Source organism: Mirounga leonina, unplaced genomic scaffold (genome assembly GCF_011800145.1).
Source record: "Mirounga leonina isolate KUSES-001 unplaced genomic scaffold, KU_Mleo_1.0 Mir_174, whole genome shotgun sequence".
Classification (NCBI taxonomy): domain Eukaryota; kingdom Metazoa; phylum Chordata; class Mammalia; order Carnivora; family Phocidae; genus Mirounga; species Mirounga leonina.
In genome coordinates this window covers 73354431-73425413 of record NW_023270451.1, presented here as the reverse complement: position 1 = coordinate 73425413, position 70983 = coordinate 73354431, and the positions used below count along the sequence as shown (strand labels likewise).

The 70983-nt window shown below is 47.2% G+C and overlaps 3 protein-coding genes across 4 annotated transcripts in view; 2 read left to right on the top strand and 1 right to left on the bottom strand.

Moving 5' to 3' along the window:
• The window catches only part of FAM180A (family with sequence similarity 180 member A), a 13401-nt gene extending 6579 nt beyond the window's left edge, over positions 1 to 6822 (top strand). For both annotated transcript variants that reach the window (XM_035021175.1, XM_035021174.1), the window contains exons 2-3: positions 4251 to 4351; positions 6035 to 6822. In XM_035021175.1, coding sequence (XP_034877066.1) covers positions 4251 to 4351; positions 6035 to 6379 — 446 coding nt within the window. In that variant the 3' untranslated portion in view covers positions 6380 to 6822. The remainder of the gene's footprint in view (positions 1 to 4250; positions 4352 to 6034) is intronic.
• Positions 6823 to 11593: 4771 nt separating this feature from the next.
• SLC13A4 (solute carrier family 13 member 4) lies at positions 11594 to 52363 on the top strand. The gene is made up of 16 exons (XM_035021172.1): positions 11594 to 11936; positions 17558 to 17686; positions 30593 to 30729; positions 32708 to 32880; positions 33302 to 33356; positions 35647 to 35686; positions 36698 to 36775; positions 38729 to 38913; positions 41631 to 41750; positions 42728 to 42829; positions 44191 to 44292; positions 45047 to 45144; positions 45351 to 45475; positions 48732 to 48893; positions 50068 to 50205; positions 52226 to 52363. Exons 1-16 carry the CDS (start codon positions 11838 to 11840, stop codon positions 52361 to 52363), a joined length of 1881 nt encoding a protein of 626 aa, XP_034877063.1. The 5' UTR covers positions 11594 to 11837.
• Positions 52364 to 57419: 5056 nt separating this feature from the next.
• STMP1 (short transmembrane mitochondrial protein 1) overlaps positions 57420 to 70983 on the bottom strand; it is a 15707-nt gene continuing 2143 nt past the window's right edge. The window contains exons 2-3 of the mRNA XM_035021173.1: positions 60728 to 60781; positions 57420 to 59777 (exon numbers count right to left, since the gene is read on the bottom strand). Of these exons, the coding sequence (XP_034877064.1) occupies positions 59703 to 59777; positions 60728 to 60781 (129 nt within the window). The 3' untranslated portion in view covers positions 57420 to 59702. The remainder of the gene's footprint in view (positions 59778 to 60727; positions 60782 to 70983) is intronic.

Genomic DNA, 70983 nt, shown 5'->3' with positions numbered 1-70983 from the left:
TATGGCCAGGGAGTCGGGGAGGAGGGGAGAAGCTTACGGTCTCCCTGCCCCGAGACCAGCCTTGCAGCAGACCTTCGTGCTAGGAGACATGGAAGCCTCTGATGTCCCCTGGTCACACTGAGCGGTCCTCATGGGCACATTCACGTCCTGAAGAAATAGCTGGAGGGCAGGCTGGCTGCAGAGTATTGAGAGGAGAAGAAGAAAACAAATCGGCCCAGTTTTACATCAAGCAAGAGGCACATGAAGTCAGTGATTTTGACAAACCTGTCCCAGTAGCCTTCTTGCTTGAGGCTCCATGCTCGGGTGGGGTCCTTCTGCCCATCTCTGGCCTCCCACACTGTCCCCGCTGTCCCCTCTCTCCGCAAAGGTGCCATCGCTAATAGCCATCCAGTGGGGAGCCCTCAGGTCTCCCTCCCATCAGCCTGGTGGAGGCCATGCTGCCCCAGATGAGCAGGCAGTCAAGCTTATGACGACCTCCATCAAGGTAGGTGATGAGCTGGCAGGACAGGAAAACCTCAGCAAAGCCTGAAGAGTCTGCGCAGCTGTTTTGGTTTGGTGAGGCTTTTTAAAAATCCCTGGCTCATCTTTATTTCTATTTAAGATTTTTTTCTTAAGATTTTATTCATTTATTTGACAGAGAGAGAGAGAGAGAAAGAGAGCACAAGCAAGGGGAGCAGCGGAGGGAGAGGGAGAAGCAGGCTTCCCGCTGAGCAAAGAGCCCGATGTGGGGACTCCATCCCAGGACCCTGGGATCATGACCTGAGCCAAAGGCAGACGCTTAACCCACTGAGCCACCCAGGCGCCCCCAAAATCCCTGGCTCATCTTTAAAATCATCCCCACATATATACTGAGCCTTCCCTTGAAGCCCAGTGTTACGCAGACATTGAGGTCAAGCAGGGGGAGCATGAACTTCCTCCCTCGCTCCCAGGAGCCCGCCACCCTGACGAACGCTTTCAGGGTGACAGACAGCAAGATGGGAAATGTGGAGACAGGACGCAGAGGGCATACGGAGCTGGAGAAAGGACACCGGTGGCCAGCAGGGTTGCAGGAAAGGCTTCCTGGGGGAGCGTGTCTAACCACACGGGAGCAGGTCTAGCTTAAAGCTTCGCTCATACATGCCTCTGGGAGCTGGTCAGCTCTCGTGTGGGCCATTTGCCTTTCTGGCAGGGTCCAGCCTTCCCTGTCGCAGACAAGAACATCGGGAGTGACTGTATATTTAACCTTTTATCCAAATGTTTTGCCGAGGACCAGACATAGCTTATTTCCCGCCCCACCCCGCCCCCCTCCAGCATCTCTGCAAAGGTGAATCTATCCCTCTCCAGGCCTTGCCTTCTTTTCAGAGAGTCAGACCCGGCCTCTCAGATGTCTGGCCAGGGGCCAGCTGTATTTCCACACCCAGGGTTGTAGAAAAGCACCTGCTGGATACACCATCCAAGCAGCCCCAGCAACAGGTGGGGCTCCGGCAGAAGGTGGTGGAAGCATGTGGAGCAGGAGAACAAGGGGGGAGGTTGTCCATCTTTCAGATTTCTGTGCCCCCCACACATACACTTTCTGGGGCAATGATCAGTCTCCTGGTCCAGAGGCTGAAGCTATTTCTAACCATCTTCCCCAAACTGTGTTACCATTTTTAAAAAGAATCAGAACAAGGGCTCTCGGAAACAACAGTGTTTTCATGATTAAGCTGAGCTTTGAATCCAGAAGTATTTTCTTCCCCATTCTTTGAGAACTCAGGGTCCACTTGGGGTGTGTGTGTTAAAGGAGTGTTGGTGTTCACAGGGAGACAGTTCAGCTGTGAAGAACTTTCCGGAAGGCAGCCATCCCAAGTCTGAGAAGACAGGAAGCAGAAAGGGCTCCATGCCCAGGGCATTCATTCCCTCCTATCCCCTTCACCTACTGAGGTGTGAATTTTTTTAAGGGAACAATACCTGTAATTTCACAATAAGAATGGAATCCAGGGACAAGAATTAAAGAAGTAAAGTTGCTCTTGGATCCTATCCTGAGAATGGGATTTCATCCACCCTTTCATGGTAAGAAGAGAAAAAGGGCACACAGAAAGAAGCAGGTCACATCTCGGTCTAAAACCAGGTCTGATCCTGGTGTCATCTCCCACCAAAGAGAAATTGGAGTCAAAGTACGCACCCCCTTTGTGCCTCTACTCGTTTGTCTCCAAGAACATGATGGCCCTGGTCTCTTCAGATGACCCCTCAGATGGGAGTGGGGTTCGCCTCATAGCAGGGCGCCCGCTGCTTGGCTGTGGGTCTGGATAACCCAATGCCTGCCCACTGTAATGACCTGGAAGCTGTAAAAAGTCCCATTGCCTACATCCACCCCAGGGAGAGGCCCATGAGTTGGCCTGGGAGCTGGCCTTGGGCATTCGGGATTTTCCAAGCTCCCAGGTGATCCGGATGTCCGGTCAAGGGTGACAACCGCTGGGTTACCCTAAGAGTGGCCATATGGCCGGGGCAGCTCCTTCTCCACAACGTCAGGTCAAGCACCCTCTGATTCTCAACCTCGGCTGCCATTAGAAGCTGCCATAAGAAGCCTAGGAAGCTTTGAAAAAAACTCTTCCTGTCCCATGTGCACCCCACTCAGTTAAATCAGCTGGGACCCATGCATCAGCCCCTTGGGTCAAGGTTGCAAATCAGTGGAGCAGGGGATGCCTCCCTCCACCTGAGACTGTAGGCAGAGGCAATGAGTGAACAGAGGCCAAGGCCTTCTCAAGCCCTAAAATCTATGATTCTGTGGGAAGTTGGCACTTTCCTGGCAAAGGAAACAAATTTTGCTAAACTGCTGGGCTAGGAACTATTGCTCAGCAATTTATAGGCTCCTTCCCCCAAAATGCTCTGGGAAAGCAGAGTTGGTCACTCTGCCCGTCAAGGCTTCCTTAAGTGCAGGGATTTGGTCAGCCTGCCAGGCTCTGCTGGGGTAGAGAAACACGAAACCGTATATATCCCAGCCCGGGAGGAACCTGTGGTATAGATAATAAATGAGTTACAGAGTAAACAGTATTATAGCAATACAATATCCAGCCAGCTTTTTCCAGGAAGTAGGAGATGCCCACCAGTGGGCTTTTCAGGAAATGTCCTTTACACTGAAGATGTCTCACTTGTATCACTTCCGATTGAAAACCTTCTACAATGCTTAGGCAGCGCCCTGCCTTCTTTAACCAGAGTACACTGGACATCACTAGACTCTTTGTTGGTGGTTCCAAGGGCACCATTATCAAGAAGGAGAACTGTCGTGTATGGTTGTACAACTTGTGGTTCGCACAACTTCAGGGGGCGCTACTTACCTCCAAGTCTCTTGGATTTTTACAGTTCGTTGCCCAGGCTTCTGGCAGATCACATTCAAGTGTCTTGAAGAAGATGCATCTTTTTTTATCAGCCGGCAGCAGGGGGACCAATCCCTTCTGCACAGTGCCCTGGTACAAGGTGGGGCTGGGCTGAACGGGGCTGTCTGCTCCTACCCAACACGGTCCTGGAGAACGGCAGTTTGTCCCGGTTATTCCCATACTCTAATAGTTGGTCTCCTCCTTCACCTTCCTCTGTCAGTTCCCAATTCTGCTACGCCCTCTACCTCTAGCAGCTCATCCATCTTCCTCCAGCTACAACTTCTAAATGCAGTCCCCAAGGAATAACACTGACAAGTCATTGACTTCATACCAAATGCATCTCTAAGTCAGCCAGCCCTTGGGGGAAGCGCTGACCTTGGCTCACCACACCCCTGGGGCCAAGCGTCAGGGTCTCGTGGCAGCTCCTTTCCCGCACTTTGTCACCGGTATTCAGATTCTTGGCGGCTGTATCTCAGATGGCCGGGGACTAGCCAGAAGTCTGATCCTCTCATTAAAAGGGTTGTCAATAAATATAAACCAGCCCTTCCTATTGATAAAGGGAGCAGTATTATTAGAGAACTTATCTGTTGAATTGGGGCAGGGGGAGGGCTGTCAGTTTGCTCATTTCTGTTTTATTTTGTTCTATGTAAATTCTCTAGGATATACATACCCCTAGACATGCATATTTTTCAAAACTTTCTGGGATGATTCTGATGAGCAGCCAGGTTTGAAGTTGCTGGTCTGAAATAGTAATGTCTGACATGCCTGGGAGCTCTCGGGGACAAACCAGAGTCATCTGTCACCTCTCGCCGCTTCACGTCTACCGCCACCTGGAGTCAGTCACTCTCTGGACTGGCTGGCCAGCCTCCAGGCCATGTGCACAGCGCAGCCCCTCCAGCTAACTCTGGTTTCTTGCAGCCGTGCTGTTTCCTGCTGCTCATCGGCCAAAGAGATCCTCATCAATGCCCTTGAACCCCGTCCTGCAGAACTCCCTGGAGGAAGTCGAACTGCTCTATGAGGTAGGCAGAAGGGAAAGTGGTCAATTCAAGGCCTTCTCTATGTTTTTTGGAGAAGGGACCTAAGCGCCAGAGGGACTGGTCTAGACTACTTGGCGGATTCATCCCGTCCCGCCCATCCCAGAGCCAGGTCTTCCTCGTATCTCCTCCCCTCTCCCACACGCCATGACACGGAAGGATGGCATCGGGAGTTCAGTCAAGGCAAAATCAGAGATTTCCGTTTGGCCCCAAGGTGCCACGGCCAGCACCCGAGCAGCAGAGTCGGGCAACATTCCCAAGCAGAGGTTTTTTTGTTGTTGTTGATTTTGTTTTTTTTAAAGATTTTATTTATTTACTTGACAGAGAGAGAGTTAGCGAGAGCAAGAACACAAGCAGGGGGAGTGGGAGAGGGAGAAGCAGACTTCCCGCCGAGCAGGGAGCCCGATGCGGGGCTTGATCCCAGGACCCCGGGATCATGACCTGAGCCGAAGGCAGACACTTAACGACTGAGCCACCCAGGCGCCCCCCAAGCAGAGGTTTTGAGGCAGGACTGGTCAGGAGTGCTCGGGCAATGCCACGCCAGGTGTCTGAGCTGAGCCGTGTCTCAGGAACTGCATGCTGGGACAGCTCCGTTTCTGATGGGCTGGGGCCACCCCGAAGTTCTCTTCCTCTGCCCCTCTCACCTGGGCCCCTAAGACCCCACTCATCCTCAAACCACAGGTAGATTCCCCAAGGCTGCTTGGACTGGTTCAGTGATAGAATTCCCAGTTCAAGATCTGAGCTGTCGTTCTGGTTCTGCCCCCACCAGCTGGGTGACCTCGGGTCAGCTGCCATTGCTCTCTGGGCCTGAATCTCCTCCACTATTAAATGAGGAACTACGATGATCTCCAAAATCGCCCTCCTGCCTTGATATCCTCTCACATCCTCCACGTCCCAGAACTGTCTGGCTAAGAGACAGCCTTGTGCAGCCAAGCAGTTGAGCTGGGGGAAGGGGAAGGGATTTCAAATCCCGCCATGGGGGCAAACTTTGCCAAGTCTTGAACTTGGGAGTCACATGAACAGATCTGTTCTAGAAAGATAGCAGACAGTAGCATGGAGGATGGATTAGAGCCAGGAGGGAGTCAGAGACAGAGAGGAAAGTTAGAATTCGGAGTCCAAGAAGTATTTATTATGTTGCTGGGATGAGCCTGGCACAGAGCAGGGGATGCACGTGGCAGACTCCACGCTACTCTTAAAGAACAGGTGAGAAATGAGGACAAATCTCTGTATCCCACTTAATTCCTGGCACAATTCTCTGCATCCTTCGAATTCAGCTTCTGATCTTAAATTACCCAAAATAGTCAGTTCGTGCTCTAGAAGATCTTCGGTGGGTGGGTGGGTGGGAGGGAGATCAGGAACTAGTGTGCTGGTCCAGGCCACTAGTAACAGTAAGCAGTCCCTGAAATAGTGGCTTTGTACCAGGCACCGTATTTGTCTTACTTCTCACAATATCCCAGTGAAGTGTTGTTGTCACTAATCATCTCACAGAGGAGGAAAATGAGGCTCAGAGAAGTTAAGTAACTCACCCAGGGTTACACAGCTAGTGAGAAAGTCAGAATTGGAGACGCAGCTGCCTCCCTAGATGAACATATGTGATAATGAACACAGTAATGTCCTCAGCGATGCCCAAATGCTTCATGTCTTTCCACGTCCCATGTCTCTCTCCAGTTCCTGCTAGCTGAACTTGACATCAGCCCTGACCTGCAGATCTCCATCAAGGACGAGGAGCTCGCCTCTTTGAGGAAGGCCTCTGACTTCCACATCATCTGCAATCACGTGATCCCCAAGAGCATCCCGGACATCCGCCGGCTGAGCATCAGCCTCTCCAGCCACCCTGGCGTCCTCAAGAAAGAGGACTTTGAAAGGACAGCGCTGACCCTGGCCTACACGGCCTACCGCACAGCCCTGTCCCAAGGGCATCAGAAGGACATCTGGGCCCAGTCCCTCCGTAGCCTCTTCCAGGCCCTGCGGCATGACTTGATGCGGTCCTCAGGCCCCAGAGCGTCTCCCTGAGAGACTGGCCCGCACCAGGACCACAGAGCAGGGACCGACACACACAGTAATCCAAATACTCTTCATTCTCTACTCCATTTACAGAGCCCAGCAACAAAGCACATGCCACCAACTCAGAGTAGCAGAGGTAACATAAGGACGCCGTCATGTTCTTTGCCCCTTATAGATTCCTGACAAGCACATCTGATTCATGTCACAGTGTGACCTGCGCTGGAAGAAAGGGCTAGAGTGATAATTTTGAGATGCCTCCAAAGGCCCAATGATTTGCCTGGCGACATGTAGAAGTCTCAGCCATGCTCCAACACCAAGTGACTGCCCCCAACACCCAAGGGCGAGCACAGAGCTAGAGCAGACAACACAGAGGTTTGGGCATGGTGGGAAGATGGGGGACAGACCTCAGGCTGTGAGGCTGATTGAACATCTTTCCAAAGGTTCTATAGTAAGAGACTAAAAAAAAAAAAAAAAAAAAAAAAACCCCAACCTAGAGCTATAGCCAAATAAATACATGGTTATCAAAGATAAACTTCTCACCTTTTCCAAAAGTCACCAAGAAGGATCAGTCAGAAAATCAGTAATTTTATGACCTATAGGTCTTGATTCTTCTTCTCTGAAAGCTGATCTAATACAGAGGAGAAACATGAAGGGGGCCCACAGAAAGGCTGCAACAGTCATGCCTTGTCTTCCAAACAGAGAAAGCAAGCTAATGCAGAGAGGGTCACCCTCATCACCCTAATGAAGAGGTGGCACCAATGGCCATGTCTAGTTAAATGCTTAAAATCATTTAGCATCATCAGCAAATGAGGTGCTCCGAATAAAAATGATTTTTCGGATGACAGGATTTCCCCTTTCAAATGCCAAAACTTCCCTTTGAGCAATATTGACCTGGTATCTTTTTAAAGTCTACATATGAAACACCTTAGGCTCTTATTTAATATCTTTGAAACACCCTGATGAAGGAGTTGGATAAAATAACCTTTAACATTGCTTTAACTGCTTCTCAAATGCCCGTGATCATTGAGCTAAGTGCGAGCTATTACAGAGAGGACAGCAGGACCTAAGGGAACTGCTGGACTGTTTGCCCCGATCCTGGAAGGCCCCAGGCTCTTCTAATTCTGCATGTGCTCTGAGCTCTTCTGCCGCCTTCTTCACCGTGAGGCTTTGAGATGCACTTTTCTTTCTTGCCGACAGAACCCGCCCTTTGCATTGTGTTCTTTTGTAGTTGCTATCGCCTGAAGAACAAGATGGCTAGGCTTGTTATAATTCTTGGTTAAGTATGAGTTAGCAGATGAAGATCTCTGCTAGCAGGAAAGCCCTGGGCTCTAGGACAGACTCCCCACCAGCTCAGAGATCTTTCTGGCTCTCCTGGGTTGACAGCCGGGTTTTGGAGGCTACCATTGCAAGAGGTCTAATCGTTGAATGAGTGAGACCTTATCGGGCTAAATTCAATACTGAAATGGGTATTTAACAGTTGTCATTTGATGAGGCCCGAAGCTGCTCTGGACTTCTTAAAAACTTTGAATAAGTGATTTCCGAGCCGCACAAGCTGCATGATCACCTTGGAGAAATAGTAGGATGGAGGAAGAAGGTATTCATCATCAGAGAAGCATACAGCTTGGCATCCTCATGCAGTTGGGTTCAGAAGATTAGTAACTGTCAGTCTCTCTGGTTCTCATTCCCTGGTTATACTTCTCTCTTATCTCCCTCAAATGCAGTCTCTGATATTTGCTTTTTGTTCAGTTTTTCTCTTTCTAATATTACGTATTCTCTTTGACATGGTTACTAAGCTGGTCTCTTTATTTCAGTTGGTGTCTCTTCTGCTCTAGCTTTGAGCCCAGTTCTGATTATCTTTGTGTCCACTTCTTAGAGGCGTCTCCCAGTCTCTTTGGGCTGACTTTTGCTCACTTGAACTCTGCCTGCCTGCACTCTGATACTCACTGTCTTTCTGCCCCCTTCGGGTATCACTGTCTGACTCAAACAAAGGTCAATGTACAGGGTCCGGGATTTCCCAAAAGGCAGATTAGCCTCATGGTCTGCCTCCGCTATTTGTACTTTCCCTGGATGTGGGGTGGGGAGGAGGTGAGCAGAGGTCTCAACCCTTCGACATTGGGCAATAGCCCGGCCTCAGAGTCTTGCATCCCACCCCAGGGCTCCACCCCACCTTAGGTTGGATCTGAGTGCTTTCTTCCAGTCACTGGGTGGAAAGACCACCCTGTAGGCCCTCCCTGTCTTCCATGTTATGATATACATGCCTGCTCCCAGGAGTAGGAGATCCATGAATGGGAGGATGGTTCCCAGGACCAGTGATAAAATGGTAGTTCATTCATCCTGCAGCAAAAAATTAAAGGCACCTGTGTAGTCATAAATCAGGGCCCATATTTTTGTGGCAGTCAATGACTAAAAAAAATAGAAACAAGGGCATGACCTTTTTAAAGACAAATGACAATTCCCTTTTTACTAACTAGATGACACTAGTAATGACTACTTTAGGCTGAATACAAATTGACTATTTACCCACAAGAACAGTTTATAATAGTAACTTCATTTACATGCAAAGTCAAATATAACACTCACCACCACTACCCCAAGATCTGACCCTTTGCTCAATGAACAGTAAAGTAGTAGACTGGACAGAAACGGACTGTCCCATTTTGCCTCATTAATACCACACTGTAATACCACGATCACAACCAGGTTACATTTTGTCATATGTACACATAGAATAATCTAGGGCATGGTGTCTGTCGTGGAAATTTGCCTGTAACTTATGGAATTTGCCTGTAACTAATTCTGCCATTTCTATACTGCTGGGGACTTTTAGGATCTAAAAATTCTGGAAGCGTCTTCTAGAGTTGGCACCCTCATGGCTACTTCTGGTGTCACTCAAGAGACATTGAAAAACATCTATGTGCTGAAACTTCCATTGCTCTGTCATCTCACCTTGAATCTAAAAAAGAATCGCCTCAGTGATAAATCAGTCAGAGGTATTTCCACAGGTGAACGCTTGTCAAATGTCTTTACATGGCGCCCCTTAGTTGCCTAACCCATTTTAACATATTACTTTTTTTTATTGTAAAAAACACAACGTGAAATTTACCATCTGAATGTCTAAGTGCGCAGTACAATAGTGTTAGCTCTATGCATATTGTGGTATGACAGATCTCTAGAACTTTTCATCTTGCAAAATTGATACCTCTGGAACAACTCCCCTCCCCCACCCCCACAGTGCCTGGCACCTGCCTTTCTACTTTCTGTTACTAAGAGTTTGACTACTTTAGATACCTCATCTAAGTGGAACCTGCCTTCTATTTCTCAAGCATAGTATTCTGGAAAATGTTTCCTTCATCTGAAAAAACGGATAGAGTCACAAAGAAGAACTACTGTCTTAATTGTGTCACTCACCTTACCTAACTTTATTTAACAATTATTCACTTATGGTGTAATAAAAATGTCCTGATCGAGTTTACTAGGCTCCATGGAATCTTTGTTATGTCAGATTATGCCACCAAGGAATTTGAAGTGGTCTAGGGGTTGAATGGTGGATATTGAGTTCCGCAGCTGTTTATTATTTTCCAGCCTCTTTAATATTTGCCACCCAAACATCACACCCGTGGTCTTGTTCATTCTGAGTTTCAAAATCAGCACAGGAAGGAGGCCCGAATGTAGCAAACATGGCAGCCAGTCTTTCACATGCATTTAAAGAGATGGGTCATCATAACCTATCCTACAATGGCAAGATAACCTGGAAGGGAATCTGGACTGTCCATAATTGCCCCTGCCTTGGAAGTCAAGAAGAACTGGTTTTCTGGAGTCACTTCTCCAGTCTCTTTGCGTTTAGCCTGGGGACCATTTCCAACTGCAGACCTTGGAATGCCATTCTTGCATTCTGTGAATTCAAGAAAAACATGGGTAACCTTATCCACATGTCCCTTCTGAGAAAAGAGGCTAACAGCTTCTCCCAATCTCTAAGCAGCAGAAATTGCAGAGTGCAACAGCTGCTAAGGCCCTGACCCTGAACTTGTCAACTTCTTCCCTGCCCTCCCATCTCCTTCCTCCTTGCATACCGGCCAAAGGAAGCTTTCTGCTTCTTTTTTGGTAAAGAGCCTCAGAGAGGAGCATTTGAGCACCTACTCCAGTTGAGAAAGACCACTGACATCTGGGCTCCAAGGGCCTTTGAAATGAGACCGGCATCTAGACTTTTCCAGAGAGGTAGTAGCTACCCTTCCCATTCTCCCTAAAAAAGGTCTGTGGTCTTTCTTATAGGCTAACACCTTCTGCTGACCCAGATGCTTTGTATTCACTCAGATGCTGAAGCAAATGATCTTTGTCATCAGGAAAGTCCGAAGGGCTTAATATTGTACACTCTGGGGGCAAATTTCTCCAGAATTATTATTTCATTTTCTCCCTGCCACCAAACACATCTTCCTAAGGACAAGGTTCATAAGTGCTCTCCCAGGGAAAGCTCTGCGTAAGTGGGATCATGTTTACCATGATGATCATCACTCCAGCCCCTAGGATGTTTGAGAAACAAAAATAAGCTTTGCAAGTTGCCTAGGTTCTGCAGACTCAGCAGGCCCCTGCTGGGACCAATCCAGGGCTGCCTCTGGAAGAGATACTGCCTTGATCTTTCCAACGTACTGATTGGCTTTGAGGCATGGGCGGGACCAGGGCCACTGCTTGGGTCCGGCTCCCCATAGGTGAAGGAAAGTTAAGGTGGGCTTCCAGCAAGACTTTTGTCCGGTGACAGCAAGGAAAGTCTTGGGGATTTTTTTTTTTTTTTCCTGCTTTGGAAGCCCAGGTTCAAGGCAAATTATAAGTGGGAAACCAACTTGAAGGAAAGAAATTTGAACCGAGTTCAGGTGCCAGGTCCTGGGAGAGAAGACCAGCCCTGTTTGAAGTCTGCATCCGCCGCTGACCAACTTGGGGGCCTGGGTTAAGGGAAGGGGGTCCAGCAAGCACAGGCGGAAGAGAAACGGGTACCGCCCCAGACAGGCCATCAGAGGGAGCAAAAATGATGGAGGGCACCAGCCCATGCACTTGGTGTTTTTAACTGGGTAAAGCCTTTCTATGATTTCTTCAAGGCGAACCAGCAGCAGCAGAGGTGTGCCTTTGATTGGCGGGGGGGGGGGGGGCTTTCTGCGGAGCCCTAGAATGAAGTTTCTCTGCTACTAATCAAGCAAAGAGGCAACCCACTATGCCTGGGCTCAGCCTCCTCTCCCGCTCCCTTTGTGCTGGGCGCAAAATGATGCTCCCCAATCCCACCTAAACCAGGAGGCAAGGAGCCCAGGCTTTTTGTGCACACGGGACCTGTCACTGCCCGCCTTTTCTGCCCCCAAGACAAGGGAGGACTCTTGGAAGCCGACAAGGGTTTCAGAAGTCTTTCTGGCCCGAGCCGAGGGTGGCGAGGAGCGAAGGCCCCTGGCGGCCGGCGGGAGGCGGGAGGGGGGCGCCGAGGGCCACCATGGGCCTGCTCAAGGGCCTCCTCGGGGCGAGAAACCTGCTGCTCGTCGTCTTCGTGCCGCTCCTGCTGCTGCCCCTGCCCGTGCTCCACCCCAGCAGCGTGAGTACCGCGCGTCCCCTCGGGTCCCTACGGGCCGGCCGTCGGGGGTGCGAGGGCAGGCGGGGCAGCGGGGGCAGGGGGGCCGAGGGATGGGGTGCTTCACTCCCGGGCTCAAGGCATGGACAGCGCTTTCTGGGGGAGGCTCGAATGCTTTCTTCCCCCGGCGCTGCCACTTTCGTCCCTCCGCCCCCTCCCCGGGGCCCCGACCGACTGCGTGGCCCCCAGACAGTGGTGAGGTTGGCGGGGCGGCTGAATCGGCTGAGGGGTGCTACCCGGTCATCTGGCCGCCGGAACGGCGCGGGGGCCACGCGCTGTGCCCCCGAGGAGAGGGACACGCTGCTGGGCGGCATTTGTCCTGGGCTCAACTGGGTCACCATGTGACCGGCTCTCTGTGAGAGAGCTGGAGAGCAGGGAGGCTTCCCACTAAGGACACGGGGGGTTGGGAGGGATGCGGGAGGGAGGGGATTACCCTGCAGGACTGGGGGGTCGCGGGCAGGGGCGTGGGGGTCAGGAGTTCCACGGGGGCTCCTCTGCACCCACCAGGGTCTGTGGTCCTGATAACCACGCTTTGAAATGCAATCGCTGAAGTCCCTCTGAACTTGACGTTGAAAGCAGAGCTTGGCATCTTGCCCCAGTCCCATGCATATGGCCCTTTGATCATTTGTATCCTCTGTGTTTTCTTCTCTGTGCTCTTGACGGAGACTTTCAACCACGCGATAAAAAAGAAATAAGAGCCCCCAACTCGAGACCATGACCCAATTTTTGACCGGTTTGCACAAGCAGAGATGCCAAAGCTTTGGCTCTGCCTTCTGCCGGCTTCTCAGACCTTCAGGGCCTCCCTTCCCTTCCTGTCTCCCTCCCCCTCCCCTCCTCCTCCCCCTCCTCCCCTCCTCCCCTCTTCCTCCCCCTCCTCCCCTCCTCCTCTTCCCCCTCTTCCCCTCCTCCTCCTCCCCCTCCTCTCAGAGGCTTTACCCCTTGTCCTGCAGGCACTACCCTTGAGACTTTAGGAAAAATAAGCTAAGAGAGGTTAATCATGTTTACGGGAGGGGAAGAGATTTTCCAGGCAGCTCTCCGAGTAACTTGGTAACCAACATTGAGTTATAAAGTCAAATAGAGGGGATTAGAATGGCTCGTCTTAAAAAACAAACTGGCTTAAATCTTTACTAGAATAAATACCCCAGAGTGATTAACAGCAGGCTGGGATTAGCTGACGGTGATTGTTGCTGACAGTTTTCCTGGGCTCACGCTAGTCAGTTCTCTGCCCTGTCCAAATGGGCTGTTTGTTTTTTCTTTCTTTCTTTTTTCAAAGTTCGTTGTTGTTGTTTTTCCTCAATGTCTGATGCACTTAAGGTACTGTTCACCAAAGACACAGGGCCCTCCTCTTCGTGGCGGTATCCGGCACCTCTGTGTCCCCCCAAGTCAGCCCCATCTTTGGGGACCATGACTCTAGGGTGTGGTGTTGCCTACTTTTCATTCGGGGGCCCTGCCTTTGAGCTTCTCAGTCACCAGTGACTAGTAAGAAGGATCCAGAAGAAGAAAAAAATAAAATAACAAGTTATTGAAGTAGGCAAAATAATCTATAAATTCAACGGAAGACAGGTGTTATTTAAAAAAGGAAGAGAAAAAAATCTTAAAAAAAAAAAAAAAAAAAAAGAGGAGAGAAAAGGAAGACCAGGTGAGCCTCTGCTCTGTTTGGGTCTGTAAATAATCTTTGAAGAGATTTTTACAGCTGGACTTACTGAGACCAAGGGACACTGCCCTTTCTTGGCCTAGCTCCTTCTGTCAGACTCAGTTTCAACTTCGAAGGGGGTTTCTCAACAGCCACACCAGTGACATTTGGGGCCAGATAATTCTTTGCTGCGGGGAGGGCTGTCCTGTGCATGGCAGGATGTTTAGCAGCATCCCTGCTCTTCACCCATTAGATGCCCATAGCACACAGTGCCTCCCCCACCCCACTATGACAGCCCAAAATCCTTCCAGATACTACCCAATATCCCCTGGGCTGGTGGGGGGGGTGCAAAATCGCCCCCTTTAAGAACAAGTGCCTTTTGAGAAAGTAGACCTCCCACTACGTCAGAGCTTCCCAGTGGGCTCACATTGGTGGACACTGTGAGTCCCACAGCCTCGGGGACAGCTAGATGGAGCCCGGCATGACCAGTGCCCTCAGAGCTGGACGCAGGTGGCTTGCCACTTACCCAGGGTGCCCTACAAAGATGATTTCTCGGGGCGCCTGGGTGGCTCAGTCGTTAAGCGTCTGCCTTCGGCTCAGGTCATGATCCCAGGGTCCTGGGATCGAGCCCCACATCGGGCTCCCTGCTCTGCGGGGAGCCTGCTTCTCCCTCTCCCACTCCCCCTGCTTGTGTTCCCTCTCTCGCTGTGTCTCTCTCTGTCAAATAAATAAATAAAATTAAAAAAAAAAAAAGATTTCTCTGTGGGTCACCATGTCAACGACAGCTCTGCCCTTCTTCTACGATGACATAAAATCACCTTGAGGTCACCAGCACCCACCGTAAGCACAAACCAACACAGAGAACGTCTCTCACCCATTCTTACTCCCGCGCATCAGACTTTTAGATTCTGATATTTAATCCCTAAGATTCCTAAACGGACCTGGTTGCTCTGGGCTGGAGCTGAGGGAAGGGCACCTGGCCGGCAGTTCTGGGCCTGCCATTCTGACGGTTCTTCGAAGACATAAGCCATAGCTACATTCTAGGAAGGATTAGAATGACCTTCCCCTTTTCCCTGCCAGGGACCCAGACTTGGTCTCCCATGTTGCAGAAGAGAAGGGTGCCAGAGGGGCTTGTCCATAACTGAGCCCTGCCTCAGTGTCCCTGGCAGGACAAAGGTTATTTCAGAAAGGCCTCGCAGTCATTTATGACAGCAAATAAACCGGCCTCAAGCCCCTTCTAGTGAAGTTCGAATGGAACATCACTGAGGTGATCGGACAGCACGGGAAAGGAACAGATTTACACATCAGTTGGTAGCAGAGTCAGGAAATAGCCCATTTGGGGAATGTCACTTTGGAGCTCTCTCCTTTATTTGTAAACAGAAGCCAAAAAGGACTGAAAATACTATCCTTTAAAGGCACTGCCTGAATACTCATCGGCCCCTACACACCTGCTGACTAGTGGCAGTGAGAAGGAGTCAAGAGTTTCCAGAATATCCTCTCCAATAGGTAGAGAAGAGAAACCCGATAGCCAGCAGAGGAACCCAATTCAGTTCAAGCAATGTTAACTGCCAGACACTGACCAGATGTGGGACCCCAGGATTCCTGTGATCAACCCTCACAAAGATTTTTGAGGATTATCTAAATCTAAGCTTATCGGGCGCCTGGGTGGCTCAGTTGGTTAAGCGACTGCCTTTGGCTCGGGTCGTGATCCTGGAGTCCCGGGATCGAGTCCCACATCAGGCTCCCTGCTCGGCGGGGAGTCTGCTTCTCCCTCTGACCTTACCCCCTCTCGTGTTCTCTCTCTCATTCTCTCTCTCTCGCTCGCTCTCAAATAAATAAAATCTTTAAAAAATAAATAAATAAATAAATAAATAAATAAATAAAAGCTTATCCATCGAATTTTGAGAAGGTTCAGAAGGAGCAAAAGGAAGTTTATGTAAATTCCATGCATGAACTGGGTGAGAAATATGGAAAGGGCCTCTGGAGGTGGTCTCTTGGCCATTCTTATGCTCTAAGGAAAGTCCAGGTAAAAATGATGATGGTGTTTTATCCTGTTCTTAATGCTGCATGAAGGTGGCTTGCTGACTTCCTCCAAGCCAACCTATTCTAATTCATAACAATAGTTACAGTCAAAAAGTGTACCTTGGCTTACCCAAATCCTCCTAATTCAAACTAAGATGGTGCCTGGGAGAAAGTTTTTTCTCCATCTTTCTCTCTCTCATTCTTTCTCTTGGTCTGTCGCCCCTTCCCCTCTCCCTTAACTTGTGGCCCCTTCCCCCCATCTTAATTTGTGGCCCTGTAATGACAAGAAAGACTAAAGCTTCTCAGGAAGGAATAAGGGCTCTCAGGGAGGGACAGATATGCTGTCTCCTTTATCTTCAGCTGGAGTTAAGACCTGCCATTCTGTTTCCCAGGGAAGAGATAGGAATAAGTGAGTTCAAGGGGGCTCAAGGCTTTGAACTTCTTTAAGTCGTTTTATTTCTGCAACGAAGGGGGTTATTTCTCTAAGTTGCATTATTTTCCAATAGAGCCTTTTTTCTCCCCCCTACTGATTCTGTTGTCTTATCAGCAACTTCCAAAAGTTTTAACTTCTCTCTCATCTTTTGGCCCCAGAGGAAATCTCAGTGGGAGCTAGAGTCAACAATCGCTGGGCCCTGTTCCCATTTCTCAAACCCCAAGGCAATAATCCATGCATATCAGGAGGGAGCAAGGTCCCATCCAGCCGGGCTGGGTTAATCACTCCTGACGCCCCTCACTGATCATGGCGACCTTTTGTAACTTTTGTGCAAGAGTTTGAGTACGCCTGTTCTGAACCCAAGGGAGAGATAAACAGAATAAGATTTGTCAGGCTCCTTGATCACCAGCCAGCCTCAGGGCAGGTCAGACCTGAGCCCAGATGGTTTAGAACTATGTATAAATTGAGGAAACCAGAGCCAGCTTGGACCTTCTCTACAGTGGCCCTCCAAGTCCATTGTTAAGGTCCTTGGACAGCGACCCCTCCCGAGAGTAAGCCAGTGACCTTTCTCCACACCATTGGTCCAGCGTGACTCCGAGCAACCAGCATTACTAGAGGCTGAGGTTAAGGAGGGCTGGTTGTTGATAACAGTGTTGTGCTTTTTTATTCTATGCACCCCAAGGTTGTACAGCCAGCAAAGTGAGGGCATTGGGGAAAACTCCAGGCCTTCCCTTGCAAGTAGATAGCACTTTTTATTCTCTTTATCAGAGGGATGTTTCCATCCTGTGCATCAGGCAGGGGGAATGAAGTCCCAGAGCAGTGAGAACCAGACACTGGTAAGGACAGGGGTTCTCAACCAGGGACAAATTTCCCCCCAAGGGACATTTAGCAAAGTCTAAAGACATTTGTGGTTGTCACAATTGGGAGGTGCTATGACATCTAGTGGGTAGAGGCCAGGGATGCTGCTAAACCTCCTAATGCACAGGACAGCCCCCCACAGCATGGAATTATCCAGCCCCAAAATGGGCCAGTCTCAGAGCTCACACGTGAATCGGTTACACAAACAGATCCCAACTTGCAACTACCCCAGGAATATCTAGTGTCCAATCAACTCGACGCCCAACTATCCTGCCGCCATGTTAAAGCTGGGAACTCCAGCTTTAGAGGCTGTGATCTTGGGTCTGAACACTGAGTTCATTTCAGTCCCCATCCCGCACAGTTTCAAGCGCCACCTAAGTCTGGTGGCTACGTGGCTGCAGACCATGTGCCACAGGCCGGTCCACCCAAGAAGCAGACATTACTGCACACACCCAAGTATGGGCCCGGCCAGGCATCCACCACGTTCCCCTGCCAAGGCCAGCTTTGCACCTCCCAGGGCTGTGTCCTGGGGCCCGTGTTTGAGTCTGGGTGCCTGCTGCCTCCACCCCGGGTCTCACTGGGATTCTCCACAGCAGCGGCTGTCCCTGAGACTAACCGCCCACTTTCCTCCCCTTGCAGGAGGCTGCGTGTGCTTACGTGTTGATCGTGACCGCTGTGTACTGGGTGTCTGAGGCCGTGCCTCTCGGAGCTGCAGCCCTGGTGCCTGCCTTCCTGTACCCGTTCTTCGGAGTGCTCCGATCCAGCGAGGTTAGACCATTTGTGGCCCAGCTCCCTGCTCAGGTCCCTCCTGGGCCAGTGAAGGGGGCTCAAGGTGAAGGGAGAGCCCCAAAGCACTTGAGGAAGGGGCTTTCTTCACCCTCTGGAACAACCTCTTAGCGCTAAGCCTTTGCACCTGCTATTCCAGACCCTGAGTTCCTCTCCCATGACCCTCATCTCCCTCAAACTGCCTCTTTCAGGAAGCCTTACTTGACTGATCACATCCAATTGCTCCTTCAGCCTGAAACCCTCTAGGAACTGGTTGATTGGCACCTATAAGCAACCTGCTGTTGACCTTTCTCAGTCTTTTGTATATCCACTTAAACTATAAGGCAGGAATCAAAGGTAGGAATCGGGTCTCCCAGGTCTTTGGAATCTCATTATAAACCTGAGTCTGTGTATAGTAGGTGCTCAATAAATGTGTGTTGACAGAGAGACTCATCATGTTTTCCTGAATCCTGACAATGTTTTCATCTGCTACGCCTAAAAAAAAAAAAAAATTCTATTCCTTCTTCCCCAACTCAAGATTACTGCATATTCTTTCCTTGACCTCTGTCTACCTAGATCTTGCCCTCTCTGTCCACTCTCTCTCTCTATGGCATCCTTAAAAGCTCAACCAGAAATTGTCAATTATCAAGCCCAGGCTGTGGTCAGATTTCAGGGCAAACACTTAAACCAGCCACAAACGAGAAAGAAGAAAAACACAACCAGAACCCAGAAGCAAGATGAAAGATGGTCCTCATTCATTAACACCTGGTTCTATTTAGACTGTTATAGCACTTGGTCTCTGCTTAGAGTTTCTGATAAAGATCGAATGGTAGAGATTGACAGAGGCACAGAAGAAAGACGAAAGGGAACTGATGTTTGCAGGCCTACTAGGAATCAGGCACTGTACTGGACGTACTCTATCAGTTATGTAATACTCCTGAGATCTCCACAAGGTGGGTGTTGATATTTCCACTCTACAGATGAGGAAAGAGGCTCAGAGTTAAGAAACTGGCTCAAAATCACAAGGTAGGAAGTAGCAGAACTGGATTCAAACTCCTATCTATTAGATTTCAAAGTCTATATTCTTGCTTTCTATTCTACCAGATGGACTCAACTAGCCAGTTTGTTTGTTTGTTTGTGTTTGGGACATTTGGGTTTTTGGTTTTCGTTGGGTTTTTTGTTGCTGTTGTTTTATTCTGTATTGTTTTTGTTTTGGGATGGGAGGGTGGGTGGCAATGAGTAGCTGTAGTAGCCTTAGTTGTTCCATAAAGGATGGGATCCCCCAAACCATCAGCAGTGCTTTTATTCTTGGAGATGGGTACAACACCAATATCCTGGAGACCCTCATAAAAGCTAGCCTGTGACCTGCATCACCAGGCAGTTGCTCCAAAGTGTCCCCTTCTTTTGTGGAAACAAGAGTAGGTAGTTTGGTCTGTGTGCCTGTCTAAAAGAACCACCAACCTTAAACACGACTTTTCTTAAGAAAAGCATTTAAACTTATTCTGCACATTTCTATTTTTATTTTTTTAAAGACTTTATTTATTTATTTGACAGAGAGAGAGAGAGAGAGAGAAAGGGAACACAAGCAGGGGGAGTGGGAGAGGGAGAAGCAGGCTTCCCGCGGAGCAGGGAGCCCAATGCGGGGCTCGATCCCAGGACCCTGGGACCATGACCTGAGCCGAAAGCAGGAGCTTAGTGACTGAGCCGCCCAGGCGCCTCTGCACGTTTCTCTTTAAAAGTGAGAAACCAGAAGCCCATGAGTCAGGGGGTGAAAATAGAGGGCAGAGAAAAAAAAAATGACATTATAGAAAGAATTGAATCTTAACTAACATTTAACGTGAGCTAACTATTAATTAAAAGATTTCTATCTTTGTGTTTCACTTTGGGGCAGCCCCAAAGCCGACAGTATGCCTTAGCCTTGAAGGAGATGATGTCCCTATTTCTCCAAGGGCTGCCTGCAGCAGGAATCCCCCAGAGGGGTGGCCCAATCAGCGCCTCTGCATGGTAGAGATGTTGCTAGGCAACCATTCATCCAAGGGCCCGCCCCTCTGCACAGCCAGGCAGGCCAGACCTAGAAGGCATCTACTGAGTCAGTGGTTTGGGGGGGTAACATGACTTTGTGAGGGGAACAGGAAGGCTGTCCGGTGAAGGATTAGGCATTGTTATTGCTGGGGCTGGAGATGGAAAGCACTGGAAGAGCCAGAGGGCAGGTCTTATCATTTGAAGTGAAAACTCCTGCGCCATCTGCCTGATAAAGTAGCAGTGCCTGGCAATGATATTTAACAGCTGGGCTATAGGAAGCAGCTTCAGCCAAAGATAGTCTGTTGAGTGGCTTTTTAAACTCAGAGTAGAGGAAAATGCCGATAAGTAGAGGACATGGCTTATGCCCCTTTGTGAGCCACTCAACTTTGCAGATGGAGACCTAGTCCACCACCACTAGCCACACCCCTCCACCAGCATGTGCCCGGGCTCCCCAAGAAAAGGCGGGCTGGGGGTCTGCAGAAGCCCCCTTTGCAGACAAATCATCTACTTGTCACTCCCCAAACCCACCTTGTGCTTGCCTAGCGTTCCCTTGACTCAAAGTTCTCTCCAATTCCCTCCACCTTTAAAATCCTGTCCAGGGGCACCTGGGTGGCTCAGTCCGTTGAGCGGCTGCGTTCGGCTCAGGTCATGATCCTGGGGTCTTGGGATCGAGCCCCACATCCGGCTCCCTGCTCAGCGGAGAGCCTGTTTCTCCCTCTCCATCTGCCTGTCACTCTGCCTACTTGTGCTCTCTCTCTGTCTCTCTCTCTCTGTCAATAAATAAATAAAATCTTTAAAAAAATAAAATAAAATAAAATAAAATCCTGTCCAATTACCCTCTGCAGTGAAGCCTTTCCAAAGACCTTAGCTAAAAGTGTTGCTCCCTTCCCTTGGAACCGATCTGATGTCTTTAGCCTTTCAGTGGTACATCAGATATACCTGATAGTAACTTGCTGTGGACACGTCCTCTCTCCACAAAGATTCGCAGCCCCTAGGATTTGTGGTGTCTATGGCCTGCATCCTTGTGCTGGCCCTCAGTGAAGGCTTTTTGGTTGCAGGGTTTCCGGACGGTGTGCAATAGTGTGCTTTGCACCTGAAGGAAGGCATGTGGGTAGGATCGGTGTGACTCTGGAACCGTGGCCTCTGTCCCTTGTGTTACTCATTCAACATTCAGAAAAATATTTCCTGAGTTCTGTATCTACCATGGACCACCTGGGACATTACAGGGACCCTGAAGGCGACAAAAATGAAACACGTAATTTCTGCCCTCTTGAGACTCACAATAATGCTTCTCAGTTTCCCACTGTTGGCTTGGATGTAGGCATACAAATGGTTCATTTTTATGGTGATGACTTGATGGTCAGCAGGTGTTAAGAGTTCGTTGTGTGCAAAGCTTAGACTTCCTCTCTCTGTCTTGCTGAAAAGAGATACAAAATGATAGACTCCTGACCTTGAGAAGTGTCTATTCTAAAAGAGAGAAGGCACAAACCAAATGGGAAAACACAGAAGAGCCATGCGGTAATGCCTCATTTTCTGGCACTGCGGAGGATTCACCCAATTCCCCAAGGGGGAATGTTCTAGATAAATGAAATTTACCCCACCAGGTGCCCAAATTTTATGTTGACCACTTTTTGATTGACGTCTTTCTAGAAGGCTTTATAATTTCCCCAGCCTTTTAAACGGAATTTGTTGAATACAAATTAACTTTTTCTTTGGAACCTTCACAATTTCCAGGGGGAAAAAATTCTCAATCAAAGGAGCCAATGTGGGCTGGATGACAGCACAGTTGAGTAACTTGAGTGCTGGCCCAACAGCTGAACCTAAAGAATCTTGAGGAACATTCTGGCAGTGGACTAGAGAGAGAGCCCAAGTGAAAATCTAAAAGACACATTATCAGATCTGCAGATGACTCAGAGCTAGATGGGCCAACTAATGAATGATGACAGAAACAATGCTGATAGGATGACACAAAAGCTTGGGACTGACAAAATGATGTTTTATAGGGATAAATGTTGACAGTGTGTGTGGAAAAGACTTGGCTTTTAGTTGAGTACATATGCAGCATGAATCATCTATCAGCCCAATGTGGCCTGCCAAAATTTGGAGAATTTACCATATGCCAGGCACCATGGGAGGTCCTTTACATGCTCCACATCACTTAATCCTCTGTAAGGTGGTTTTTAGTTCTGTTTTTACGGAGGAGTTCAGAAATGGAAGTTCAGAGAGGTTAAGGAACTTACTATGGAGTGGAGCCAGGACTTGAACCCAGGAGTGTGTGCCCCCATTAACCATTGGCCAATATGTACTGAGGTCTGCGGAGTTACTAAATGTATGTGTCCAGAGCATTAAATTCTAGATCAGGGGCTCATACAGTGGGGGGTAGCCAAGATGTCCAAAATCTAGAATGTGAGTCACATGGGGAAGGAAGAGAAGACTCAAGAGGGACATGATTTTTGGCTTCTGCAGCTCCACACACAAGGCTCAGGGGATCAAACCAGAACCAGAGTCCAAGCACCATAAGAGAGACCCGCTCCATGTGAGGGAAGATGCTGAAATGGGCAGCCACATGGGGTCTGGGTATTCCTGTTCGTGGGAATGCAAGCCAGGCGACCATGTCAGGGATGTTGGAGGTAGATTTCATGCCTTGGGAGAGGGGATGGACTCAAAGGGCCCTTTGACTTTGGGATTCTATGACCTTCTTGTTGTCATCCTGCCACTTCTTCCCTCTACTGGTATACAGAGCTCAGGCCTGGATTTTAGGTTTGTTCTTTATTTTACCTCCATTGTGACTCTCACGACTATCATTGTATCTGCCTCGGGAATGGTCTATGCCCTTCTAAGGCACTGCCATAGCCAGGGACAATCATGTTAGTTAAGATTTACCGTTTCTAGGAGGGTGGGAGCGAGAGTGTTCTCTGGGGCAGTAAAAGGCATGGTTTGAATGCTGGGGCTTGGGAACAGTCTCCAGGGTGTCCAGGGTCAGGAACTACTTCCAATAGAGGTGACATCTGCTTTTCTATCTCTCCCCTGCCCAACACACACTCACACTCACACACACACTCACACACTCACACTCACCCCCTCTGCTGTCCCCACGGCCCTGCACTGCAGGCCCCTGGCAAGTCTCCTTGGCATTCTAGCTCCTGCCAGGACAGGACACGCTCCTGCGATAACAAAATGGCCTCTGCAGCCCTATGACACCAGGGTTCAATGTCATGAATCTGCTTCCCTGTTGGTTTCTGATTTTCTGACCTGCCAGATTCCCGACCATCACCGAGACCGTGACTTTCTCTGTTTGTCTGAACCTGGGCGCACTTCATATACCCTTCTCTGCTCTGCCTTTCTAGGCTCTGCCCTCCACGGAGGCTGATCCCCCGCCCCCCATACAGGCCTGCGGGGAGGTAGGCTGAGCCTCGGGGCCCAGCCACCTGCCTGAACCCAAGCAGCTCATCACCCACAGCCGTCCAGACGCAGCTCAGAGCTGAGCTCCACACCCAGGCTGTGAGTGGGGCCTGGACCAGGAACCTACAGATATTGCAGCCTCTTGAGGCCAAGTTACTGGGGGGGAAGAGCTACTCCCTACATATGAGCCAGCCCCTTTGCCTCTGGACTCAGAAGTCAGCCCCCTGCCTTAGTTTCCTCCACTGAGGGCAGTTCTTCAGGTCCCAGAGAAGAAACTGGGGGTGCTTTATGAGTCAGCATCTCCGGGAGCTAAGCCAACTTCCGGGCCAGGTCAGCACTCATCTGAGTCTCTCTGCTTTAGACTTCTCTGTGGTAGGGTTTGCAAAGAATGTTTTTTAGCAACAAACCCTTTTCTTTAAACCACATCTTGGGAGGCTCAATACATAAAACAGACGGAAGAAGAGGTCCTACCCAGATTGGGCGTGGAGGCCCAGAGCCCCCGGCTGCTTGGGCCCTTCCTGCAGGCCTCCTGAAATTTCAGAGGCACTGAGTGTGGTTTGCAAACGTCTGGCCTTGGGGGGAGTAATTAGGTGATGTGGAGGGTGTTGGAGCCCGCAGAGACTTATCCAGCAGGAACGGCATTCCTTTCCCCAGGAAAAGGCGCGGAGTCAGCCGCCCTGGATTTGGCTGCCTTGCTGGGGCACTGGCTGGAATGCAGTAGCCTGGACTCCAGCCCTGCCTGCGGGCCTAGCTCCGTGCTGAGGTTGGGAGCCACCCTGGGCAGCCCCTCCTGGGGTCTAGAGGATTTCCCTGCAAAATTGTCCAGATGTCCAGAAGAGCCTCAAACGAAGTCCATTGCCGGAGGCCACCACCGGTCTCCTGACGGCTTGCCACGTTCCCACCATTTCTAGAGGTGCCCACAGCTGACCTGCAGAGCACTGACTGTCTGCATTTCTGGGGTCCCCCACCCCCCGCGAGCCACCAGATGTCCGCCTCAGGACATGGTCAGATCCACCACACCTCCTGCGGTCTCTGGCTGCTGTCGCCAGGAGTGGGTAGAGTGGCAGCGTGGAATGAGTCAGGATCCAAGCTGGGAGTAGGGTAGACCTGAGTTTGAATCCAGTCCTGTCACTAACCGGTCTCGAGCAAGTTGCATAATCTCTGCAAACTGCCCTTTGCTCGCGTGAAAAAGGATCTAGAAATAGCGACCTCACGGGGAGCTGAGGATTTTCCACTAATGGTGAGTGTGCAAGCCCGTACCACGTACCACGGCGTCAGCGACAGGGAGGATGGGTTGGCCCATGGGCCTCCTCCACCGGGATGGCCCCAGGGAAGCCGACTCACATTCCTCCTGAGAAGAGCACTGAGCCGAGCCTGCTGTCCAGAGTTCCCTTTTCCAATGTCTAGGAATAGAGCCACAACCTTTATAAAAAATTGTTTTAGGAGCACCTGGGTGGCTCAGTCGTTGGGCATCTGCCTTCGGCTCAGGTCATGATCCCAGGGTCCTGGGGTAGAGCCCCGCATCGGGCTCCCTGCTCTGCGGGAGGCCTGCTTCTCCCTCTCCCATTCCCCGTGCTTGTGTTCCTGCTCTCACTGTCTCTCTGTCAAATAAATACATAAAATCTTTAAAAAAAAAAATTGTTTTAAACATTTAAAACCTAACCTATCTAGAGATCAATCAATAATTCCGCCTTCAAAGAAAGTAATGTTTTAAAGGTCATCACTAATGGATGTCGCCTGCAATTCACTAACGATGAGCTAGTTACTGAAGGACCACAACCGCCGGCCCTTCTGTCCTTGGGCCTCTCCATCCAGCCTGACTCAGAAAGCTCTTTCGGTGTGCTTACACTTCGCTAAGAAAACTTGGAGGAATCTCTGGTGTTCAGGCCCCACCTTGCTCCTTCTTATTTCATTTCTTTCTCTTCTTCCCTCCTTCAGTCATGCTGACCTCCCTGGCATCACTCTCAATCTCATCTTGAAGCTTTTTATCCTTTTTTTACTTCTTTAATAATATGCACATTTATTGAGCACTCCCTGTATACCAGGCACTGTTCTAAGACTCTACCTGCGTTATCTTACTCGAGGCCACGCCGTGCCGGATTAAATGAGCTGTGCATCATGACTCTCGCCACTGAAAACATTGGAATGACGGGGCCACGGGGGTTCCGTGGCTGGCCCAAGAGCCTCCAGCTCATCTGCGGGGAAGCAACCCTTCAAACCCAGCTGATCTGAACTCCAGAGCTCATGCTATTGCTCTTCTCTGCCCTGCCTTTCCACGCGGCCTCCTTGAACGTATCTCTTCTAAAACACTGTCCCGGAACACCTCTGCTCTCCAAGCTCAGGGCTCTGGAAAACGGAGAAAACCACAGAGCAGAAAAGCAGAAAAGGCAAACATCACAGACACCGTGGACTCTACTCATGGGAGGAGCGCTCGTTTGGAGACCCTACTCCTCTTGGCAAATAATTCTAACAAGCTTTGTTATCTAGTTTCCCAACTCAGACAATATTAGTCTCAGAAATTAGGTAGTGGGGAAAGGGATGCCCACAGCACGCAGGAGGAAGCAACGCATGTTAGAAAACAATGAAAATAATCCTCAAGAATCCTGGAACCCCGGTGTGCCCTGAGGGGTTCTGAATAACCAAGGTTTGATTGTCAAAACAAACAAACAAACAAACAAACGAAAATGCAGTGGGCTGGACAACTAACAAACACCACCATCGGATAGAATTTTAATTTATAAAAGTGGAAAGGCAGCTTTGTGGCTGGTCCCGCTCTGTGTGCAGATGGCCACAGAGCAGGTCGGCCTTTGTGTGGACCACTGAGCGATAGGAAGAGCTGCCAAGATTCCTGGTCGTCCACCCGGTGGGCCCTGCTAGCTGATTTGCATCTGTCATTTACTCTTGACTACAGCTTTACAAAAGGTAGGGACTCACATACTCTTTATTTTTTTTAATTTAGATGCCTAAATGAAGCCCAGAGAGGTTGAGTAACTTGCCCAGGGTCACACAGCTGAGTCCCGGCGGACTCCGCAGCCCTCACTCTTCCCCACTTGGCTGTGCTGCCTCTTAATCACAAACTACAGCCAGGCTGCCTGGCCCAAGCGCAGGACACCGCTTACAAGGGGGCAGGGAGGCCACGCGAATAGACCTAAGCCCACCCAACACCAAGTATGAAAACAGCCCAGAGCCAGTCTCCCGCTAAAGTCGGGCTTGAGGCTTCCAATCGGCCAGTGTCAGGCCTGTGATTATGACTGAAGACAGAAATGTGTGCCTCCTCCTGCTGTCACCGAGACCAAGAAGACTCCCCTAGAGCTGAATTAGACGCACGGCTTCCAGTTGGCCCACCCTGAGTGACATGCGCAGTAGCTTTGGATTCAGGTGCACCCGGATTGATAGCCCGCCCCCGCCCGTCGCGCTAGGACCTTAAAGACTTCCTTAACCCCCCTGAGTCCCTTTCCTCACCTGCAAAGTGAGGGGCTAACGGTACCTGCCTCCTAGACTGTTGATGAGAAAGTGAATGCGAAATGCAAAACTCCCGTGGTGGAGAGGGCCCTCTCTGCAGGTGGGTCCCTTTCTCCTTGCCTTTGAAAGGAATCCCGAGGGGCGCCTGGGTGGCTCAGTCGGTCATAGATAATATAACCTGCATACATGCATGATTTGGGTTTAAATCAAATATAAAATATAATATAAAAAGTACAAAGGAGGGCGCCTGGGTGGCTCAGTTGGTTAAGCGACTGCCTGCGGCTCAGGTCATGATCCTGGAGTCCCTGGATCGAGTCCCGCATGGGGCTCCCTGCTCGGCAGGGAGTCTGCTTCTCCCTCTGACCCTCCTCCCTCTCGTGCTCTCTCTCATTCTCTCTCTCTCGCAAAAAAAAAAAGAAAGAAAGAAAGAAAGAAAGGAATCCCGAGAAAGCAGCCCCCCCTGCCCTCCAGGCTCTGGGCTCTTAAAAGGCCATCACAAACTGGCATTCCGATATGTGCCAAAGAGGCAGAAAATGAAAATGTTTGCAGCCGGTCCCCGGGAAAGTAACCACGATAGCACTGACCTTTTTAAAGGCTTTGCAGGGGCCTCGAGTCAGGGGGCCAGTGGCGGGACGGGTACTGCGTCTCATGACTTCTGTCGGGTTCCCTTCTCGGTAGACGGAGGACAGGAAAACACCGATTCCGCCACAGAGCTGCCTCCTAGACTTCTGGGAAGGTTAGGGTGCAGTGAGACAGGTCCTGCACTACCACCCCTGCGCCCCCTCCCCCCCACCCAGCCGTAGCCCTCAGGTATCCCCGCGGTGCCCCCACCTCCCACTAGGGGGCAGCATCTCCACCCATGCGCACCGGGCCCAGAGGCCTACCCGCCCCCCCCAGAGGGGACTCTGCCCTAGAGTCACCAGCCCAGCAGAGCAGGGAGCCTTCTCTGCCCTCAGGAAGCATTAGTGACAGTGCCAACTGACGACTGGGTTTGGGGACAAGAACTAGATTAAGCAGAAGCAGGGGGCTCCTCCAGGAAATGGTCACAGAGAGGGCAGGTGACCCTTCTCTTGCTACGCAAACCTCATCAACCAAACACAAGGACATCTCTGTGGGACGAAAGAGAGAAGAGAGAAATGGGGCACGCTGCTTTATTTTGGCTTTTTCGTTGTCAAAGTGTTAGCAGTGTTTAAAAATCACATAATACTGAAAAACTCATAATGCAAAACCAGCAGCTGCCTTCGGCACCCCTCCCCCTCTGCGCCCCCACCAAGTCCCCCCTCCGCCCCACCCCCATCCAGGGTCAATAACTTTCATCTTTGTTAACTGATTCTACTGGAATTAAGCACCATATGGTATTCTTTTTTTTTTTTTAAGATTTTATTTATTTATTTGAGAGAGAGAGAATGAGAGAGAGCACATGAGAGGGGGGAGGGTCAGAGGGAGAAGCAGACTCCCTGCCGAGCAGGGAGCACGATGCAGCTCGATCCAGGGACTCCAGGATCATGACCTGAGCCAAAGGCAGTCGCTTAACCAACTGAGCCACCCAGGCGCCCATGGTATTTTTATTTGATATTTGTTTTAAGATTTTTTTTTTAAGATTTTATTTATTTATTTGACAGAGAGAGAGAGACACAGTCAGAGAAGGAACATAAGCAGGGGGAGTGGGGGAGGGAGAAGCAGGCTCCCCACCGAGTAGGGAGCCCGGTGTGGGACTCAATCCCAGGACCCTGGGACCATGACCTGAGCCGAAGGCAGACACTTAACAACTGAGCCACCCAGCTGCCCCTAAGATTTTATTTTTAATCTTTATACCCAATGTGGGGCCGAGACTCACAACCCCAAGATCAAGAGTCGCATGCTCTACCTACTGAGCCAGCCAGGTGCCCCTCTTATTTGATATTCTTATATTAATTCTTGAGTCATCACTTGTAGACATTATCAGTTGATTTCCAATGACAGCAGATGAGGATTTTGTCCTCTTAAACCCGCCCCCTTTTCCTGCCTCCAGTCCTCCCAGTATTATAGGTACACCACGGTTTTGGTTAATTCAATAATCAAAGTTTAACAGTATGATTATGTAAATTTTGTTTCTTTCCAACACCACATATTTTACTGTATTTACGTTTCCTGCAGTTTTCATTTTTCCTGCAATTTTCATTTTTCCTGCAATGAGAAATGTTCTTGTTTTCCCACTTTAAAGAGGGTTTCTCAATTAGAAATTAAACTTCTCTGTATCTCTTCCTCTCAATTTCTGTCATGGTTCCCTTGTTGGGAACAATTCTGTATGTGATAAATATTTACTGAGCATCTACTTTTGCATCTTGGTGCTAGGGGTTAAGAGATTTACAAAGAAACATGATCCTTGGCCTTTTTGCAGCCTGAAATTCAGTCGAGAGATGAGAGAGGTACACAGAAAAAGACAGGGAGCATGAAGCGAAAATTCAAGCATCGTCCTGCCTGCTCTGCGATGGGTGGAATTAATGGTGTCCACACTCCACTCTGGAGTCACAGGCCAGAGTCACAGGGAAAGTTTTCTTCTCTCACAAGGAAGGCCTGAACTGGGCTTTGAAATCCGATTGTAAACAGAGAAGAGAACGTTCCAAGTGAGGAAATCAGTGAAGGGTTGACCTGTGGACCATAGACACATGAAGCATCTTAACAGGCCCCAGTCTTACTTTCCTCGTCATTAAGGGGCAGGGAGAAGTTAATTACTGGTATTTGGCTGTGGAGGAGAAAAACCCCTCTTCTTAGGAAACGGACACTGAAGTATTTAGGGGAAAAGGCTAACACGTACGTGTCTTACCCTCAAATGGCTCAGGGGAAAAAAAATGTAGACAATGTATGGGCATTCCTTATGTAATTATCACTTTGGAACTCTTTGCAACTTTGGAATTATTTGGAGTTTTTTAAATTTTTAAAAATTTTTAAAGATTTAAGGCAAGCTATAAAGATACCCTGGAGAACTCTAACCTGAGGAAATAACCACATTTATATAAGGTGAATGATTTAAGCAGATTCTTTGTTCCATTTGTAGTTTTAAAAAAAAGGAATTAACCTAAATATGCAATAAAAGGAAAATGGCCAAATTCTGTGGCACATTATGCTTCTATTAACATGATTTTTTTCCAACAAATTTAAGTCAAATAAGAAAATGATCAGGGTATGATGTAAGTGGGGAGGGGAGCAGAATATAAAACAGCATAGTATGTAAATCCAATTATGTATCTATATAGACATAAATTGGAAATATATCAAAGTAATAACAGTAGCAGGATTAAGGGTAATTTCACCTTAAATTTTTCTGTATCTTGACGTTTTCCATAATGAGCATGCATTAATTTTCTAATTTTAAAAATTAACATAATTTTCTAAAAAGCTAAAAAAAAATGAGATTTGGGAATAAGCCCAGTTATTTTATGCTTTTTTAAAAAAATTTATTCATTTGAGAGAGAGAGAGAGAGCCCAAGCTGGGGGGAGAGGCAGAGGGAGAGGGAGAAGCAGACTCCCCCACTGAGCAGGGCGCCTGCCACCCAGGCCCATCCCAGGACCCTGAGATCATGACCTGAGCCGAAGGCAGAGGCTTAACCAACTAAGCCACCCAGGCGCCCCCAGAGTTATTTTAATAATTTTTAAGGATTAAGATAAAATTATATATTTATTCTTTGAAATGATATCGTAATTAAAAACAGGGTGCTTTAATATTTTTATAAATCAATCAATCAATCTTTTTTTTAAGCATGAAGAAGAGTATTTACCTTACTGGGTTGCTGGCCAGATTAAATGAAATCACCTCTGCAAAGTGCTTAGATCTGTGCCTGCCCAAGGTAGTAGGAACGTATATATATATTATATACGTGCGTGTGTGTATTACATCTATAAACACACAACGTCAAGCCGTCGGCTGGGCCAACAGCCCGCACCTCCCCGCTTCCCGCTCGCCAGGCCCCGTTGAGCGCGCGTTGAGCGGGGCGCATGCGCCGGCCGCGGCGGGGGCGGGGCTGACCCGCTGCCTTCCCGCAGGTGGCCGCCGAGTACTTCAAGAACACCACGCTGCTGCTGGTGGGCGTCATCTGCGTGGCGGCTGCGGTGGAGAAGTGGAACCTGCATAAGCGCATTGCTCTGCGCATGGTCATGATGGCCGGAGCCAAGCCGGGCATGTAAGTAGCCCTTGAGGTGCCCAGCCACCGTGCGGCCCCCCGCTGCCAGGGGGCCACCTGGACAGGGGTCCTGGGCCCCCGCGTGAACGGCCAGGTCAGGGTGTTTTTCTACTAACGGGGATGGAACGACATCAGGCCTGCTGGGCTCCCACAGCTCCCTCCGGCGAGAGGGCCCTCGATCGTGGAGGAGAGATGCGCGTGTGTGACGTTGGTGTCCTTTATTTTCACAGTCTCAGTAATTTATCGGAGCCACATAGACTTCGCGGGCAGCAGGTTACAAAATACAAGGGGCCCATTGGGTAAAACGAGAAGGACCAACGTAAATTGTTTCTCAACCTTTTTTCCAGCGTAACAGGGAACGGGCTGGACAGGGAAATGGGTGTCTTCTCCTTTGCCATTTAAGGAGACGTGGAGGTTTCCTCCCAGACACCCTGAGTTTTTGTTGTCCCTGGTTCAGACTGCAGCTCAGACAAGTTGCCCCTGACCTGGTGTCGGAGATGCCCTCCAGGCCCTCAGCCGCGTCCTGGTCTCTGTCTGCTGGGGGGAAGGCCAGGGCAGACATTCGCAACCTTGGGGAATGTGCAGGAAAGTCGGGAATGAGTTTTGTGTTAACCTCACCTCTGCTGCATCGAATAACCCTACCCTTCTCTTTCCTTCGGAATATTTACCTCCTATTTACAGCTTTCTCGTGACATTTTATGTAAGCGGCCCTGACTCCTTTGAGAGTCCAATGGCTTATAAATAAATAATATGGTATCAGTTTTCAACATTAGTCATTTAGATGAATACACAGCTTAGGCCTCAAAGGAGATTCCCGTCTCCCACTTAACTATAGCTTAATTTGGTGTCATTTGCCCCCTCACTAATAGCCTTGTACCCCACACTCAGCCTCCTAGGCACACAATGGCATCTACACATCACGCTGGGACTCCGCAGCTCTTTAAAACCTCTGTGTATTCAACTCAAACTCAAGAATGCTGCTCCCATTGCATTTCCACTCTTCTTCATTTACCTCCTCCCCGAGCATGTTTCCACCGCCTGCAGGGCTCTCTGTCTGCTGTTGGTGGGGGTCCCGGGCAGGCAAACTCCTGTGGCTCTCAGCCTAAACAGAAAAACTCCACCAGGACTTCGGCCTGCCCAACCTAATCCACACGACAGGTGTCCCCACATTGCACAACATCAGGGATCCCACCTCAAGTAAGAAACGTGGGTGGTCTTTATGTTGGCTTTGTCTTACGGAAGCGAGAACCACATCTGTTCCAACACGCATTGTATGTCTCCAAAGTCAAAGAGAAATAACTTGAGGGTTATTTTTGTGAGTGCTTTCCTCCGAGGGCTGACTTTTCAAGATACCAGCTGAAGAAGTGCGCGCAGTGACATGGGGCACTTGTGTGGCCGGGTGGGGCGGGGGGAGCTATCCTTTCAGCAAGTGGGCAGCTGGGCAAGTGGTGGGCAGAACCGTGAACTCCATACGTTAGTCTCTGGTCACTAGTAACTACGGTGACGTAGCTGCAGAGCAAAGACTGTAATGGTCCCCGAAGAACTGCTGTTTGCAGGGCAGAAAAAAGAATTCCTTTATGCACCAAAAGCACACCTCATTACCAAGCGAATGTCTGCAGAGCCGAGCAATGAGTAAAAGTCCAGGCCCGGCGACCCTACTACCAAAGCTCGTCTTTGCTTAAGGAAGGGCTTTTTGCTCACTGAGGCCATCAGCCCAGGAAGTGTGATTTATTCATTCAACAAATATGAATTTAGTGTTTACTCGGTGCCAAGCCCTGGGAGTACAGAGCTGAATGCATGACATAAAACCCTGACCTTCTGGATACATGCCAGCGCCTCCCCCTCCCCCCGGCCCCTTCTCTAGGCCAGCTCCGTCGGGTTCATAGGAGGCCCCAAAGGAGCCCCACGAGGGCAGCGGGGGGCCACGCTGGGGAGTGGCCATGCTGTGGACACCGCACCCACCCGCCCTGCCTTCCAGGCTCCTGCTCTGCTTCATGTGCTGCACCACGCTGCTCTCCATGTGGCTCTCCAACACGTCCACCACCGCCATGGTGATGCCCATCGTGGAGGCCGTGCTGCAGGAGCTGGTCAGTGCCGAGGACGAGCAGCTCGTGGCTGGCAACTCCAGCGCCGAAGAGGCCGAGCCCATCAGTACTGTTTGCTGGAGTTCACCTCCCCTTCGCCCCTGGACCCTCCTCTTGGGACACCGCCCAGCTCAGGGCCGCCCCCAGAGCCCTCACCTGTGCCCCTCCCCTCCCCTCAATCCCAGGCCAGCCCTTGGAACCTGAAGCTCCCTTGCGACCCCACGTTCCTGGCTCTTCCTTCCTACCCTGCTCACAGCAGCCACCTCTGCTCCTTTCCCCCAAACACTCCAGGGTTCTGGCAACACCCTGGGCCTGCCTGTGTCCGCAAGCCCCGCCATGCTTTCAGAGCGGAGGGAAGGGCAGTGGTCACGCCTGCCTCCAGCAGGATCTGCCCTCGTTTTCCCCGTTCAGCCCCAGCCCTGAGCCCCTGCCCTGCACGGTCAGCTCCAGCCTCCACATCTCATGTCTGCTTTCCTTTGCTCCTGTAGGTCTTGATGTAAACAACAGCCAACCCTCTCTGGAACTCATCTTTGTCAATGAAGAGTGAGTATGACTGCCCTCCTCCCAGACGGAGCCTTGTCAGGTCTATTCCAGAGGTCAGGAAAGTGGGTACCTGAACAGCTCTTTTAGATGTATGGGCCCAGCTCACGTCCTGCCGCACCACCACCTCCCGCTGCCCTAATTTCCTCTCCGTACCTGGGAACCACCTGCCAAGAGCCTGAGGGCAACTCCCTCAACCACAGGGAGTGGCAGCCATGAGGGAAGAGACAGAAAGACTGACTGAATCTGATTGTCCACACATCTACCAAGTAGAACTGAAGTAGAAGAATACTACATTTAGTTAATGGAAAAACATAATAAATGTCACTGGAGATTCTCAGAGAATCACAGAGTATCTTCTAGATACTAGATATGGTCTTACTAGATTTGGCCTTGTCAGATATGACAAGGAAGGATGAGGTGATAGGCAGTGGATTCGAGGACAGTTGATGAGAGAGTCGCATGAGGGTGGGGAGAAGCTAAAAAAGGAGAAATACGCCCCCAAGCATTCATGTGAGACAGATCCATTAATAGCTCATTTCTTCCAGAAATTCTATATCAAAATGTGGTCTTCAAGGGATACTGTGATGAATGTTGCCTTTAAAGGCTGGATGTGCAGCAGAGCTGAGTTTTGCAGTTTGGTGTCTTCTTGGGCAACGAGAGCTGCCCTGAGTGCAACCAGCACGTGTGAGGGGAGAACATAGAAAGGTGGGGACAAGCTTTGCTCTCCCCCGCACTGCTGCCTTCAGTCACAGCTGTCCGATTCCCCTCCACGGCCCTGGACAAGATCTCAGGCAAACTTCACTGCTCTCTGGTTCTTTAAGGTGTTAGAACAGAATGAGCTCCTTTGCAGGTAGTCAGCAGTCTGGTCCAGACTCCGAAACTTCCGTCTCTCAGCCACAGTGCCTCCTGCCTCCTGTCCCCCAGGCCTACAGGGTCAGAAGTCAGAGTGCGTGGGGACAGACTCCTCTTTCACCCTTCCTCCTCCCAGCCTCAGGGCTCCCACCCCTCCCTCTGCTGCCTCTGACCCCTCCAGGCATCCTCCCCTCTCTGAGAATCCCTCGCTCTCCCACTTGCCGGGGGCCCACATTCAGCATCTCTGGAGTGTCCCCTTGAGGCGCCCTCTGCAGAGCGCCAGGCCTGATGGCGGTGGTGAGGAGCTCCCGGATGACCACTCACCCCCACCCCTCGGTTCTGTGCTCTGCTGCCTCACTCCCCCAGAGCCTCTTCATCCTGGGGGTTGCCTTGGCCTCTTGGGTAGGGCCTCTTCAAGACGGCTCTGGCCCTGCCACCTTCCATGTGCATCACCCACCATAAGACTCCACATTATGCCCTGCCTTTGTTCTTCTCCAGACCTATATATATGTCCCCAAACTCTGAAGCAGAAGCTCAAGTTGTCCCTCAAACTCCCTCAGCAGAGTGCTGGTGGGAGCCTGGCCATTTGCTGGGGAGGATGGCAGTCTTCTGGGGTGGCCGGCACCTCCCATGCTGTCTGAGGGGCTCCAGGCCTGCCCTTCTCACCCGATTTGGGAAGGAGGGAGGGGAAACATCATACCACTCTACTCCTTCCAGGCTAACGACCCTCTCCAAACACTTCCCTCCGAACCCCCATCAACCCCTTACCCTCCCCTGGGGTAGCCTGGACATGGCTATCGACCATGGAACTCCAGGCCTGCACACGTGTCCAACACCTGTCTTTACAGTGAGCTCAGAACTAAGACAAATCGAAGCATGCATTTAGCACTGAGCGTAGCCAGTAAGCTACAGTTCAGTTCCCACCTTCCCCTCACCCCCATCCTCTTGCTCTCATCTGCCTTTCTCCATGTGCAGCCCAGACTCTCCCTACTCCTGCAACCTCAGAGATTTCACAAGGTTCTCCTTCTAGACAGTGACCTTCACCGAGTCAGCCGGTGAGAATGTGGTCAGGGCTCCTCTCTGGGCCCACTGTCTACTCTGTACATGCAGGTAGGAATACCGGCGCCATCCATCTGTTACAAGGATAACAATGTTGTGAGGACTAAAGTCCATATTTAAGTGCTTGGCCCCTAAAAAGCACTCCATGTTAGTTATTAGGAGTGTCAGCACTGCTTCTAAGGAAATGCTGTGTCCCCACAAATCCTGACAGCATCTCTGGAAGGCCGGGAAGCCTCGGGTGAGATTAGTCGTCTTTGTAGCCTAGGAAACTGGACCCTAGAGGGGTCACTTACACCAAACACCAATGGGGGGGTGGGGCATTCCCATCTCATGAAGTCGGATCCACTGTTGTTTTCTCATGTCCTTTGCTTTGTTCCAGCACGTCGACTGCAGACTTCACCTCTCTGATGCAGAACAAGGTAAGGCCTTGAGTTTTTTCTGTGCTTTAAGATTACTTGGAAGTCCCTCAAGATAACTCAGGGACAGAGAAGTCCTAGAGCCTAGAGCCAGTGGCAGCCACTGATGTGAAAACACAGAGGTGCTCACACGAGCCCGGATGTGAGAAAGGTTGCATGGGCTCCGGGCAAGGGCCTGCATCTCTGAACCCTGACCCTGAGAGGGCTTAGCCTCATAAAGTACAGGCTAGCCTTTCCCGTGGAAGCCCAATACTCAGCCATCCAGATTTCCAAGAGTCACAGATTCACCCTCAGGATTCCTTGTAGTGGGGATTCCATACAAAAACTATATTATAAAAAGGGTCACATTTAAAGATTTATTTATTTATTTATTTTAGAGAAAGAGAGCACGCACTTGTGTGGGTGGGGGGAGGAGCAGAGAGAGAGAATCTTCAAGCAGACTCCTGCTGAGTGCAGAGCCTGATGTGGGGATCGATTCCACGATCCATGTGATCATGACCTGAGCTGAAACCAAGAGTCGATGCTTAACTGACTGTGCCACCCAGGCACCCCAAAAGGGTCACATTTATAGAGGAAAGCAGAGTTTATGGCCTCACCTCTTCCCCCAGAACTGGTTTCACATCTCCTTATATCAGCCCAAATTTTGATCACCAAACTGTGGACTTTGTTGTGGTGAGGTTTTGGTGTTTTTTTTTCCATTTTCTTTGTGTTAAAGAAAAATGAAGGATTCTTCATTAGCTAATGAAATTCCAGAAAGCCAAGCTGTCCTACAAGGACAGAGCCATGTTCCGCCAAGTTTCAAAAGTCTCTGCCAATGGGCTGCTTTGCACCCGCTGGGTGGGGCTCTGTGTCTTGGAGGCACAGTGGGGTGTTTCCCCACTGCACGCTCTCCCTGGCCTCTGGTCTCCGATGGCCACAGTGCTGAGGCGTGGGATGCCGTGGGGCGATTACGCGGCCCCTCTTGAGGCCTGCCACATCCTCTTCCTGACAGTGGGACGGTCTTTGTCCCCACAGAACGTGAATGGTGTGCCCAGAATCACCAACCCGGTCAAAACAGCAAATCCCCAGGGCAAGAAGGAGCACCGGTCCCAGGTAATGGAACTCACCCCCTGACCCTGTTTCCTACATGAAATGCCTTGAGCTTCCCAAGGGGCACTGGTCTTGAAGTTAGGAGGGCATCAGGCTAGTGTGCCGTCACCAGGCAGTCCATCCACAGACAAGTCTGACCTGCGTATGCCATGGGGATAAAACATCTAACTCACTGTTGATTTTGGCAAGTCATTCTACCATCTGAGCCCCTGTTTTTTTCTTCAGCTATAAAAGCTGGGGGTTGGACTAGATCAGAGGTGTTCAAATTTTTTCCTCAAAGGTGCTTTGGGGACAATGCAAGTATTGTATTTGAGTATTCTGAGATTGTAAGCAAATTGCTTTTTGTGTGTGAATGAGTAGTTTTCCTGCTACTTGCTATACCACTGAAACAAAATAGACCTTTAAGTTGGCCTAAAATTGTGGCTATCAGTTACAGCCCTTGATTTCAAATTTTTGTGTCCATCCAAATAATCTCAAATATTTAACATTCATCATCAGCATAAATAAATGCCACCATTTCTGAAACACTGATTGTATACCAAGCACAGTGTGCTGAGCATTTTCTCCCTAGTCTTGGCTCAGGGACATAGCAGTCTTGAACTCTATTTCTGCAGATGAGGCAAAGAGATGACATCATGTGGCCCAAGGCCTCAGAGCCAGTAAGCAGGGAGAGGAGCATCTTGATTCAAATCCAAGTCTCCCTGGCCACACGTATCTACTTTCAGTTATAAAACAGACGTATGCTGATTAAATGCTACGTTACGTTTTAAATATTGGAGGTCCATGAAAATTTTCATTAGAAGAAAGGATCGTGGAAAACCACTGGACCAGAGAATCTATGAGGTCCCTTACAGCTCTGATAATGAATCTCTCAGGAAGGCTTGCAAGGGTCCAGACTGACTTGGGCCCTCCTACGAGGTGGGGCACTATGTAAACTTTGAGAGGGAGGCAAGGTAGCCTCTTCCCCGTGGGTTTCCCAGGATCTGGCCTGCTGATGTTTGCCCCAGGTGGCTCCTGGTCTCATAAAGACTCAGTGGGGGGAGAATAGGCCTAGAGGGGCAGAGGGTACTTGCTGCTGCTTCTTTTCTTTTTTAAGATTTATTTATTTATTTGAGAGAGCGAGAAAGAGCGTGCAGTGGGGGGAGTGGGGGGAGGCAAAGGGAGAGGGAGAGTCTTAATCAGGCTCCACGCTGAGCTGGGAGCCTGACACAGGGCTTAATCCCACGACCCTGAGATCACGACCTGATCTGCCACAAGAGTCAGACGCTTAACTGACTGAGCCACCCAGGTGCCCCACTTGCTTCTTTATCTACACTGGAGGCCAGGGGTCAGCAACCTCTGACCCTGAAAGGCCACCATCTGGGCCAAGCAGGGCCTGAGAGGAGCACCGAAGGCTAGCCTTATATGCAAGGGGAGGGGGAGAGTGGGGAGGCAAAACCAAGAGGCAAGAGGCAGAAAAGAGTGAGGAGAGAATCCCACACTGGATTCCCTCTGCAACCCAAGGCTTCTTTCTCAGTCACCTCCCGGTCAGGACTGTCACTCCAGCTCCAGAGAGAACCACCACCTTCCATGTGTCATTCACATGCAAAGCGGAGAGCAACCAGTTTTGCTAGAGTTCAAGTGAAACAGAACATGCTGTGACTAACAACAAAAGTAATAACAGCTTACCATTCGTTAAATGCCAGGAAGTGTTATTCTAAGTGCTTTACATATATTACTTCAATGACTCTTCACAACAATCTGGTGGAGAAAATGGGACTTTCTTCATTTTGCAGAAGAATATGCAGCTCAGAGGGGCTGCCCAAGTTGCTGAATGGTAGAACGAGGATTGGGATTTGTCTTTCTGACACCCAAGCATAAAACCTTTCCACGGCACCGTGGTGCCCCTGCCTCCATGCTTTGTGTGCTGGACAGCCCACACTGGGTTGGAAAGATGCACTGGTTTTTCTCTGATAGGAAAAGCCGCTAGTCCTGATCCCTGGCCCCAGGAACCAGGAGCTCAACAGAAAGTACAAGTCCCAGCATGACCAGATGATCTGCAAGTGCCTCTCTTTGAGCATATCTTACGCCGCTACCATTGGGGGCCTGACCACCATCATTGGCACGTCCACCAGCTTGATTTTCTTAGAACACTTCAACAAGTAAGTAACTCACCTGGTCAACAGATACCCACTAACCACGCACTCCGTGTCAGGAGCAGAACTAGGTGCTAAGGATAGGGCAGAAAAAGAAACTAGAGCAGTTTCCATACCAAGAGGGAAAAGAGACGATGGAGCGTGACAGTTCAGTGTGACTGGAGAAGGGCGGGGTTCTGCTGAGAGAGCCCACAGGGGCCGCCCAGTCACGGGGAGGACATGCCTCCCCAAGGACACAACTAGGGAACAAGACCGGAAGCACAGCGGGCATACACTGGATGAAGGGAGGTTTTCCAGACCAAGACAACAGTGAGTGGGAGGACTCAGAGGCAAGAGAGCAGAGCACATAAGAGAGAATGGTAGAGGGCAAAGGGAGGCCAGGGAGGTGGACATGCAGATCACAAAGGGCTTCTTGAGCCCAGGAAGGACCTTGGACTTCATCCGAAATGCCATGAGAAGCCTTTGAAGAATTTTAGGCAGGGAGTGAGGTGATCAGATTTATAGTTTTGAAAAACTGATTCTGGACTGAAAAAATGGAAAAGAGAAGGTATGCCTATTTTCAGCAGGAGGACAACTTTGGATACCACTGCAGATGCCCAGGAGAGAGCTGGTGGTGGCCTGCTGACCCAGGCAGTAGTGAGGAGAAATGGTCAGATCTGAGAGATAGGCAGAGGTAGGCTTGACCAGCCTTGGCAGGATTAGAAAAGGCCTGAGAGAGGGAAAGGCCAAGTCTGATTGTCAGACTCACGGCCTCCGCAGCTGGGGGAACAGAGTTGCCCTTGACCTACAAGAGCAGAAAAATAAGGAAATGTTGACATGGAGGTTGAGATGGCCAGATGGATACACAGCTCTGAATCTCAAGAGAAATTTCTAGGCTAAAGGCATAGATTTAGAATCAGTGGCCTCCAGAGCTGTCTTCATGAGCACACAACCTGTATGATCACACCAGACCACCATGCTCAGAAGGGCCCCACACTTAGCTTGAGGTTCTGCCCTCACCATCTGAAAATTCTTAATCATTTTTTAACAAGCGGCCCGACATTTGCATTTTGTACTGGGGCGCACAAATTAGATGTTAGTGGGTCCTGGTGGGATGCATATGGAAATTGAAGCCAGGAGAGTGAAGAAGATCGATCACTCAGGGAGAACATATAGAGTAAGTAGAGCAGTGGCCATATTAAGCTCGAATATTTAAAGTAGACTGTAAATGAGAGAACAATAGGTATCACACAGGGAAGAGAAAAATCTGGTGTCATTCTATCCAAGAGAAGAAAGTGTTCAAGGAGGATGGAGTGGGCCATACTGTTTAAAGTGGCTGAATAACTAAGCAAAAGGACAGAAATGTGTCCATTCGATTCAGTGACGTGGAGGTTACTGGTGACCTAGGCAAGAGCAATTTGGTGAGCTCCCTGGATCTCCACTGGTCTGAAAGTGCCACCATGCTGTTTTTCTTGGCACTGGTGAACAGACCACCCCCAGAGTTCATTCTGGCTGTGTTTCGAAAACCTACAGATTAGTTGTTACACCTTCTAAAGTGCTATAGATGGGAATAGGCCCTCCTCTGTATCCACAAAAGTCTATTTAACCTATTCTAAAAACCCATTCCCTTTCCTGGGTCAAGGAACAGGGCCTAGATCTCTATGTACAGGGAAGAGATGATGCAACAGACTTTATGCCTGTTAGCCCCTACAGGCCAGAGTGAGTCACTCAATGACTTATACCCCCTGGTATCCTTCTAGCTCCAAAAGCCCTTCTTTCCACCACCACCCCCACTCTGGCCCTTAGGGGAGGCACAAGCTGTCACAATTTCCCAAGAAGCACATGGATGGTAAAGGTAAGTCCCTGACCAGGCCACAGTGCAAAAAAGCAGATGTCTCTGTGATGAGAGAGAAGATGAAGCACTCTTACATCCTGTGTTTCCACTGCATCCTCTCTGGGGGCGGGGTGGGGGGGATTCTGCTCTTGGTCTTTCTCTTTTTCCACGCAGTGCCTAGTGTGAAAAGAGGGGCAGTCTCTTCCCACCTTAGAGGTGGGAGAAGAGCCCAAGAGGAAAGGAACACAGGTGTTGTCTAGGTTAAAGTCATGGCTCACATGTGGCCAATCCCGGCTCCCCAGGAAATAACACCTGGGCTGGGTGGGGCACAGCTCTTCCTGATGAGTGAAGAGTCCTCTGGGTAACCTCCCTGAGACCCTAGGGCAGCAGTGGATGTTGATGAAGGATTTGGAGATTCCAAGTCATGGTTCTCCTAGGGGCACAGTTAATACCTGGAAACTTGATGATGTTCTAGAGTCCAAACTTGTCCGGAATCGGTGCCTTGCATCCCTCAAAGCTCACATTCCTTCAGGAACTTTATAAACCAAGTATACCAGACTGCCCTTTCCATTCTCTGTTGTCCTGAAAACCAGATGAGTAAACTTACAAGAATCTCTACATAAATTAAGATCAAAACAGCTCCCGATTGGTTCTCCTGAGTGCAAAGTATGCATACTTCAGTGATATCAAGTGTGGTTGCTTAGGTGCCCTTGTTAGCTTACTTCATAATGCTTGGCTGGGCCCTGTGCAGTTGCAACTGTCAAATACGTGAGTTCTAGATAATGTGTTACCACGTCGTTACCCTTAGCTCTGATGCATGTCTTCTTAGGGAGCATTTAGCTTATCACCCCCAGAAACCACATGGGAATCCATCCTTTTCTTATCACTGACCTGGTTCTTTCCCTTCCAGCCAGTACCCCGCTGCAGAGGTGGTCAACTTTGGCACCTGGTTCCTCTTCAGCTTCCCCATCTCCCTCATCATGCTGGTGGTCAGCTGGTTCTGGATGCACTGGCTGTTCCTTGGCTGCAAGTGAGTCTCAGGGCCCTGCCGGCGAGGTACCGAGGCTCTCCTGTCCATCCAGAGTCATGGCGGGAGCCCTGGGGAGCACCACCCAAGGGGGAGCTGCTGAGTAACCACGGAGGATGTGCGAGGAGAAGACACTGGACTAGACAGGGAGTCAGGCATCCCCTGTTCTAGACACTCTAAACATACATGGCCTCGGCACTTCACTATGAGCTCTGCAATGGAATGTTCTTAATTCCAACTCACTGGTTAAAGGAACCGTCAGATTTATAAAAAGTCTGAATGGGAGGGTGGTTAATGTAGTTTCGTTTCTCTCAAAGCATACAGAGTAATTTGAACTAACTTTTAAAGAAATGTGACTCCAAGTAGAAGTTTCCTTAGGCTTAATTTTATAGACATGAGCGATTCATATATAGTAGTTGCATGAAATATTCACGTACCTCTCAAAGTCATAAGTTAGATATTCTTCTTGCAATATTATTCCTGATATTAATCTGTTTAGCAAGCCTTTCTTCATAACTATATTTCAATCAGCCTCAAACACATAAAGGGAAGATATAGATGATGTTTTGCTATTGGTCCATGGGACCCAAGACTCCCATTGCTCAGGGAATGTTCTCTGAGCGGCTTTTTTTTTTTTTTTAATAACTCAGAGGTTACTATCAAATCAATGATAGCTGTATATTTCTATACCTCCAGTATGTAGAAAATACCCCACATAAATACACTCGCACAAGTCTGTAAGACATGATACTTCACGTCAGTACACCAGAGATGTACCCAAATGGATATACCCGGAAGCCTAGGGGAGAGGCTGAGGGCAGGCTGTGTAACCTGGCAGATAAAAGTCGTAGGAGAGCTGGGGTTGGAGAGAAGAGGGGACAAGTGACCATAGCAAGCCAGCAGTTTAGCATTTGCTAATCCTTGACTCCTGTGGGCCTCAGAAGCATGTTTCCTTTATTCTTCTCGTTCTTCCTTCTCAGTTTTAGAGAAACCTGCTCTCTGAGCAAGAAGAAGAAGACCAAAAGGGAAGAGGTGTCAGAGAAGAGAATCCAAGAGGAATATGAAAAGCTGGGAGCCATTAGGTAAAAATCAGCCATTCACCCTCTCTCCTTCTCCAGGAGAGAAAACATGGCAGGTGAAGTGAGCCCACAAGCAGCCTTGTTCAACAACCACAGCCCCTTGAGCTGGGGAATTTTCCACAACTATGAATCCAGGCCTTTAGAGATGCTACTGAATGCCCAAGTCAAGCGGGCCCAGATTCCAGGTGGCCACCCTTCCCCTTTGCCGTTTTCCAAGTCCAAGGTAGAGCCGCGGTGTGGGGGTGGATGGCGCAGACGGGGCCTCCAGATGGAAAGAAGAGAGAGACAGCACAGCCACCCTCTTGGGACAGGCCCAGTTCCCCACACTGCTCTGACTGGGCCACCGCCAGTCCTATGGCCACTCCTGGGGAACTGGGGGGCATCAGGCATTCTCAAATACAGGCTTGAAGACAGAGGGCCCGAGGATTCACCACCCCCATCAGCCATTATCAGCTTTCCCCAGTGACCCCACGTCCTAGTTGGTGCCATTTTTCTCATTTTAGGGCAACAGGCAGGTACAGCTTTGGGCAAAAGGATCCTGGTATAAGCAGTATTTTAAAATGTTTTAATTTATAAAAGGAATACCCATTCACTGTAGAACATTTAGAAAATACAGGAAAATATAAAGAAAAAAACTAAAATTGACTTCTATTTATTCAGTGTTAACTGTTAACAACTGTTACCATAATGTACTTTTCTTTCCATCCTTCTTTTTGGTGCAAAATTGTATGTATTTTTGCTAAAATTCAGTCCCAACTGAACACAGTTTTAGATCTTGTCTTTTTTTCACTTAGCTTTAGCCTGTCATTATATTCCCAGGCCATTAGCTCTGCAGTGCAAACACGATTGTTAGGTGCGTCTCATTCGAACCTGTAGTTATACCAAAATGTATTTGATGTCATGGAATATCATTGAATGTGTAGATTGTTTCCACTTCGAATGTTCAATTTTTAGATAGATAACATATCACTGTGCATTTCTGGTTATTTCCTTACATGAAAGGAAGGACTGAATTTAAGGCTCCTGACATACATCATCAAATTCCCTCCGAAAAGGACCCCGCTCCTCCCCTCGCCACCCCCTCCAGCATTCTCCTTGGAGGCCGTGCTCTGCGTTGTATAAACATATGCTGCCGTACCACCTCACCCCTTCCCACCTAGCTTCTCCAGGAGACGTGGGTGACGTCACGTTTTCTGGCAGCTTCTCAGTCCTCTTCCCACTTCTCCTCAGTGGCTCGGAGTGGTGGGGCAGCCAGTTTTGTCTCCGGGATGGGGGCTCTGAACACAGGTGCACCCCATGCGAAGGGAAAGAGTGAAGAGAAACCTCCCAGCTCCTGGAGCGGCTTTTCCTGTTGTATCTTACAGCTACCCTGAAATGGTAACTGGATTTTTCTTCATCCTGATGACCCTGCTGTGGTTTACCCGGGAGCCTGGCTTTGTTCCTGGCTGGGATTCTTTCTTTGAAAAGTAAGTGGTACTGTCTCCTCCTTAAGAGTAAGCCCCTGACGCAGACCCTTCAGACAGTTCCCACCAGCGTCCCTCCTCGACTCCTCGTAGGGGCAGCCATGAGCCCAGAAAGCACTCTGTCCCCCTGGAAGTGCCCCCTTCTCAGGGAAACCCATGCGGAGTCAGGAAGAAAATACAGTGTGTGGCGTTGGGTCTGGGGTTGGCATCTGGTGCTGCCCCAGACCAGCCTTGTGACCTTGGTCTTGTACTTAAGCTCTTGAAACCTCAGCTGTCTCGCAGGTGGCTCTGAGGCTGAGGCATAGAGATCAAAGGCCCCTGTGAGAGCCTGAGGGGGTGGCTGGAGCCTTGGCAGGCAGAGGCCCCCCGGCCGCCCCTGCAGGACCCCTGAAGGCCGGGCCACAGATCTCTCAGCTCGGCTTCGCAATTAAGCAAAGACACACACGGAGGTGTGACCCTCGCAGGAAAGAGAACTCATCCTTTTCGAGTCCCCTTTACCGAAGTAACTCCTGATCTCTCCTTCTAAGGGGCCCATAGAGCCACACTAAGACGTCTACCGTAGCCAGGCCCAGCCTCCAGACTTCAACCCTTGCCCACTAAATCCACCGCTGGATAGCATGGCAGCAGCTGCAGGAAGGAAGGCTGACCACCCGCCAGACTGGGTCCTAAAAAGAGGCACTGTGTTCAGACAGACTGTCCTGAGACATCGTGCCCCCTCCTGACCCTCTGCCTCCAGCCCTGCTTGTCTCTTTGCTAGGAAGGGCTACCGCACGGATGCCACGGTCTCTGTTTTCCTCGGCTTCCTCCTCTTCCTGATCCCAGCAAAGAAGCCCTGCTTTGGGAAGAAGAGTGACGGTGAGAGAAGTCCAAGGGAAGAAGTCAGGGCTGGCTCTGGTCAATCATACCCAAGGCCGTTCTGGGTCCCGCCCCCCCCCGCCGGCCCCCCCTCCCTGATAGCAGAACAGCCTCCCAAATCATCGGTGCATCAGTTAGGCCCTTGTCTCCCCAAGCCCCACCCATTAGGATTCATCCAGCTCTCCCGCTGTCTACCTGTGATCCAGGGCAGAACCGGGAGCCCTCGCTGGGGACAGAGCCCATCATCACGTGGAAGGACTTCCAGAAGACCATGCCCTGGGAGATTGTCATTCTGGTGGGAGGAGGCTATGCTCTGGCTTCTGGCAGCAAGGTAACTCTTGAATTCTGTTCTTGGGCCAAAGATTTTTTAAGCAGCTTTCCCTGATGAGTCGTTTTGATTCTGGGAGGAAGATTCATAGGCACCGAGGGAACAGTAGAGCCAGGCGTGGATCCCCTGCCCTGCCCCGAGCCTCTAAGCTGGTGCTGCTGAGATCAGCCGTGCTAGGGAGTCACTCCCACCTCACTCACCGGCCCACACTGCCACAGGCAAAAGATTGACTGCACTTTACAGCCATGTCCTTCGGGGCATTTAACGGTAGTGGGAGATGTGTCTCTAAGGGTCCAGAGACACCCCACACCCACACCCAGCCAACTGTCCCTCCCTCGGTCAGTCCACATGCTTATGTTGAGCCCCTTTGGAGAATGTATGCTAAAGCTGACGTAAATGCTATTCATAGGCCTTGATTTTCTGATTGGGAGGAATTGGGATGCGACCTTATAAAAGGGGCTGGTGGGAAATAGTTGAATTTCCTAAAGTGTTAGCCCTTCCTGAAATAGGAAACGATCCCCCAAATGAATCAGGTTCACACTGTTTCTCCCTTGACTTTCGCTATATTCATTAACTTGGCTCACTTTTTGACTGCCCATTCGTTGAAGGTCAAGGCTATCTGCATCAGTAATAATATCACAGAATCCTCCACTTGGAAGGAACCTTGGAGGACACCGAGTCTGATCTCCTACCCAGTTGAGAGAATTCCAACCCCTGGGCTTGGACCCCACCAGTGACAGGGCACTCCCTGAGCAGGGAACAAAGAATTGTTCTTTACTTTTAGCTCAGATCTTCTATAGGTCTTCCACTCTTGGCTCTGGCTCTGTCCTCTGGAACCCCATCCTAGGTAATAATTATTAAAGTCATAAAAAGTTATTAGATCCCCTTAGATCTTCCCCCCCCCCAACAAAAACTCCCTAGTTCCTTCAACCATTCTTCAAGAAGTAGTGACCCCTTACCATGCTGGCCTCTCTCCTCAGCCTCACAACACTTTGCCCTTGGCCTTATTTAAACATGGTCCAGAGGTGGTCAGTCTACTGCAGAGTAAAGCAGTCATACCCAAGCCCCATCTCTCACCTCTGATCCAAGCACCAATCTGTATTTATATGGAAGCTTTTATAAGGCTTCACTGGCACTCATGTCAACATTTATATTGAAATTGCAGCCAACTAAAACCCTCATTCTTAGCCACTATTAAACGTCCCATCTTTCAGCCAATCCTGTATATGTGCTGTTGGTATTTCTAATTCCAAGTTCTAAATATCATACTTATCTTTATTGAATTTCAGTTGTTAGTTTTGGCCCCTGAGTCTAGCCTGGAAAGATTTTTTTTTTTTAACCAAAGTTTTGTATGTATTACAGATAGCACAGTTGATATTTCTGTAAAATCTACTGACTCTACTAATTTAATAATATAATTCAAGTGTGATATAGGTGATTCCTACCGAGTTTGAAATAATTTGTCTTGACATGAGGAAAATCCAATGTAAAATGTTTTAGTATCAAGGTTTAAAAAAAAAAAGACTTCCTTTGTTGTGCTTTTTTCTAACTTGGCAATCTAATTTATCAGTTTATTTCAAATTACAATATAAAATAGCTTCTGGAAAAATTTGCTATTAAATTTTTTTCACTTTACTTCTGAGTACTATCTGGATAATGTGATCAGTGGAACTCCATTTCTTTATAAGTACTGTTTCCACTCAGCTAACTGCTCTTCCTCTCCTTTGTCCAGTGGGTACGGTTTAATGTGCTATAAGAGGTAACAATCACAGAGTTCCTGTCGGCCCCAAAGCTCTGTACCAACCATGAATTGCTGTAGTCCCCACATGTTGGATTTGCAGCTCACAGGCAGTGGAGCAAAAGGAGAAAAGAAAGTGCTCCCAGGGGGCATCTGCCTTCAGCTCAGGTCATGATCCCAGGGTCCTGGGATGAAGCCCCACATCGTAGTTGGGCTCTCTGCTCAGCAGGGAGCCTCCTTCTCCCTCTCCCTCTGCCTGCCGCTCCCCCTGCTTGTGCTCTGACAAATAAATAATATCTTAAAAAAAAAAAGAAAGAAAATGTTCCCAGGTAAAATGGCCACAGCAGAGATCAAATAGCCTTTGGTGAATTCGGAAAAGGGGAGAAAAATCAGCCTGCTGGTAATGTGGTGAGGCTGTCTCTAATAGTAAAATATGAGTAGGACTTAGAGCTTGAGGAATCATAAAATGTCTCACCTTGCTTTGGGCCCTACTCTCCAGGTCTGTAGTGCATTGGCAGTCTCTAGGGTAAGCAGGAAAAGTTAGAGCACGTCAGCCATAGAAGGGAGAGGAGGAGGCAGGGAGGGCCGGCAAATGCATATGGCAACCTGAGGTTTTTAGTACAAAAACTCAACTGTGTCCTTTAATTTTCTGAAGGAGGGAGGGAATCTTCACTACTGACAAAGGAACAACCTCTAACCAAAGAAGTTATTCCAAGTGGGAAATATTCATTTATTGGAGAGCTATATAAATTTTGCTAACGGAAAAGGTTCAAGAGTGGCACCATGCCTTCATATCTTGTGTCGTGAAAAAACACTGGTGGACTGTAGATCCTGATGTCAGCCATGATGAGATTGAACCTGAAACAGGCCGGACTGCCATGACCAGCTTTGTGGGCCAGCCAGGTGGCACCCTCCCACTGAGTGCGGATAGACTGGGACTCCATGTAAAGCTTCTAATGTTCAGCCCTGCCCACTGACTCCCCACAAACCACAGGAAAGGTTACTGTCCAAAGATGTTGATAATCTTCCCCCCTTTCACAGGTGATGAGAGCTAGATTTCAAAAGGAGAATTCAGGATTACATTGGGGAGTCTGTGTCAAAATCACAGGACTGGATGCACAGAGTGAGAATGTCAGAGGCTGGAGAGAGTAATAAGATTGAAGTTGAAGGGCCCGTTGCCCCAAAGATCTCCAGCCCCTGCCAAACCGTCATGGCAAAATCCTGAGAAGAATCATAGCCATTAGGATGGACAGCTCTCCATGTGCTGTGATGACTGCCCAGGAAACCCTAAGACTGAATGTTACTACAATCATGAAGAATTTTCTGGGCTGTAAAAATGATTCCATCATCAAATCAGTAATGCTTCTGGGTCCAGTCTGCCTGAAAATAGGATGGCAAATTAGATGCCTCCTGGTGGTTCCTTCCAGCCCCCCAACATCCCTGACCTCCTGGAGTCTAAGAATTCCATGGGGAATGTGTTCTTCCTCCTCTCTTCTTACTGTATCACCCGTCTCCCTGTAGAGCTCTGGCCTCTCCACGTGGATTGGGCACCAGATGTTGTCTCTGAGTGGCCTCCCACCGTGGGCTGTCACCCTTTTGGCATGCATCCTGGTGTCCATTGTCACAGAGTTTGTGAGCAACCCAGCCACCATCACCATCTTCCTGCCCATCCTATGCAGCCTGGTGAGTAGGGCAGGGCCCCCAGATGTCTGGAGGGGTTGCCCCGGGCCCAGGGAGCAGCTCCCCAGCTGTACTCTCTCCTCTGGTCATTGCCAGACTTCAATGATTGGTCTCCAGCCGTAGTTTGGAAATGAAGTGTTTCAAATTTGATAGACAGACAGACAGATAAATGGTAGCAAGGGCTCTAGAAACCCTTTTCTGAAAGACTAGGATTAGTTTAGAGGCAGTCCTGAATGGAAACAAGAATGCACAGAATATCCTTAAAACCCTAGGATTCCAATTCCTCACAATCATCATTTCTTTCTCTCCTAAGACCTAAGAGTAGGGCCAGAGGAATAACTACAGAAAATGGGGGCAAAATGCTCCCAGAGGTACACTCAGCTGTAAAGACCAAGACCACAGCTCTATCATCACCACCTCCCCCCAGTTTCTCAGTCCAGGGGGGTCTGAGAATTGAGGCAATGCCAGCTTCATCTCATGGTCTCAGAACAATTTGTTATTCATGAATGAGAGGAGGGGAGCAACTCCCAGATCTCAGCCTGGCTAAGCAGGCCCCGAGGTAACGGACCAGACACAATGCTGCATCGGTCCCATTGGTGAAGGGAAACCTATCAAATGAAGGCTCCTCCCCATCCCCAACAAAATGATATCCTTCTGCTTTAACCCCAGACTACCCCCAGCCACTGTCTTTGCTCTTTGCTCAGGTGTCTCCTTCCAACCGCTCCCTCCATCATCTCATTTGTGTGAGCCTTGGCGTGCACTTAGTTAAAACTCAGCAACACTAAGGGTTTCCATGGGTTTCAATCCCATACAAAGCAAACATCACCTAGAAAAACACCTTAGTTCTGCACCCCAAGGATGAGGGACCCATACCTCAACCCAGGCAGCTCATTCATGAGATTTGAGTTTGAAGAATGAATCTCTCAGCTAAAGGATAAAATTAGACCAGCACCAAGAAATGAAACATCCCTTCTAGGAAGAAACTCAGAGCCCATGTTTTCATGGGAGTGAGCAACATGAGCCCCTTGAGTAGTGATTTAACTGCCCTCAGCACATGATAACCAGCCAAGGTTAGCCAAAGTCAAGCCACCTTTTAAAGCATGTTTGTGATGTGAAGCCCAAGAAATGAGAGCCGCATCTCAACGCTGATGTTTCTGTGAATTCTCTCTTCTCCTAGTCTGAAACGCTGCACATTAATCCACTCTACACTCTGATCCCAGTCACCATGTGCATCTCGTTTGCAGTAATGCTGCCCGTGGGCAATCCCCCCAACGCCATTGTCTTCAGCTATGGGCATTGCCAGATCAAAGATATGGTAAGTCGTGGATGCCCTCTTCCTACCGTGAGGACAGGGACGAGTGGCTCCACAGCCTTCTCCTGAGGCTTATCATTTTGTAGCAGTGTCTGTGATCTGTCAACACTCAGTCTAGTGTGGTCGAAACAATGGTGCTGGCAAAAAGGCCTTCAGCTGGTCCACAAGCACCAAGAATAGCAAGAATATGCTCTCCCACCCTTCCGGGAGAAAGCGGATACATAGACAGAGACAGCTGGAACAGACCCGAGATGCAGCCCAGGGTGAGAAGGCACAAGGCTCTGCGCCAGTTTCTTCACTGGACCAGTGGGGATGTTCACTGCAAAAGCTGCCAGTTTACTCATAGAAGGGAAGTAGGAGAAACTGTAGGAACCTAGGGTGAAAGGTCTGAGGGGACAGGACCCTCCGTCGAACGCAAGAAGCCCGAGGCAACAATGGCAAAATGAAGCACCCACACCTCCTTTCCTAGTTCTCAGCTGGACTCCCACAAGATGGTTGAGGAGACATCTGGTCAGATTGTAGTGTTGGGCCTATTTACCCTCGACCCCTCAACCTATACTCACTGCTGTGCTCCTGGATATCCAGGCCACTGGGGGAAAGATGAAAACCACTCCTAATTACTGGGGCTGGGCTGTCTGAAATAGGGCTCAGTCCCCCTTCCCGAGGGTCTCACATATTCAGCAGCCCTGTAAATAGCAAACGGAGGAAACGGAGAGCGTCAGGCTGGTCGCAGATATTCAGATCCTTTCTACCATTCAAACCACTCATCGAAGCCATCTGTAATACTTCAGGGAAGGGAGGGCACAGCTATTGCCCCCCCCCCCATCTCTTATTGCACAACCTTGTCTGCTCAAGAGTTGAGCTCGGTCCCAACTCTCCTGTCCCCCCACTTCCTCTTCTGGGCACCCCCACCACTCACCCCCGCCCCCTGCCACCATCTTTTCTAGAATCAGGTGATCAGAGACAGTGCCTTTCAAAGGTACCAGATGACAAGTAAGCCAGTCGTGGGTTCTATTCCCAGCCCGGCAGACCTGAGACCTCCATTTCCTCATCTGCGTAAGATAGGGGTTCCAACTAGAAACTCTGCGTGGTTCCTTTCAGCTCTAAATGACTTGAATTCAGCCCCTTTAGAACCTGCCTCCTCTGGCTAGGGGACCTGGGCAGTTCTCCACACCCAAAGCCCAGGTAGCCAGGATGATTAGTAAGTCCCGGGCTCTGGCCAGAAAGCAGAGAAGCAACACATCTAGTCACTTGCTTGGAACATTCATTCTCCCTCACAGCTTTCCCAGCTCAATGCCAGCTAGTGGACCCGTGGTGGCTACAGCGGTGTGCTTCGTTCCTCCCTTGTAGGCTGCCAGCCATCCTTACCGTCCTTTTTTCCAACTGGCCTGGCTCTGCCAGCCATCATCCCTCACACCCCCTCAGCCTGTGTCAATCCCACAGCAGAAATGGGAGGGTTCAGGGTCATGGACGTGACATTCCCTCAGCAGAAAGAAGCAAAGCTAGCGTGGGTCACCCTCCCATGGAAGGAAGGGCTGAGCAGAGGCAGCTGACCTGGTTCTCCAGGTGAACCCAAGGGACACTACTTTCCATACGCTGTTCCTTTGGGAAGGAAAAAACAGTTCACAGTGGCAAAGGGTTCGTAGGATAGCGCCTCTCCTATGGGTCCCCATATGTGTCAGCACCATAAAGGCTCCAAGAAGTTCCTGCCTTAATGCATTTCCCTATCACGTAGCTACAGGATCCTTGCGTATAACAACTCTTAACATTCTAAGACCTGGTGTTCCAAGTACACGCCTTCCAGGCCTCCACTTGGGAGCGAGAACCCACGTGGAGATGGTTCTACTGGCCTCTCCCATCCTTCCACAGTCCCGAACTACCCTTGGAGGCAACCCTACAGATCCCAGGCAGTGACTGAACAGATCAGGGCCAAGGCGTGGGTGGGGGGCACAGAGAGGAGCACTGGGGGATCTGTGCTGCTGCCTGCTCAGTGACTTCCGGTGGGCTGGTTTGTGTCCTGTAGGTGAAAGCTGGCCTGGGGGTCAATGTCATTGGCCTGGTGATCGTCATGGTGGCCATTAACACATGGGGAGTTAGCCTCTTCCACTTGGACACTTACCCAGCCTGGGCGAAGGTCAGTAACATCACTGATCAGGCCTAACACAAGTGGGCAAATGGTCCAACTGAAGAAGCTGCCAGCACCTAACAGAATCTGACCAAGAGGCCAAGAAAGCCACCAGGAGCACACAACCAACACCAGGAGATTCCACCACCTGCCACCTCCAGTGAAGTGCAGCAAGTCTCCGACAATCAAAACACATGCTTGGATGTTCGTGCCTTCTGCTCTGCCCCCATCCTTAGCACCATAGTTCAGGGAGACCTGTGCTCTTTCTCACTTCCTGTATCTTGGGCTCTCCACTTCTTTCTGAAGACAGGAAGAGAAGCCCTTAGTTGCCCCTGAGAGGCTAAGCCTCACACACTAGCCTTATTAGGTTTATTCTTAATATCTGAACCCCTTTTTAGGAACTGAAGGGGAAATCCAAATCATTCTACCTACACACAGACAATGAAACCAGGTACATCTCCTCTTTCAGAGGAAAATCTCCCCCAGAATTTTCTCTTCAGTGTTTCCATCCTAAGCTCTTACCACAAAAAGGCAATCTTGGTAAGTCCTCTTTGTGGCAATCAGTACTCTTTTATCATTACTTAAGCATCTCCCTTCAATGGCTTCTCTTTACCTTTGGCACCAAATTCCCATAAGGAAACAGCGTTCTCCCTTGGAAAGGCGCTGGCAGGGTTCTCTTTGTCAAAGGAAAAGTAGAGGAAGAAGACACATTGAAGTTAGCACAGGTATCCCCCGCTCTTCAGAAGTTCTAGTTACACCACTTCACTTTTACAAAAGACCTACGTTAGTACCTGTTTTCGCTAACCGAAAGAAATCTGAGGAGGATTTTCAGGTTTATGAGAACCTGGTTCTCAGCACTGGTTTTGCAGCGAGCCCTTAGAGGAGCAGTGCGCAACCTGAGCAGCTAGAGTGGTGCCACCATGCCCCCTCCTGGGAAACAACACCCAGCATCTCAGCATCCAGCTGCCAGAGCTGTGAACATCTGGGCTTTATCTTTATTTTGTGCCCCCGTTAGCAAGTGTCCTAAGGTATCAGAGAAGCCTAAGAGAGGTTCCTTTTTGAATCTGCGAATGCTCAAATATTTTTCCATATAAATGAATGGTAACTGCTGCTTTGCTCGATGCCATTTCAGCTTACAAAAGATTTCATAGGAATGATCTACTTTTGGATAGCGGGGGACACCTGTCTCTCTCATCACTTACCACTAATCCTCAATACCACTGCACTGGTTCAGTTGGGAGGGAGAAAAAATTCTCATACCTGTCTTATTAATGAGGCCAAAACTATCATTAAGACCACAGTACTATTAATGATATCTGACTAGCTTTCTTCTGGATGTAATGAGGAGTTCGTTCCTGAGAAGACAAGTACAGAAAGTTCCAAACGCATCAGTCACTTTCTACAAGTCAGCTCCTTGAGGGGAGAGAAGATGTCTTATGTTCCTGAAAGTCTCCAGCAACTTATACAATATAGTAAACTAACTACTCAATAAATGTCGCCCGTGAGAAAAATCACTTCGGAAATCAAGGCCTCCTGCTTCCTCCTGAAAACCACGCCATTCTCCCCACGACACATGTCCTTGCTGTATGACTGGATATAGCTCCCAAGCCCCCCGCCAGCTTGTAGGCAATACATAGTTCTGACTTCTACCACCAGTTCCTTGCTAAATCGGTCTTATTGGATAAGGAATACCCCACAGTTACTCCATTCTTTTAATTGATTTTAAGTTACTATTGATAGCATGGGCAGTTTTCCCACACAATAACTTATCAATAAAGTCACTCCCTTAGTTTATCAAGTATCTGTGAGTTCTAAAATTTCTTTTGTGCCGGCCAACACTTGCATGCTCTGACCACAGCACAACTGACCAGATTTAACCACGGACATTACTGCTTCTGCCCTATCAACTGGCTTAGGCCACGTTATCTGACTCCTTATAAAAAAATAAAGACCTACTGAGCCCAAATAAAATACCAGTGTTATGTTTGATCGAGCTGGTTTGATCGAGTCAGCATCTTGACAGTTATTTTGCTATAAAATGTTCAGAAAAGTCAGGGTGTTCTCATTTTGTCACGGCTGCCAAACTGTCAACTGTCTGACCCATTACAGAACTTAGCCACCAAGCCTCTAGTCACATTAAGACAAAGGTGCAAATAATAAGATTCCGGGAGTATAGATAAGTAAAAAGAGAAAGAAGAGGTGACTTAGAATTAAGCGGACTCAGAATTCCTGGCCACTGCTCCGCATTCGAGAACCTCACTCAGTCCTAAAGGGAAGCAGTGCAACTCCCCTCCGCGGCTGCAGCCAGATGCTCCGAAGGGCTAGTGCACTCAGCTTAGAAAGAGCATTTACTTCCGACGGCTCCACCGACTCTTCCCAAGAGCAGCACTCTTCCTTCCCAAAGCCAGAGGGCAGGCTAACCAAGCCGGCTCCTTCCAGTGACAGAAAATGGCAGCGATGACCAGCAACTCCTGTCATCTAAAATCACTCCACTGGTGGACAGTAAGTAAGGGCTCACCTTAGTATTAGTAGTCTTAGGTTTCTTGCAAATATATTCTAATTTGATTTTTATCTTCTAATATCACAACACTATATGGATGGAAAGCAGTAATGATCATCTTATACCAGCTCATTTTATAGATGACTGAGAAACGAAGACATTAAGTTTAGTTGCACCTTATTTTCAAGTCAATTACATATCAAACTTAATTGCCTATGAAAATTGCCTTTGACATTCCTTTAAGTCACCCATGAAGTACATGGTACAATCTTTTATATTAGGATTTACATGGCAAAGACTCATGAACCATCTTTTAGTAAATAAAAGATAGCTAGTTTTCCCTCAGAAATGTCAGAATAAATCTGTTTCTTCAGTTGAATACCAAATAATGCAGTTGGCTTCACACTTAGGGACCATGTTTGAAAAATACATCTGGGGGCACCTGGGTGGCTCGGTCAGTTGAACGTCTGCCTTCGGCTCAGGTCATGACCCCAGGGTCCTGGGACCAAGCCCTGCATCAGGCTCCCTGCTCAGTAAGGAGTCTGCCCTTCCTCTCCCTCTGCCCCTACCTCCCGCTCATGCTCTCTGTCTCAAATAAAATCTTTAAAAAAAAGAGAAGAAAAGAAAAAGTACATCTAAACATTAGAATAACTCTCAGTATAGCAAGATGTTCAAACCACTGGCACACAAAGGCCAGAGAAAACCCTAGTACACAGGTAACCCATCCTGCGGCTGCCCTCACTAAACGAATTCCAAGCACGACTGCCCGGCCATTTACATGGTGACTCTTTCTTGTCCCGATGCTGTACAGCTGTACATGCAGGAATGATGCAACCACACTGCCCTTTTCATAAGGCTTTGCCACTTGGGCAATGATCCAAGCAGACCACGACTCAGGCTTTGCAATGCCCCACCCTGTTCACTTTCCATAAAACCCCACTGTTCTGTCATTTCCCAGTACCTTGCAAAAAAAATGTACTTGACTAAATAATGATGCACGGAGATTTAGAAAAGGTATAGACTAAACATGAAAATCTAAGTGTCACAAACTCCCCTATTAAGACCGGGCAAGATCTCAAAATATGTTCCCTTCACCACCCTGTTGCCTTCCACAAGGCCCTAACAGTCACTAGGGAAAAAAGAACTCATTCATGAGTAAGGAATGGAAATGCTATGTGCAGAGTCCAAGATGGGACTCCAGTACAGTCTGTGGTGTTCCTTCCGGGAGAATACCAGAAGAAGTACTAAAAAGGCAAGAGACCTCAGCAGAAAAACAAACACCGGCAGAGTATCTAGGGAGTGAACTGCGTAGTGGAAATGAAAACATTATGCGTGTGTACATATGCTCTACGAACCTGTATGCACAGACAACTAGAAAAACCACACATTGCACTTTCTCTGCAGTCCTACAAATGAAAACTGAATAAATGGGTTAGAAAAAATGAAACTGTTCCTTTAAATCAGGAGGTCACTGCTTAATTGCATAAAACACCAAATCAAAAGAAATGTCTAAAGGCATCAATTGGTAACTTCAAGTCCTAAAATATAGCCCCTTTTGATGATTTTAAATACAGTTGTTTGGGTTTTTCTCTCCCTTTGTTTGGGAGGATGATGGTTTAAGGATAAACTTTTCAAGTTCATTGTGTTTATGAAGTTCCCAACATCAATCCTAAAGTCCTATTCTGTACAGTTGGTAACCTTCCTTTTATGATCAGGTATGGCCAAAAGTTTTCTTAAATCACATCAACAGGAGTTTTCAAACAATTTTAAAAGGAGAAGAGTATGTCTTGTGATTCTTCCCATCCCTCTGATGGTTTGTGAGGCAAAAGTCCCTACAAAACACCCAGGGAACGCAACTCTTAGTGCCACAATCACACTCACTGCAACCCTCACGCACATTACAAAGTTTCAACCACACCCTAAAATCTGTGATGGTTCTCAGCTCCTCCTCTATCTCAGGGAGGATAATCTCACCTGAGAACTCTGAGCCCCGTTTCGCTGCTGTAAGAACCTAAAACTAGAAGAGGGTACCTGGAGAGTGACCACTGAGGCAGCCTGTTCTCACTGTGTTGCAGTTCACATGAAGGTGAACGCAAGAATGGAGTTGCTGGATGGTTCCCACTGGTAGAAATGAGCCTATTAGCAAAGGGAAGAGTCAGTCATTCCTGAGGAAGCCCTATATCCAAATGAGGTTAGACATAATATAGAGATACTTAATCTCCTACTACCTAAATTACCTTTATCCCTAAAAAGCCACTCTGGAAACGACACACGAGCAATCATGCTACCTTATCTGTGACAAGGAATCACACTTTGGAAGCCCCTTTCTAAACCTGTAGCATTTTGAATACCCTCAAAGGTGGTAAACCTTTATCCTTTAAGGCTGTGGTTCATTCTGCTAACAATTCAGTTATTCAAGATCAAATCTTGTGAACCAGGAGGTATGATCAAGGTAGATACTCTAGATTTTCATCAGCAACCAAGAGAGTGACCACAGAATGACAAATTTTGCATGGCTCATAAACTGGTTCCAAAAAAATGACTGCAGAAAAATAAAGTATTCTGACCAAAAGCAGCATGTTTGGACCAATCTCTATTATTTATTGGGCAATTTGCAAAGCACTGTGCAACACATCACACACATAATCTCAACGGTTTCTCATGTGAGCCGTGTGAGGTAGATACTGCGTCCACATCTTAGAGAATACAACAGTGTCAAAAAATAAGCCCCTTGCCCAGGATCTCACTTCTAGGGTAAAGCCAAAGCATCATATGCTGCTAATCTGTATCACACAGCAGGACAGGCTGCCAGAGAGAAAACCTATACCCATGAATGAGAGATCCGTTTCCAAAGAGAAGCAGAACCCCTTTGTTTTGGAATCACACAGTACCAATGTCATCACTGTCTGAAAAAAAGGCGTCTCTAAATTCCTCCTTTCAGTTTATGGATTCTGCTAAAATGTCTTCAGAAATGGCATTATCAGTGAGCTGCCTGACAAGTCCCTAAAACAAAACACACAATCAAACAGGACTTTATCTAGAGTTAGTGCAAATTACACTGTTAGGGTTTAGTTTATAGCTATACCCTGCACAGATATGTACAGTAACTTTAGGTTCAAAGTTATCACTGTAACAGCAAAAGACAGGAAACCTAACGTTCATCAGTAACAGATTAAATGCGTTATGGTATATCCATTCAATAGAATCTCATGTAGCCAAAAAAGGGAAAGAGGTTTCTTGTTCCTTACATACTGATATGGAATGATCTCCATTAAGGGGGAATAAAAGAGGGGGGAGGGGGGCGAAGGGTGAACTCAATACAGTTTATGATTTGTGTAACCCCCCCCACACACACATGTATTTGTTTAGGCAGAGAATCCTTCTCAGAGTATACAGGAGACTGTTGATAGTGCCTGCCTCCAGGAAGAGGAACTCGGAGCTGAAGGACAGGAGTATGAGAGGGCCTTTGCTCTGAATCACTCTTGTATCCTCACCCAGGGTACAAGTGATGTATATAAACATTTAATTTTTTAAAAATGGACTAATTATATATTTGACAAATTACAATGTGATCTTTCTCTTTCTCTCCTGTCTTAAAGTAACAGAAGTTTACTGAATACACTGCAAGGGGGCAACGGGCAGGACAGCAAAGGAGAGACTGCCAAGAGGTGGTGATGAGGGGCCACAGTTATAGGGAGAAGTAAGGGGCTACGGAATTCTCCCTTTTTGGCAATCTCAGGGACCGTGACTGGTTTTAAGTAGCCCATTGGTCGGTTAGGGCCTATGGCTTAATGAGCCTGTATGCATCAGCTCGATGGTCACTGTGGGCCCTTTTGCCTTGCTCAGGTTTCTATTGCTCAAGCCTGTGGCCTAAAAGTGGCCTCTCTGTTCCACCTCGACAGATCAACAATGACAAATCTTTGGCAATTGGGTGGAGGTCTCATCATAGCTTCTTCCTGCTAAATGAGGGACTTAGAGATGTCCCTACCTATGGGTCAACATACAATGGTGATTTCTGATTGCAGGGGAAAAAAAAAAAAATCCTCAAAGTTTCTCATGAGAATCGCTATAAAGGTATAATGTAAATACATTTTTAATGTCAAGAGGCATAAAATTTCCTTTACAACTTGTCATTTATCCATCATGTAACGTCAAATGCACCTGTAATCCCCTAAGATAAGTAGGATTCTTTTGAGGGAAAGGAGCCAAATCAAAGACACGATTAAGGAAAAACATGCATACTAGACTATGAATTCTACGGAGGATAAGGGCCATTATTTTACATTTTTAAACTAACTCCCTAGTTCCTGACAGGGTTCTCAGAATATAGTTTCTCAGTTAATGAGTAGTAAATTGATTTACTGATTAAATTAGCACTTACGGAGCTATCTGACAACAGTATATAATAAGCGGATAATTCCGGAGTAACTGGCTTCTGGGCTTTAATTTTAATGACTTTAAAACAACATAATTTAGTACCAAATGTTTAAACACCCATTATAATCACTAAGCTGTGTAATCAGCATTATTTATGTCTGAACGGCTATACAAAACTCATCAATTTTTCTTTAGAAAAGAGTAGAAATTCCAAGAATAAAGGAGAGACTACAAATTAAAGGTCACATTTACTAATCTAGCACCATAATTCCAGTCTTAGGCTGTCTCAAGTGGCTGGAAGGAGGAAGGGACGAGGTGAGGAAGTTGGAAAAGGGTGGTTCTTAACTTGTGGCCCCATCTGTGCTCTCAGGCAATGCAGAATCTAACAGGAAAATTGCTGAGGCTGGAATTTAAAACAAAAGCTTTTGGTTCAGATGGTAAGGAGGCCCTCAAGAACAGCAGAATCCATACATCCAGAAGGCAGTGCTGGAGTCCGCCTCATGAACTAGGGGGTTTCTTCTTGGCATCCAAGTCCTTTTTAATTTCTTCTAGTTTTTTAGCCAGGTTTGGTATCTTTAAAGAGAAAAAAGATTATTGTAATTTTGCATCAACCTAATCAATAATCTTTTACTTCTCTTCCTCCAACAATAAAGGGTTGTTGTACAAGTCTTTATTTTTCTCTGAAAGTGACCTGCTAAATAGAATTTCTTAGCCTCCTAACTGCATAAGAAAGATCTCAGCAGTTGGAAAGTAACGTATGCTCCCTCCCTGAAAGCCAGATTCTGACTTCTCCTTTTATATACTCACTTAGCACCTCAATCCAGTGCCAAGTAGAAGCTGTACATATAAACAATAAAGGTGATATAAATTAATAAAGCTCCTCCCTAGAAAACCATATAAGTCAAGTGAAGGTTGATAAAGAATTTCTTTTGTCACATTAAAAGCTTCACCACAAACAAATCAAAAGTTAATATCATGTTTCCCTTCCTTCCCTCTTCCCACCCCTTCCCCTTCCTTTCCATCTCTTTACAGTTTTGTCACCTGGTTTTCAACTTCCCATCTATAAAATGAGGCTAATATAACTCCTCACTTCACAAAACTCTGACCTCCTTAACTGAGCTGCATTATAAAGATCCATCACTAAAATTCTCAGTCATTACTACCACGTAGCGGGTAGTACGCTACCAATTAGTCTTTAAATTCCCACTTATCACATAATTTTCCATAGAACTGTAAGAAGACTCCAACTTAGTAATTAATTACTCTGGGCTAACAAACATAGTTCAGGATCACAAGACCATCTTAAATTGATGGGATTTTGCCCTCTTGTGGTGATAATGGAGGACAGATGCTTCTGTGAGATGTATTTTTCAAACAATGGAAAATCTTTCTACAAAATTCAGGACATTTTCCTCAGATCTATGGATTTCATTTATGCTGGAAGGCGTACCTGACTTTAACAAAGACAAATCACTACAAATTTGTGACATGGAATCGGGGTGGATATGGATATGGCCACTTACGTCATAGTTCTGAGCCAGATACATTCCAACCACGTTGCCAAAAGTAAATCCAAGCTGAAAGAATAGAACAGGAAGAGTTACACTGGATACCAAGTTCTGTGCCATCTGATACCAAACCAAACTATATAGACAATAGTCTAAGGAGCTCAGGACAGTTCAAGACCCCAGTTTCCAGTCTAGGGCTAGGCAGTATGAGATTCAGTTTTCTTCTATAAAATAAACATAGAAATACTCTCCCAAAAGGTTAAAGAGCATACAAAAGTGAAAATAAATGGCAGCACTAAACAAATCTACCCTAGATTCTCCCTGTCCCCTCACAACCTCCATAAATACTTAACTGTCAGGTCCAGAAACCTAAGCCAAAGAGATGATTTTGTTGTTAAAAGTAATTTGGTTTTTGTCTTTCTTTCTTTTTTGGTTATAAATATTGTTACTTCTTGCTACATCAAATTAAAAATATCCCATTAAAAAAAGTACTCAGCTAAACTGTATTATCTTGGACAATGAAGAGATTTTCACAATTCAGTCTCTTCATACCTGAGTCCCAGGATAATGAAGTGATTTTTTCAGGGTCATTCACAACAAAGGAACACAGAACCTAAATTAGATTCATACTCAAAACCGAAAATGTATCATGACAGAAGAGCATGGGAAACTCTGACATACAACTGAGACAGCATATGGCTTAACACTCTGCCATGGGTGGAACCTAATGGGCAGAACACTTAAAACGGTGGGGGACAAAGATTCCCTAACCAGCTCTTACTCAGTGAGGAGAGACAGGCATGATTTTTAGAGAACTATAAATGCTTATGCCATTGGGTGACTATTTTCCTGAACAAAACCTGTTTCATGAAAATTTAAAGCACTCCATTCACCACAAAAGAACCGAAGCTCATTAAACTTTGAGTTTAATGATGATCCATTAATTCCCTGGGTTTTTTTTCCTCCAATAATTAAGAATCTCCAACGGGACGCCTAATTTCTAATTTCATAAATTCAAACTGGCATTTGTTTTTTTGTTTATCATTTTCTCTAATCGGCATTGCTCCTATTCAATACACAGCAGTTTAACAGAAAAAGTATGGCACTTAACACCGTCAGTTCTACATGGTGTGGTCGAACCTTCTCTTCAAGTCAGAGATACATATAGGGAAACAGAATACTGCCTTCCTGAGCTTTAAACACCAAAAGCACAATTTAAATTGGTTGTTAGTTAATTAAGGAGCATAAAAGCAGCTATCCATTCTCTAATCAGAGTCCATTTTCTAATCATTTGATTAATTAGGCACATTCTGTGAAATAATAGTTTTACCAAGTTGGCACCAAGAAGCAAAACGATTTTTTTCACTCCTGTGGGTTGAAACCAGGTAGACAAAAGTTTTCCAAATCCAGAAAGAGTATTATATTTACTTGGGGGGGGGGGGGTCAAATGAGAATTTTAGCTCTAACCCCAGATAACAGGGTGAAAATTTTCAAGAAAAATAGAATTCTGGTTCTACTACTCACTATCAAGCTGTGTAGCTGTAGCTGATTGGAGTTTCCTGATCTATAAAACATTATACTAACAATGTTCCTTTCAGCTCCAACATTCTAGGATTCCTGGTTCTTACCACATGTGTCTCAACATAAATATGGCATATCTAATGTTGGCTTCACTTTGGCAATTTCACCAGCACATGAAAAACTGGTAGTTGTTTTAAAACACAAAACAAAACAAAAACTATGGGCCTCTAGACAAGTGCTATCCAATTCCAGTTTCAGAACATCGCCAGGTCTACCACTGGGATATTGTAAAATTAAATACATTACATTACATTAAATATATGTTACATATTAAGTGAAATGTTGAGGAAAATGCATAAGCCAGAACAGCATTTATAAGTTATTCATGGGATGCTCACTAGGCAAGTTTACACAGAGAGAACATTTTAATCTAATAAAAAATATAAAATATAAATCTGAGGAATGGTGACTCATTAGTCTGACAAGTTAGATTGGAGCCAGATTATAGAAGGCCTTCAATGAGTCTGCAACCTCTCTGCAGGCCAAGATTGCTTAACTTCTTCCAGGCCAAGACCTGGACGCCTCATCAGGAGTCCATCCAGATGGCTGTATGCCACCTCCATGGGGCCCCCTCCACATCACTGATTCCCCCACAGTACTCCCTGCAAAGAAAGTAGTGCAGAAAAAAGAAAAATGACTGCTTCCCAAGCTCAACACTAAATAACTATCACATCCCTTCTGCAATCATATATAGCTGCTTCTCACACGCACATGGGGGATAATAAATGGTAAAAACACCAGAAATGTGGGGACAGAGGAGTGATGTGAGCAAAGTGGTTAGAGAACAAATGGGTGGGAGGAAGAGGCTACAGCTAAGAGCCACAGGAGGCAAGTCTAGACCCGCCCAGGGCAGTGTACATAAGAGACAGAATTTTCCAGCTCTACAATTACACCATACACTTAGAATCGGTGAAGCTCCTCAATCTATTACAATTCTGAAACCCAAAACTCTAATCAAACTGTTTCACTGTAACTCAACTGGCAGCAAAATCACACCTGACCTGAGCTGATATGATACTATTTATAGTCTATTACATTTCAGTGTGAATACTCACTTCTTGCTACAGAAAAAGCAATCTCTAAACATAGGATCCTGCCCCACATCCCACTGGAGAATATGTGTAACAGTAAATATTTTAATATAGGTCATTAAAGAGTGCTATCCCAGAGTGCTACTGGGTTAAATAACAAGGTATATACAGCTTAAACCTTTCTAGAATCTTTTTTTAAAAAAGTCAAATACATCTGGCCCCCAAAGGTTTTGATTAAAAGATTCAAGACCCTTATATACTAAAAATAAATTCATATTCAGCCCTTGAAGGGATTCTAAAATGGTCCCTACACATTTTAAGAGTTCATACAGAATGTGTAGGAAGAAAAGCTACATTTAAATAAAATAGTTATATAACTGAAGGCAGCAGCCAGTACAGGACCCTGAATGTAAGAGATGCAGGAAAAACCAGAAATGGGTCATGCATTAAGTGGCCACATGAATGACACAGAAGTGATTCTTCTAAGAAACCATATGTGAAAGAGATCATTGTACCTCAACTTATTAAAGCCTCTAATTATGCTGAGAAAGTGTTAAAATATAAACTGGGAAGGGAACTGAATGTGGAGAATCAAGGCATAAGGTATGAATGAGGAGGTGATGACTTGACTAAAAGAAATAGGACTGACCAGAAGAGGATTTGAATTTAGAAATGGAGAGAATTAAGTATGGAGCCCTGGGTAGGGCTGGCTCAGGGACCTCAAAAAGCAGGCAAAGTTTTGTTCCCATGTAACCTCGGTAGGAAGCCAATGGCTACTCTTTACCAGCAACAATACGATAAAAGCACTGCTTTGGAAGTATTCACCTAGCAGCTCTACTCAAAAAAGGCTGAACAATGAATAAGTACAGATCAGAGAAGGCCCAGATTAGTGTGGCAGCAGAAGGGGCAGCAAGCAAACATGACTGAATTGTTTTTCTTCTTAAAAGTCAATGATGATGATCGCAAAACAGGCTCTTAACTATAGAGAACTGATGGTTACCAGAGAGGAGGTAGGTGGGGGAATGGGTGAGCACTGAGTAATACACAGAATTGTTGAATCACTATATTGTACACCTGAAACTAATATAACACTGTAGGTTAACTATACTGGAATTAAAATTAAAATTAAAAAAATAACAAAATAAAAATCAATGATGACCAATGAAATAGAATGGAGAATCAACCTTTACATTTATGGTCAAGTGATTTTTTAACAATTTATTTATTTTAGAGAGAGAGAGCAGAGGAAGAAGGGGAAGGGCAAAAGGAGAGAGAACCCAAGCAGACTCTCCACCAAGCTCAGAGCTGGACATGGGGCTCGATTGCATCACCTGGAGATCATGACCTGAGCCTAAACCAAGAGTGGATCAATAGACCGACTGAGCCACCCAGGTGCCCCTGGTCAAGTGATTTTTAACAAGGGTGCTAATACATTCAATGGAAAGAACAGTCTTTTCAAGAAATGATGCTAGGACAACTGGATATCTACATGCCAAAGAGAATACGGACCCTTATCTCACATCATAAACAAAAACTAACTCAAAATGGATCAAGACCTAAATGTAAAAGCTAGAACTATAAAACTCTTATAAGAACACAAAGTAGTAAATCTTATGACTTTGTATTAGGCAACAGTTTCTTAAACAGGACATCAATAGCACAAAAAGTACAGTTTCTTAAACAGGACATCAAAATTAAAAATGTTTGTCTTTCAAAGAATACCATCAAGGGGCGCCTGGGTGACTCAGTTGTTAGGCGTCTGCCTTCGGCTCAGGTCGTGACCCCAGGGTCCTGGGATCGAGCCCCGCATCGGGCTCCCTGCTTGGCGGGAAGCCTGCTTCTCCCTCTCCCACTCCCCCCTGCTTGTGTTCCTGCTCTATCTCTGTCAAATAAATAAATAAAATCTTAAAAAAAAAAAAAAGAATACCATCAAGAAAATGAAAAAAAAAAAAAAACCCAATGGAATGGAATAAAATATCTGCAAATCATGTATTGATAAAGGACTTGTATCCAGAATATAAGAATCCTTATGACTTAACAATAAAAAGACAACCCAATTTAAAAAGGAGTAAAGGATTTTTCTTTTAAAGATTTTTTTTTTTGGTGACTAACATAATAAAATTTAAAAAAAAAAGATTTTTTTTTTTTTAAGATTTTATTTATTTGACAGAGAGAGAGAGAGAGCACAAGCAGGGGGAGCAGCAGGCAGAGGGAGAAGGAGAAGCAGACTCCCTGCCGAGCAGGGAGCCCCTTGCGGGGCTCAATCCCAGGACCCTGGGATCATGACCTGAGCCAAAAGCAGATGATTAACCGACTGAGCCACCCAGGTGCCCCAAGATTTTATTTCTTTATTTAAGAGAGAGAGAGAGAGCCAGAGAGATCAGAGAGAGGGAGGGAGAGGGAGAAGCAGACTCGCCACTGAGCAGAGAGCCCGATGCGGGGCTCGATCCCAGGACCCTGAGATCATGACCCAAGCCAAAGGCAGACACTCAACCCACTGAGCCACCCAGGTGCTCCTGAGCAAAGGATCTGATAGACATTTCTCCAAATAAGATATACATGGCCCATAGCACATGAAAAGATGCTTAATATCACTAATCATTAAGGAAATGCAAATCAAAACCAGAATGAGGTGCCACATCACACCCACTTGGGATGACTTTAATCAAAAAGATAAACAAGTGTTGAAAAGGAAGTGGAGAAAGTGGAACCTTCATCCATTTCTGATGGGAATGTAAAATCGTACAGCCACTCTGGAAAATGGTCTGGCAATTCCTCAAAATTGAGCGCAGAGTTACCATATGATGCAGCAATTTTACTTTAGGGTATATACTCAAGCAAACTGAAACATACATCCACACAAAAACTTGTACACAAATGTTCACAGCAAGATTATCCATAATAGCCAAAAGGTGCAAACAATCCAAATGCCTATAAACTGGTGAATGGATTAACAAAATGTAGTATATCCATACAATGTAATGTTATTCAGCCATAAAAGTACTAATTCATGCTATAACATGGATGAACCTTGATAACACCGTTCTGAGTGAAAAGCAGTCGGAAGAGACAACGTATTATACGACTCCACTTAAAGGAAATGTCCAGCATAGGTAAATGATAAAGACACAAAATTAGTGGTTGTCCAGGTCTGGGGAAGAGGGGAATGAGAAATGAATGCTAATGGATATGGGGTGTCTTTTGGGGACAATGAAATATTGGATATAAAATTATAGTGGTAATGGTTGCCCAACTCTGTGAACATATATAAAAAACCACAGAATCCTACACTGTAAATGGATGAGTTGTAGGATGCAAATTATATCTTAAAAATATTTTAGGGCGCCTGGGTGGCTCAGTCAGTTAAGCGTCTGCCTTCGGCTCGGGTCGTGATTCCAGAGTCCTGGGATCGAGTCCCGCATCTGGCTCCCTGCTCCTCAGGGAGCCTGCTTCTCCCTCTGCCTCTGCCTCTCTGTCTCTCTCTCATGAATAAATAAATAAAATCATTTTTAAATATCATTAAGATTTGGTAAAATATCAGCTATATGTGATAAAACTGGAAATCAAAGACAACTTCAAGGTTTCTAGATTGGACAAATATTTGAAAAGAATGGAAATGTTAGAGTGAAAAAAAATGAGGACCATGGAGATAAACCGTTGGCTCTGTGTATGAACACCACAGAAAATCAACTCTTTTTTATGTAAGGACACACGAGCTGTTTAATCACAACCACTAAGTCTTAAAAATAAGAAAGCCAACTCCATAGCAATCTCTTATCATTTGCTGCTCAACCTCTTCCCCAATCAAAAAGTTACATCTGTCAATTAGCAAATAAAGCTACAATTTTTACCCGGGGATGGCTCCTGGCAATAACCCCAACTGAATACCTAACAATTCTGAAATAGGACTCATCAAATTACATTTTCAAAGAGTACACAACCAAACCCAAGTTATGACACAGAATCTGAACCACCTCCTATTTACTGACAAGGGCTTAAGAAATCTAAAAATAATCTCACTAAAAATAAATAATAATCTCATTTTATTTAGCAAATATAGCAACAGCTAGCATTCAAAAGGATACCTAAAAATGTTTTATGGTCTCAGGTGAGAAAAGCTACACAATGACAAGAAAACCAGAAGTATATATTATCTAACATTAATAAAAAGACAAATTGATAATTTTATTTCTCCACATAAGTCTAGAGACCTACAGAAGCTCTCTCAAGACTGCTCATCCCAAGGAGGCAAGAAAAAAATTCACCTTTAGTCTTTAAACATTTAAGACTTGTTGTGGAGAAATTATCAACTGTGTTTAGCATCTGCCTCAAGTAATGATAAAACTCATATTCTATACATTAAACCAAAAATCTGCTGAGGATATAATCTATATCTCTTCTACTACCACCACAGAGATGTGCATTTTAAAAATGTAAGCTAGGTTTTATATGCAGTAATTTTCCTTAGATAATGAAGGGGGGGGCTGTTAATTCTTCAATTGAGCCAGTAAATTAAATAGGGACATTCATGAAAAAGATAGCTGTAACACTTTGGAAAGAGGTCCATCAGGTAGAACCGGTCTGCCTGTTCTCAAAGGAGCTGATTCAAATATTCAAGTATCTTATGAATATGAGAGTAGTAATCAGGCAAAGGAGGAATATCTAATTAAATAAATAAATCACATAGTATTGACTAAGTGCCATGTGCTTAGGAAATCTAAGCATAAGCTATGTTGCTTCTTCCTCTGGGATTTATGATCTATTCTAGAAAGACAAGACTAAAATAAGTGAAGGTGCAGTGAACAATGCATCACCAAATGATGGTCTGAATGGGCCACATAGTTCAAGGGCGTCATGTTAGAAATCTAATGTAATCTCTATAAACATATTACAGGAGAAAAATCACTTGATCATCAGATGGGGAAACAGCATGATAAAATTCAACAGTCAATCACAACAAAAACTCTTAAACTAGAAATAGAAGAGAATTTCCTTAATGTTAGGAAATATCAGAAACACAAACAATCGTATTAAAACCTGAGAAGCATTTCCACTAAAAGCAGAAGAAAAAACTAAGATATCTGCTCTGCCATTGGAAGTCCTAACTCGAGACAAGACAGAGAGAGACAAAAATTGGAAAAGAGCACGAAACTGTCATTTTTGCCTTCACTGGAGATATGACTGCCTTCACAGTATTGCATTCATTGATTTACTTCCTTTTTAAAATTTTTTTTAAAGTTTATTTATTTAATCTCTATACCCCATGTGGAACTCAAACTCATGACCCCAAGATCAAGAGCCACACACTCCTCTGACGGAGCCAGCCAGGTGCCCCAATTTTTTTTTTTAATTAAAAAAAATTTTTTTAAGTAAACTCTATACCCAATGTGGGGCTCAAACTCACAACCCAGAGATCAAGAGTCACATGTTCTACCCACTGAGCCAGCCAGGCACCCTGTCAGTGATTCACTTCCAAGAGAATCTGCAAATTATGGGAGCTAAAAGATAGCTAAGACTGCTAGATACAAAAATCAATACACCAAACTTAGCTATACATCAGCAATGAATCTGAAAATGTAATTTTTAAAAAGGACGCCACTCACAACAACTAAAAAGCACCTGGAAATATAAATATAAAAAACAAAGTGAAAGACTATTACTGAGAAGATAGTAAAACATTGATGAAAGACATTTAAGATGTAAATTAACAGGGAGAAAGATAACAGTGATCCATGAGCTTTCTTTATGAAAAGTTTATGGAAAAAGATGGGAGTTGAGAATAGCTGGGGAGGCAAAAAAAAAAAAAAAAGAGGACAAAGGGAAAACCAGATGGGAAGGTCTAAAGGCAGGAAGGTCCATAGGTGGTCCAGGTCCGTAGGTGGTCCAGATCGGTAGGATAGCCTAGTCAATCTAAAACAGAGGAGGTATGTTGAAAGGCAGTAGTAAGGGAAAATGAAGTCAGATGAGCAAATCTTGAAAATCTGATGTGCAAGTCGTTACTATCTGATGTGCAGGGACATAAAGACCACTGACAGTTTCTGATTATGTGAATAAGACAATTAATACTGGATGGTTACTCTGGCAGCTGCAAGAGTGGACAGAACACCAAGGGCGTCAAGGGAAACCTAGAACTAGAGAAGACAGCCTTACTTTTCTATGGCTGATCAGACTGGAGCAGGAGTGCCATGTTTCAAAAAAAAAGAAAGACTGAAAAACTAGAATATTCAGGGAATAGGCTAACCAGCATGAACCTGAAACCATAAAGAATGGACGGAATGGACGGAAGAATCAGAGATGTTTCGTCTAAAGAAAAGACTAGAGGGGGTCAGGGAGATAGAGAGAGGTACCAAGATAATGCTCTTCAAATATGTAAAGGATTGTCACGTGGATTAGAACTGCTCTTTAGGGGTGGCCTGGGTGGCTCAGTTGTTAAGCATGTCTTTGGCTCAGGTCATGATCCCAGGGTCCTGGGATCGAGCCCCCGCATCGGGCTCCCTGCTCAGCGGGAAGCCTGCTTCTCCCTCTCCCACTCCTCCTACTTGTGTTCCCTCTCTCACTGTGTGTCTCTCTGTCAAATAAATAAATAAAATCTTAAAAAAAAAAAAAAAGAACTGCTCTTTAACACCAAGAACTAGTTAGGGAGACACTGACCAAAAATGATATAGATCATCTGAGAAAGTAGAGAGCCTATTTTAATGGGAGGTGATGAAACATAAACCGGAGACCCCCTTAGTAGTGGAAACTGACGTGTCAGCATGTTAGCTGAACTCCAGAACCTAAAACAACTCTTCCAATTCAAAACCCACATTCCTATACCAGCTAAGCTGGTGTAGCTAGTGCAACGGTGGAGTAAAAGACCCCTACTCTACAAACCTGGCAGTAGGAACATAAAGATGGAACTTTCATAAGTTGAGTAATGAAGACCCCATGGCTTAACACAAGAGCTAACATTCAGAGTGCTGTGTGCAAGATAGCGTTCTCTTTTTCATGAATTAATTTCAAAGCCTTATAAGCAGGCTTTTAAGCAGGTACTATTATTGCCCAGTTTATGTTGGGGAAACTGAGGCACAGAGCAGATAAGTAACTTGCCCAAGAGCACGCAGGGAAATATATGTGCTAGGCATAGCAGCTAAATGATATGGAGAATGAAGGAGAGAAATAAATCAAGGATCATGTCAGTATTTCAAATTTGAGACAGCCAGGACTGGAGAACAGAGAAAGAAGTTAGGTGTGAGGCATGCGTTGCAGGGTGGGGAACAGAAGAGGTAATGGGTCCAGACGTGTTGGATCTGAGATAGAGGGGATGACGAGAGATGTTCGGGGACAAGAGAGGACAGCCAACTGGAACTCAGAAAAAGGGACGCAAGGTAGTCTTGGAAGCAGCAGCAGAGGAGAAAGGTGACAGCATGGCAAGGAACACAGTCCCTGAGGGTGGGTTTGAAGAAAAGAGCTGAGTGTCAAGGACCATGCCCTGAGAAAAACCTAGTAACCAAAAGAAGGGAAAAGCAGCCAGCACCAACAGGCGCGATTAGATAGGGCCCCTTCCCAGCTGCCGCACCAAGATACTTATCCCCTCAGCCCTTGGAGGGGCCAGCACCCGAGCCAGTCACCTTCACGGGTTCTTCTGTAAAGATAAATCCATGGTTATGTTAAAGAATG

Coding starts and splice junctions, on each gene's coding strand:
- SLC13A4 (XM_035021172.1), top strand. CDS start 11,838: ATGGGCCTGCTCAAGGGCCTCCTCGGGGCGAGAAACCTGCTGCTCGTC. Junction 36,776..38,728: donor AGAAGGAGCACCGGTCCCAG/GTAATGGAACTC, acceptor TTTCTCTGATAG/GAAAAGCCGCTAGTCCTGAT. Junction 50,206..52,225: donor ATTGCCAGATCAAAGATATG/GTAAGTCGTGGA, acceptor TGTGTCCTGTAG/GTGAAAGCTGGCCTGGGGGT.